The following is a 72,089-nucleotide window of genomic DNA, read 5'->3' as shown; positions in this document are numbered from 1 at the left end:
TCTTTCCTCCCTCATCCATTCTCCCCCTCCTCCCTCCTCGTCTCGTAGCAATCCCCGGCGCGGCCACGCGGCTCTCCTCTCGTTCTCTCGCTTACTATCCTCCTCCGCGTAAATCAATGCGGACAGCACGCCCTTTCCTTAACCTCGTGACGCATGACTGGAATACTCCTTGGTGCCACGTTTAGTCGCGACACTTAACGAGATAGATATTCCGCTAATAGATACTCAACGTGAGTATCGATGACAAATATTAACGCTATTAGTTTCAAAAAAGTCTTGGCAATTTTTACATTATATATAAAAAGTATACCGCTTGCAAACTATTGCTAAATTATGTATCCTATAAAGGATTAAACAACTGCCTAATGAGATGACTTTTTTAATTATTAAGATTACAAGAATCTTAATTAAATACTACCTGTATGATATTGCGAAAATACGAAACATTTCTTGATTTTGTTATTTATTTCTTTAATATTATATAATTATTATATAATTTAATAATGAAAAATATTAAAAAGAATTATTAAAGAATTTTTATATTATACATTATTAAAATAAAAAAACACATACAATGATGAAGAAACAAGATAATCATATCAAGTTGATTTAATTAGACAGTCGAGTATAGAAAAATAAGTTTATAATACACATCTTATTAAGAAACTCTTCTTCTTTAATTTACTTTGCGACTAAATGATTAATCGTTTACCCCTAATTAGACATTGGGGAGCTTCTAAAAAAAGTAGACGAAATTACGCGTGACACGAGCGGAAATTAGGTTTATGAAGGACGGAATGATATATGACCAGTTATACTTCAGTAATGTTAGTGACAACGATGCCGAGATAACTATATCCAGTGACAGCTCTATTTCAGAAAATCTTAATACCTCTATCTCGCGATAATAACGCTAATTACGACAGCAATTGGCATTGCCGTGTTATCGCTTACGATCTATATTTCATCGTGAAAAACATAGCACTCTGGCGAAACCGCGCTGCTAACGAGCTCCTAGCATTAAATGGTTTTAAATGAGAACACATACGGGGTGTTCCCTAAACATTTAATTTTGCGATGAGAAATATTTTGACAATCTTATAATTATTGTTTTCTTTATTTAAATGTAACTTTTCAGTTAAGCTGCCCGAAAATGAAAAGCATTGAGATAACTTTTAATTAATTGCATATTAAAAAATATAAATTAAAAATTAAATTGTCTTTTCACTTGCATTTAAGTCGATTGCAGTTTTTTAAAAATCTCAACTTGAGATCCTTGATTACATGTTAAAACATTTAATAGATTAAATATTGGAGAATGTTTTTCTTCAAATTTTGTCTGATGAAAAATCCACATGAAATTTGTCGCAGAAATTTTTATTAAAATTAGAGGAAAGATATCCTGATGGGAGAGATTAGCAGATGAACAATGTAAAATCGGCATGTTTATAAATATTAAACGCAATTTGCGGTTTTTTTTTAGAATCGCAGACGCGTGCGATACGCCTTTACGATTCACGTTTATTGGGAAAGCACGGCATATTACGATGCGTATATTTTTATTCGCGCGAGCATGTTCTTTCATTAACAGTTTTTCTTCTGGCTGTTGCGCTGCCGCCGAGCATATACGCATAGGAACAACACAATGACGATGGCTGTGTAATCGCGTGAACGTTAATTGTTAGCGATTACCCGCCCGCAATTAGCATTTCCTATAGACTATTGAGCATCGATTAATGTAAATTATTAAGTGCAATTTCTCTCGTGTTTAAACGTCGAATGTTTCGAACGACGTTAGCGCACCGGAGCCCGGATGTGCGAATCAGTGTGTTTCGCACTTTCACGCGGAAACTGCGCGTTGTTCACGCACGAAAATGTAAAATGTACGTTATATCCCATCACAGAGTGACGGAACAAATGCCTGCGAATTTTACGTACAATGGAAAAAAATATATTATGCGTGCTGTGCTCGAAAAAAATTATCGCATTATATATTCGATTCGATGTATTCGACTCGTGGTCTACAAAAGATGTTTGCTTAACATTGTTACTAAACCATAACGCTTATTATATATGGTTCGTATATTTAAAAAATGCGAGAATTCTCTCGATGTAAATGTGAAAAAGTCTCTGTTATACGAAATGGATCGCATAGATGAAAAAAATGAAGAATAATTCGTTAATATCACGATATATATATATATATATATATATATATATATATATATATAATGAAGATAATAATGAGACTACTTTTTCTGGATAATCTAACGTCAAGGTGGACATTTTCCAAACAGCTGTGGAGATATGTTGGGGAATAGGTCGTGTGCGAAGAGTGAATAGGGCCCGAAGGAGGTGATTATGCAGCTATATCGAGCTTCGATATATTCCTACGATTATATATATATATATACAGAATGCATATATGTATAAAATATTCTCTAGATATCATTTTTTATGTATGGTTTCTTCAACTAATTCACTATATACACCATATATTATGGAATCAAATATGTATATATATATATATATATATATATATATATATATATATATATATATTTGTGTGTGTGTGTGTGTGTATTATATCCAGACACGAAAAGAGTAAAAGGGGGCGCGAATACATACATGTATATATATTATGTCGCATTAGGCGCGGGGATCGCAGTCTGGGTATCGCTTACGCGTTATTATTGCAGCGATACGACACGCCATGGTGTCAACCGTGACCTCCCATGGGGACTCTGCGATATCATATACAATGTAGGTACCAACTGTCACACCATCGCCGAACACTGGGGATCCCATGGAAACCGGCTAGGCGTGCTTTATGGTGCGTCAAATTAAAAGATTCCCTCCTTTGCGTTCCCTAACTGCGATCTGATCCACTTGGAGGCGACATATATATGTACCCCGCGTATGGATCCACCTACGCAGAGCCTTCTAGCACGCGCGTACACGCGCCTTTCACGACTGGTGTCTCATAACGCTTAATACAGATGCGCGATGCCGAGCAACGTCCCGTGAGATGAGCGACTTTAATTCGCGACTAATGGCATGTTTAATAGCAACCGTGAAATCTAGGTTAAATCGGCCGAACAATCACCTACTAGTTCATAAATGTAACGGACAAGTTCGACTATAAAATTGGATCATCGTCGATATACACTTTCAAACTAATTTTTCAACCGTTAATCTTTGCAATATAGATTCGCATCTGAAATACTAAGATTTTAAAAAATAAATTATTCTTTGCGAAGGGAATATTTGATTTTTCTGTTAAATTATAATGGTGTATTCTAGGAAAATTGTGAGTTTTTATATCTTATTATTTTTTTTTACATCTTTTCATATATAATATAATTTAATATTTCTTTTACTATAGGTATATTTGATGTAAGACAAAAGTTGTTTCGTATAATATTCCGCGATATCAAACGAAAGCGAGTATAATATAATTTGCAGTTTAATTTGCGATTAATGACACGCCTAATAGCAGATGCGAGTGTAGCACTAAAATTCACGGTTGCCCGCGTACTTAACAACATCGTGTGCCGTTTGCACGACAACTCGTACGTGAAATGTATACGGCTTTGCCAAACGTTGCGTCGTGCCAGACGTCTTTCTGGCGGAAACGCCGCAAAGTGGCTGAGCTCGACTTGTGAAACATGTCGGGCGGGGTCTCGCTATGGCAGATAGATATGTAATAATTAAAACTATTGCGAAATTCGTTGAAGGAAGGAGTTCCGCTTAATAGACACGTATATAATACTAATTCATACTTCACATTCGTCACATCTTTGCACTAGCTAAGTAATGATGCTCTTAAGACTTTGGCGCGAATCCCGAGATGCATTAGCTGTTTCCAGACTTCTGACATGTATATGAAATGAACTGTTGAATATTCTGAGGAGATTGACATGGAAAATTAGGATGTCAAATAATGTAAGTCAATTATGCGTAGTATACATAATTATCCTGATTCTTAAAGAGGCAAAGAATTAAAAGTACATGGTACATGTATCAAATGTATTTTATAATTTATTTATGTTTTAATCGTGCTTTTTTAAACATTTCATCTGTTTAATTTAAGTAATTTTACTTTATTAAGTATAATACGCACACATAAACACACATACATTACACATTACATATATTTATATTGAGTCAACATAGATTATAGTCCCTAACAAAATAAAATGAAAGGATCAAGATTTCTTTACGCACTAAATCTATAAATGTTATAAATATATAATAAGAAAGTATTTTTTCTGTTTTAATTAGTTTCCTTTAAAAGTTGAGATATTACTTTTTCGTACATCTGTCATAGAAAAATAAATTAACTCTGTCATGAGTCATAGCTCTGTTATAGGCCATGACTTTTTTCATTTCCAGTCTTAACTTCTCGCGGTGATTAAATCTCTGTTAGAGCTCGGCCCACTTGAAATGGACCGAAAAATAAGATTTCGTTATCCTACATTTACGCGCTCCGTCAACTCGTTTGCGCAACGTCGTCGAAAAAAATCCCGTCGCGTCACGTCGTTTCGTCGGCCGTCGCGGAAAAAGTCTTCGCTGGTTTGCGGAGGTACTCTTGTTTGCGTAAAAGCGACATACTGTACCTCATAATTTTCGATACGCTCGTGATTTCGCTCGCATTCAGCCGTGTCAGCCTCGGAGGAAACGGAGGCTCGACGTTTGAATTCTTAACGACTGCGCGCGTATTAACGGCGCGGTTGGTCGCAGTTTCACGCGAAACTTACGGCCGTGTCCCATCGCGGCTCGTTAGTAAAAATAATTTTCTTCCTCCATCGCGACGTCGCGGTGGAGAGGAATAGAAGGGCAGAGAGAGGCCGTACAGATGACTCGTTGCATCCAGGGACGGACGCGAAGTTTTTGGAGTAGAAACTAATCTTAATTGCGACCAAACTTCTGAAAGAGAGTCATAAAAAGATCTCAAGAAAGTCTTATTTTTTTATTTTAATAATTTAATAAATTAAATTTGATAAAAAGATGATAAAAATTTTGACAAATAATTCTGGCGAATATAAAAGGTGCCAGAATTAAAAATCACAGGACTTGGATTTCACGCAGTATATCAAAATATACTTTATCAAAATATCAAATATTTTTACACAAGATTATTCCGCCAAAGCGCTCGAGGATCTTTATTAATTTTCGTGTAGATTTGCCCCTGCTTGGATCTTCTCGGGCGTTCACTCACACGACTCATATGATCGTTTGTTCCGACGCGGTGCGTCTTGACGAGGAACGAGCAGAAGACGCGGCGTGCAATGTAAACGAACGAGTCTATAAGTCCGCGTCGGTTCTCGGCGCGAATAAACTTGGACGTTTCTGGCACAAGATCCCCGGATCTTTCTCTATTTCACCGTCTCAAAACCCGAATGTTCCTTTACTCTCTCTCTCTTTCTCTCTCCTCCCTCCCGGCCATCGTCCTCCCCTTTTTCTCGCGCTTCTTGGACGTTCGCCTCTTCAAAGTGTCAAGTGACAAACGGTCCCGCTACCGAGTAGGCGTAGTCGTCGGGGTGGATATAATTTGTCAGGAAATCACCCAATTAGCCTCCCAGTTATGCGGCCCAACAGATTTAACCAATTAGTTTAGCTATGCGAGCCCTAATACATTTCCACGCCGGCGGCGACTACCAGCCGCAGGCGTTTCTCCCTCGATCCGCCTGTCAACCCTCTCTTTCCCTCCACTCCTCTCACATTCTCTTTCTCTTCCTTCCCTTCCTTTCGATGTTTGTTCGCTCTCTTGCTCTAATCCTTTTTCCGTTCAATCGCTGTATTTCCGTCTCTCTCTCTCTCTCTCTCTCTTTCTCTCTTTTCTTGTCGCGCTTTTCAACCGTTGTACGATATTTGTCGGTTATAGCGATCTCTGGATATAGTATAAAAGACTTTATCGTCGTCGCCGACGACGACGGCGATCATAGTGATTGTGGCCGCGCACAAATTGCGTCTTTACATTTACGCATGTTACGCATATGCCGTAAGCGCGCGCCACGCACACGTGCAACCGCGGAGAAGCGGAGGAGAGACGAAAGGGGCTGCAGTTGACGTCTATCTCTATAGAGACTGCTCGCACACGCGATATATGTAGTTGGGTAAAGAGGGCAGGCAAGGGGAGAGCGTATAGAGTCGAGAGGTGAAGCAATTTGTCTCCCTAATGAGATGTCACCCCGTCTGTACGCGTTGAGAAGCGGCCAGTAAGGAGGCGAACCATCATCCCTGAAACCGATCGAGCAGAAATTGCCTGTTCCGCTCATTCTCCCGAGCACCCTCTTTATGGGAATCTATATGGATATATTATCGTTTTGACGGATCACTTAGAAATGTCTCCTGAGAATTCAATTCGCGCTCGACATATTTATACATATTTGTGATGTTTCGCGAAATATTTTGGAATAAAATTTTTCCCTATGTGCGAAATCAAATGTGAAATAAAAGAGAGTTATTTTTTTTTTTTTTTTTTTTTTTTTTGAGTAAAGATAAAATAAATACAACAAATGTGCAACTTTAAATCAAGTCTAAGGATTAAATATATTTTTTGAAATTATAAAAAAAAGAAAGACTTTGAATTAAAGTTAATTGGCAAGAAAAGCAGTTGTAAATACGAGAAATAGTTTAATTTCAAACACGTTAAAGAGAATCTATGGTTAGAATTTAACGTAATGTGAAAGGTGAAAAACCATGCATACGAGAATTAAAAATTATGGCTAAAAATAATGAAGGCACAATAACGTGGATAATGTGCAAAACAATCCTCGTATTGACTTTCTGATCAGTATGACTGTGCGTTTCAAAACGTTGGCTAGTATAAAATATAAACTCTCTATAAAATATTCAAGTAATGAGCAATGAACGAAAGAGTACAAATTGTTCGCGAGAATGAAAATATAAATACCGTTAAAAAATTTACATCGACGAGCATTATTATCGCACAAAAGAACGGTGTCTATGTACGTCGCGTTTTTTATCATTATAGTCGTGGTCAATTTCCCGTTATTACCACGTAATTATTAGCAGAGCGCGGTAATTTTTCGCGGATGTTAAAAATTTCGTTCAATAAAATTTATTAAACATTGCGTATTGTGTGAAGCAGCATTTTCGAAAAAAACCTCGCGTAGAAACAAACTTAGGGACATGCTTTAATCGTAGGAAGAGAGATTCCGACAAGATTGATCGAGAACAGTTACATAGTATGGGTCGAGAGGATGGTCAATGGGACCGGTTCAGGTACAGAATTGCTCTGGTTGATTCTAATTGAATCGTCCTTTGGCCTCTCTCTAAGCGATCGCAGTCCCGCTAGCCTGCTGTTGCTGACGAACGAGACGTTTCACCCTCCCAGGCTCTTCTATTACGCGTACCCGATTAGAGGTCTCCGAACGCAGATGACTAGTCTTATTTTAAACGCAATCGATTTTCCTCCATAAAAAAGTCGAATTCGCGACTACATTATGTCTTTAACAATCGTGTCATTCTATACCAAATCACATAGCTTTTAAAATAGATTTTGAGCTTTTAATGCCGGTTTAGGATTGCATGTGCTTTATATTTCTTAAGAAGTTGCAAATATTATTTTTACACATGCTTTTTTTCAACATTTTATTTATAATTTATGACAAACTTTTAATTTATTATTTTTATGACAAATACTCTTTAAACATTTATATTTTACTGATTTTTTTTTCTAGAATTGTATGCTATTAAAAAAAAACAAGCATTTGCTTTTAAAACAGACGTATACAAAGTAACGGGCAAATTTATTAATATTTTTCCTCTATAAAAAATATATAATTATTTCATATACGTATTTTAAAAAATCATGAATCTTGGAAATAACTACATAATTATTGTTTTTATTTAATCTTGTAATGAATGGAAATATCCATTTGGGAAATGTAAATATAAAATTGTAAACATTTTTTCAAACTTTTGCTGCTCAAGTATTAATATGCATTTTCACGTATCGCATATTCATGCATTCCTATGCCTGAGAAAATAATTTAAATTGTAAATATTTGTTCGATTGAATTGTATATAAAATAATACTTATTTCTGCAACTTTATACAGCTTTTTATTAATCACGCGTTTAATGTTTTCTTACATTTGCCTGGTTAACCATGAATGTCAATTCGAGCAGGTGTCACGAAAAAAGCTCGTTCATAAAAGACCATCAGTCAGGTATTTACATTCTCACTCGTTCATTCGCACGTGTCGCTCATACGTTCGATATACGTAAGACGCGTTCCAATCTCCCCGAAATCTCCCCCTTTTAGAATCGAGCAAACCGGCGCGGCGCGCACGCGTGGGTATTAAATTAATGTAGTCGACTCCGTAGCCGGCGATTAAACAAAGGGTGAAAATTGAGCACCCTCCCCCGCAGTTCAGTGCCGACGGTGAACACCCAACGGGCGGCACGCATACAGTTTGAGAATCGGCTATACAACATGCATATATACATGTGCAGATAATATAAACGCACACATCTGTACATTTCGCATGCCTCAGTACGCATCCCGCGCAACACAATCGACCATGTCTGCGTAAAACGCCGATTTGCGCATACATACATACGTACGGGTTTTCTCACACTGACACCCATGGCGGTCTCATGCTCGAGTAACTGCAGTGTGTGTGTATGTGTGTGTTGTGACTGAAAAGTATATATATAAGAGTGCGGTACGAGAAAGGAGGTTCCTCTCATATGTACAATATATATAATATATACAGAGTACCTAAGCTGCACTTTCTTCGATATACAAATTTGTGAATGCTCCTTAGTGAATTTCTCCTAAACCAAAAATATTCGTCGAGCAATATATAAAATGTTATTGTTTCCCTTAATTTTAATCAAGTTTTACTTTAACGAAATCTTAGAACTAGTTACAAAAGTATTCAGAATTGAACATGTGTTGAACGTTGCTAAAAAAAAAAAGAACTCGCTTCGCTGATATCCAATCAAGTTCTTATCGAGGGAACCTCGATTTCACGTTGATGACAGGAGTCTGCGGGCGCAAGAAAGCCCGGGACACCCGGTATGCGGCGCGCCCGCGCGCCTCTATACCTATGTACACATCGGGCGGCCGCCGTGGGGTGGTCGGGTGGTAACGGGCTTCGTTCGTTGAATGCGGTTTAATATTAATGGAACTGATGATAAGCAACGCAAACAAGCGTCGAGTCTCCCGGGAGAGATCTGCCTTCTGTTAGCCGGCGTACAGCGGGGAAGGCCCGACACACGCGCGCGACGCACACCGACGAGGAGATCCGCGCCGCATACAGCCAACAGAGGCTACCGTCATTCGTGGTTACCGTTGCAGCGCGGTAACCCGGGCGGCGTAGGGCGCGCAACTCCCGAAAGGGCAGAGGGAGAGAAAAGGAGCGGTGTGCCTGGCACACATACACGCGCGCGCGTGTATACGCACACACGAGGGGGTAACATGTAACTGCGATCGTTTACGCGTATATATACCGCACGTGCCCCGGGGTACGCGTTCCCGTAACGCGTCGGTGTAATGTGTGTAAATCAGCGAGAAATGGAGGGGCGTGGGAGGGTGGAAGGATGATCGTTTGCCGCTACTTATATACGTACTTTGAACGCGCCGAGTTCCCGCTCGCGGGACCGCTGCGGATTGCGCCCAGCCGATCTACTCGCTATCGATACCCGCCGTAAAGCGAGTGTGTTTGCTCGCCAAATTAGAAAACCATCGACGAGCGACCGGCCGAAGGGAGTGTGGTACGCGCGCAGGCTGAAGCTCGAGTCTCGTGGCAAGTGGTCGCAGTCAGTCGACAGTCCCGACTACTGTTCTGCTTGAAATAACACGGGGGATACGTTGGCCGAAACGCATAAAGCCAGGCCTCTCATTAATGCAATGACTGCCTTTAAACTTGCACTGTATTTTATAAAATGCAACGCATCTTTTTCGTCCTTTATTTCTAATCTGCAAATAACATTTATTTTAAAATTCTTACAATACGTATGCATATATGTTTATATTACATACGCCAAATATTTTTAAAAACAAATTAAAAAAAATCATAATTTAAGTTCTTTTCAATCTTTCTTTGTCAGAAATGTTTTATCGATTATCAACGTAAGTTTCTTCTTGCGAGTTATTTTCCAAGAATAATTCTAATAAATAACTTTTTGATTTTGCAATGTAGAAAGGACATTTTTAGCTACAATACTTGCATAAACAACATACCGAGTTGTTAGTCTACACAAAGATATGATAACTTAATAGAGCACTATACAAGACTACTGTAATTGCCAAGTCGCGAGATTACAGCGGATAATAGCGCGCGATATTCAGCGATTCGATGCAAGTTTAAAACTCAGCACAAAAGGCCGGGTTAATCGAGAGCCGGGGCTTTGTTCCGCAGCATACGGAATAATGGGAGGGAGGGGACAATATTCAAGCGAAATCGCGGGTAATAACATCAAGGATTTCGTAGCCGACGCCGGCAATTCGACGCGCGCGAAACTATGAATTCTCGCGATTTTTGCAGAAAGCGTACTTTGCGAGCGCACTTTGAAGAGAGAAAAAAACTAAAAAAAAACAAGCGGCTGGAAAAAAAATGGTCAAAAATCGAGCAATACATAAGCTTGGCCGGGAAACACGATGGTGCGCGCGGAGGCCGCAGTGCGCGGGGCTCATATCGTATTAATAGGCAATCCGGACAGCCGAGGGGTGTCATAAACTCAACCCCCTAATACTCGCCTAAACTACCTCGGTTAAATAATGGAATCCCTATTCCCACCTCCTGCCACCGCCGCCGCCAACCCCGTTGCCTCCGCTACATTTCTCTCCACGTCGAGGCTCCTTGTTTGCCGGCTCCCAACCACGAGCACGAATCGTCTCGTCGTGCTTCTCCGCGGGGTTTCGACACCGAAGACGCCAGCGTGCTTGTCTGTACCCTAAACTAGGAAGCGGTAATCCACGTGAATTAGCTATCCATCGCTCCTACTAATTTATATACCGGGGACGTGTGTGTCAGCCATCTACGTATCTATCGCGTTCAGTTAATTATAAGCGTACGCGTCATTTAAATTGCAATCGAGTATTTTGCGATAGTTGGGCCGGGTGACGGGGCGAAATAGCTCATCCGTATTGTCGACGGATCAAATTACAGACAACACGTTGCACCTCGATGCACCGCGCCGCGCTCCAAAAAGTGGCAATTGCGTAAATTGGCTCCGCCATGAATCGTGTCGCGCTTAATTAATCAGCTGCGAGTAGGGCGAGAGGTTATCCACTTCGAGCCGTGAAGCTTAATTCGCGAAAATTTTGTAATCGTAAATTGTTTACTTGTTTTGATTTAAAAATCATTAGTATTTCTACAATAAAATTTATGTTATTGTTAGTTTTTTTAATGTTTATTTATTAACAGCTGATGTAAAGAGATTAGATTTTTACGACATTTTATAATGCGGAATGATAATGATTATTTCATCCCTTCGAGAATTTTGTAGAAATATTATTGATTTGCTGTTTTATTTTTTCTGTTCAATGTGTTCTTCAGTTGATTATTACGTTGCACGTCATAATCTTCCTTTTACAGCGCAGTGTCTGCTTGTCATTAATATTGTTCGAGAAGTAGTTATTTTGAGATTGCGCTTCCAAACAGAAGTAAAAGAGAGGGAGAGAGAGAGAGAGAGAGAGAGAGAAAGAGAGAGCCCGGAGAACACTCTTGTTCGCTCGCGATGTTCTCATTGAGATGCGGCCGGGATTCAAAGTTTGCGTAAACGTTTAAAATAGCGTAGCGAGAAGTTTGCACTTGGGCTTATATCCAAGCACGAATTACCTTTCGCTTAAGAGCTAATTAAGAGATGGTTCCATTCGGTGACTCTCGTCGGGGAGCAACTCTAGCGGAAACAAAATTCCACCGACCTAGTAACGTGTCCTGACCCCAGGGTGTCCTGACTCGAGGATGGCAAACCCTCTGTCGTGTTCTCCGCGACATATATATATATATACACACATATATATATATGTATGGACCAGGACCAATCTCAAGTAATCGTTACGACGTTCCGTAGACAGATAAGAGTATCCGACTGCTTCCGCCTCGATTCCCTTTTCCTTCTCCTTGCCATCGTGTCCCTTCGTTCCCTTATCCGCGATTCCAAAAAGCGTATAGTCTTCCTAGATTCCCTGGAGTCGACTTAGATATCCAGAGTAGATTCCTAAAGTGGCGGACGATCCTCGATGAACCGTGACCGTTCAGGATTCGACGGATCTTTGTTGTATTGGATAGCGGAGCGGTGAGCTTGATTTGTCTGACATGTACGTGGCGTTTACCTGATTTAATCACGTACACAGATAATACATCGTGAAAATACATTATTGAGGTTCTTTTAAATTTTTTCTAATACATTTGAATCCTTGCTAAGAATTATTTTTGAATGATGTATGTTTAAGAAACTTGCTATTATAAAATTTTTGTTGAGGTTTTTTTCTAAAAACTCTTATTTCCAGTTTATCATTTCATTTGGTGGTAGCTTTCTGCAATTTGCTCGCAAATTTATGAGATGTTCTAAATACTTTTAGAAAAAATTTAACAAAATCTAGAATCTATTTAGACTTGATTCTTAAAATATTTAAATGTTACATTTTAAAAGAAAAGCTGAAAAAAACATTTTTATTCTTTTAAATTTTTTCAAATACATTTGAATCTTTGCTAAGAATTATCTTTGAATGATGTATGTTTAAGAAACTTGCTATTACAAAATTATTGTTGAGGTTTTTTTCTAAAAACTCTTATTTCCAGTTTATCATTTTATTTGGTGGTAGCTTTCTGCAATTTGCTCGCAAATTTACGAGATGTTCTAAATACTTTTAGAAAAAATTTAACAAAATCTAGAATCTATTTAGACTTGATTCTTAAAATATTTAAATGTTACATTTTAAAAGAAAAGCTGAAAAAAACATTTTTATTCTTTTAAATTTTTTCAAATACATTTGAATCTTTGCTAAGAATTATCTTTGAATGATGTATGTTTAAGAAACTTGCTATTACAAAATTATTGTTGAGGTTTTTTTCTAAAAACTCTTATTTCCAGTTTATCATTTTATTTGGTGGTAGCTTTCTGCAATTTGCTCGCAAATTTACGAGATGTTCTAAATACTTTTAGAAAAAATTTAACAAAATCTAGAATCTATTTAGACTTGATTCTTAAAATATTTAAATGTTACATTTCAAAAGAAAAACTGAAAAAAAAAACATTTTTGTTCTTTTAAATTTTTTCTAATACATTTGAATCTTTGCTAAGAATTATCTTTGAATGATGTACGTTTAAGAAACTTGCTATTACAAAATTGTTATTAGAAAACGTTTTGTATAATCATAGATACATATATAAGATTTGATATTTGTATAAGACGTCATCAATGGAACCATCAGGCAACTATTTTTCGTTTGTTTTGCTTTTCGCGCGAATGGAAGGGCAAGATGTATCCCCGAATGCTTCGCGGTGCGCGAAAGAAACGAAACGGCATGGAAAAGTAGTCGGAAATCGTAAAGTGCTCGACACCTCGCTCCTCCTGGACAAATAAGACAGCGCGCAAGAAGATGAGGCGACGACGACGGGAACGACGCGCGACATATCGGAGTCGACGAGCGCTCCGAGAGTCAGTCGTCTTCCATTCAGTCCGGGAGAACAAGAGAGACGAGTATAAAGCGAATCAGAGCCTATAAGAGGAAGAGGGAGAGAGAAAGAGGAGGAGAGAGAGAGAGAGAGAAGTAGAGAGAGAGAGAGAGAGAAGGAAATTGAGACAGTGACACGACGATGTCGGCTGGGGACGTCAGGGGTCGAGGGTGGCAACTAAATAATAATTCTCACTTAACTAACTCGGTTAACTAGCTTCGCCGCGGCTAATAATAAAGGAGTCGTCGTACGTCGAGCATCGCCTGACGGTGGGTCGTGTCTCTGGTAGAGAGAAGATGAGATGGAGAGGGAGAGAGAATGGAAGAGAGGAGAGGAGAGGAGAGGATCGTTTTCACAGAGAGCGAAGGTAGGAGGAGAGATGACGGGTGCATGGAGCGCGTCGAGGTCTGAAGTCAATTTGTCGGGGAATGCGTTGGCAACACGTGTGGCACTCGCAAGACCCCGTCTCTCCCGTCTTTCTCTGGCTCTCGTATGTCTCGTGATGAGTATGCCGAAAAGCCTTACGAAATCTAAGCGCAACGTCATGGAGAACCATCGAGGAGCACACCATGAAAAAGGCAGGCAATTAAGCGTCCGGCGACACAAGAAGAAGAACGATCGGACCAGACTCGCAGTCTCGTCCGGAGAAAAGAGGACTCGTCTTTCGATCGCAGAGTGAAGTGACCCGTAGACATTCCCCGTTTCGACGTTTTGACCCTCGTCAAGAGATATATACACGTTAGTGTGAATCTAGCTGGAGCGGCGATATAAATTATCTTTCTTTCGCTTTTGCCGAAGAGAAAAGTGTTTATACGCAAAAGATTTCACATTTATTTTATATCTTATTTTATATGTTTTATTTTTTATAGTATATAAAAAAGAAAAAATATCTTTCTCAAACTTTTTCCTATTCGAATTTTATTGAAGAAAAATTGAGACAACACATGCATACATATGTGTTACTATTCTATTTTAAATATTGCAATCAAAATTAAACGTAAATTTATTAAAAAAAAAAAGTCTCTCTAATAGAAGATTATGTTTTATATATTGTTCGTGAATTTTCATTCAACATAAATTTTAATAATATGCACAGGAATAAAAAACATTTTATTCTAGAAATATTATTTTGAGGAACGAATAATTGCCAGAGTAGTCGAGAATCTTGTCGAAGAAGCGGATTAGCCTCGCAGTCTGTTTTGGGACATAAGTGCGAGAAAGATGAGTATTCTCCAATTCGTAGAAGCTTTTCGTCTTAACCACGATCTATCTGTTCCTATGTTCCTGTTTTTTTTACAAGGAACGACATTCACATGTATCACATAGCAGTAAATTAGACAATCCCTATTTGTAAGCGTAGATAAAAATAAAACAAAATAAACAAAAAAAGTGTGGCAAAAAATCCACGCATATATTTTTAAATCATTATTTTATATTTTTTTTATACTTTAATCTTTAGTCTAACTAGATCATAAATATTTTTTTATTATGTTCTCTCCACAACTATTATATTATTGTGAAAACATGTATATTTCATTCTCTCTATATTCTTTAAAATTTCAAGATACATTAATCGAATATTATGCACATTTTATCTGTTTTGATGTATTTTAAGTCTGCGACATTAGCTATCAAAGATAAACATCTTTTACGAATCGGCGAGCTATATTCGCCCATACATCTCTCATACGAAGAAATTCGGATTCACATGAATCGGAATTTTGCAGAATCTATTGATGTTTCGAGAACTACAAATATTTGTCCATATCATTAAACTATAATATACTATATATATTCTAGTCAATCTACAGATATTATAATACAGCATTATTATAGTATAAAACAGAGATAGATACATAAGATCTCGTTAGAGATTTTTTAATGAGGTTTATAGAGATTTCGAAAATAATAGTTTTTTTATCTCAATTTTACATCGTAATATTCTTTTTTATTAAGTAGGACGTAAAATATTGTAAATATAATTTTTGACTCAAAAGTACTTTAGAAGTACGTGAATCTGGAGTTGTGCTTATTATCAGTTCTTTACGAAATGCGATGACATATAAGAAGATAATTAGATGACAATATATACTGGCTGGTCTGGCGAGTTGTATGTCCGTACGTGTTGTCTTCCTCCTTTTTTCCGGCGGTCTAGATTCGAGGATCCGATCAACCTTCCGGTCGTCGGGGTCGCGTCCGCAGCCAGCCACTACGTAGGTATCCACTTATAAACACGACCCTACTTACTCTTTCCGTAGTCCTGGCCTCGTAGGACTCGCGTCAGAGCGGTAAAAGGGTAGATAGATACACGGCACGGTATTAGTAGGTATTAGGTGTTGGCCTGGGAACGACTGCACGTGCTGGCGAGGAATCCCATCCCTCCTGCGAGTTCGGATAATTCTTTAAGTGCTTCCTTGCCCCCCCGCTCGCGTCGCCGTCACCCACGACTCCGTCGCTCTTACCCGGGGGCCGATCCTCAGTCCCGACCTACCCCCGGCTACCCATCAGACCGACGTGCTCGCGGTGCCACTTCACGATCTATATACGACCCGCTCTCTTTTCCTCTCTTCTTTGTCATCCTCAGTGCTGGGATACTGCCGGGTAGCTTTTAGCAATTTTCCGTATGCACCTACTAATCTCCAGTTCTACGAGGGAGAAGCAGAGCGACCGAAGAAGAGGCAGAAGGAGAAAGAGAGAAAGAGAGAGAAAAAGAGAGGGACGCCTTAACGTAATGCCGTTAATCTCCTTAGCGATGCGAAAGTTAAGTGGCTTCAGATTGAATGCACTGTAATGAGTACGCGAGAGCAGTGTTTCGATATCAAGAAGGAATTATGCACGCCGTGTACAATACATTAAACTTGAGATGTTGTCTTGGGAAAAAATATAAGAGTCAAAAGTAGTAATTTTAGAAAATTGATTATTATATATACTATATAAATTATATACTTATTAATATTTATTGTATTTATTTATAGTACTAAATGTTATTTATTACATCTATTTATACTTGTGCTTATATATATAAAAATCATACTCTTTATATTGGTTTTGTATATTACAAGTCTTCTTATAAATCGTATTTATTAATTTTATTCTTGGCGTCTTTTCTTCATGATTAATAAATACAACGTAGTATTTTTCATATTTGATTATTAATTTATGATTAATCAATATATTTCTATTCGCAATTACTATTAAATATATATATATATATATATATATATATATGTATATATATATATATATATATATATATATGTATATTCAATCGATATAAATACATAAGTACATAGTCTCACATAATTGAATAATGTATAAGAATCTAAGCACTATAGACGGCACTTGATGCAACTCGATTTCCGCTTGAATTTTCCTGGTATTCGAGGGTGTTTTCGTTAATTTGTCGATCCCTGCACACCGCATCGCTCGCGCGTTGCATCATAAATAGAGCATTACTACCGCAAATTAGAACGTCGAGTTTCATAATTGCAATGATATTACCACACGCGAGGCTCATAACTTCCGCAACTAGTCGGAGTCACAGCGGCGCGGCTCACTATGCGCGCACGGTAAATGACATAATTATCCCTGAATGAGTACACGCGGATCGAGCGCGTGCAGTCCCGCGAACGAGTAAAATTACTATGTACTTATATGGTTTTCCGCGTCTGCTCGCGCAATGAACAAAATAATCCTGTCAAGTACCCTATTTACATGCCGGAATTGTGTTCGCGCGTGTGTACCCGATATAGCGCCAAGTTTGTCGGCAAGGACATCTTGGGAAGCCATTAAAAGGGGTGATGCCGGGATGCTGCCGCAGGAAAGTCAACGAACCGTTCAAAGATGCCTGAACATCTGGATGAAATTAAGTCGAGCGGTTCTTTTCCGCAGACACGCTGTCTCCGGTGCGTTTCGACAGTTTCGTGTTTCTTTGTCCCCGTCGCTATTTATTTAAAATCCGCGTCGGTTTCCGATTTCCACCGGAAAAGATGGCAGAAGGGTCATAAAAGGGTGTGATATGCTCTTCCATTGATATGATATTAATATAGTGCGAAATCTATAGAGACTGAAATTTATAAATTAGTATTGTTGATATTAATTATTATTTTTTTTTTTTTTTTTTTTTTTTTTTTTTTTTTTTTTTTTTTTAGGAAAGGTGCAATTAATAGAAACATTACATTGAAGTCTTTGTCATTATATTTGCTTGATTAATTACAGATTTCATCAATTACTTCAATGTGTTTAACACACATATTTTTGCAGCACATACATATATGTTAAAGAAATAAAAAAATATAGGAAAAAAAAAGAAACTAAATATATAACTTTGTTAGATTTCGTTAGATTTCAATGCAGCTGAAGCTATTAAGCGATTAATAACTTGTACAAGCATCGAGACAACGTCCTCTCATAATCACGCTGTATAATGATCTAGACTTTTTTTTATAATTCCATCAGCAGCAGATTGTTATTCACAACTTGCTTACAAAATTCACATGAATGAATTGCGTATCACAATATTCATTTCGTACAATGTCTTAATAAAATTGAGATTACAAATACGTGACTTTTTTTCCGTATAATACGTAAGCTCGGGCGAAACGACATTAAAATTCCATCGAGTTATTCGCAGTTTTGATATTCCCGGTCGTTTGTCGGTGCGCGGCATTTCCAGTGGGATTTTTTCCGCGATTCGACCGCGCGCCGTACAATTAAAACAAAAGTGAGCGCGAGCGCCGGATAAATACTCTCGGTGCCTAGAAAGTGCGACGGTAACGACGAGCATTCGAGGCGTTTCGACATATTCGTGGTTCGTAAAAAAAAAAAAAAAAAAAAAAAAAGAAAGACCGTTGACGGTGCCGTGGCCGAAGACAATCATCGGGGAAAAAAGTTCATCGTTTGGCGTCTGGGTATTATACCAATAGAGAACAATGCGCTGCTTGCCGTGTGTATGCGTGTGTGTGTGAGAGCAAAGTACAAATAATAAATAAAAAAAAAGAAGAGAGAGAGAGAGAGAGAGAGAGAAACGCGCGAGCATTCGAAAGCGTCGACCTCGTCGGCATAGAATTTATAGGTAATTATTTTTTTCGAACGTACGGCCGGTTTGTCGTCGTCGAAGATGAGATGAGAGGGAGGTGGCGCGAGAGGATCGCCGCAGCGAGAGGAAGGGTGTGTAATAGGGGCTGCGAATGAGTCTCGTCAAGCGAGAATCCACGTCGAACGGCGACTGCCATTGGGCGTGGAAACTAAAGCCAGATCGTGTCGCGGATGCGGGTGTACATTTTCTACGGGATCGTATCCACGGAGAACAGCGGAGACCCCACCGAGATAGAGCGTGAGAGAGAAAGACGAGGAAGAGTCACTAACGGTAGGATCGCGGATGGAGAACGATGAGGAGAAGGTAGAGCAGGTGAAGGGGGCGAAAGGGGTGATGGTGTAGCGGCGGCGACGATGGAAGAGACGGAAGAGGGTGAGGGAGAACGCGCGCGCGCGCACGAGAGAGAGAGAGGAGAGAGGAGAGGAGAGAAACGAGGGGTTGAGGTAGAGTATATAACGCGACAATTGCCGGATGCGACCGTTCGTACGAATTGCGCGCGGGGAACTTAGGTACCATGTACGTGAATCTCCGCGAGGGGGACGCAGGCAAGAGGGAGAGATGAGCACGAGGAGGGCTGAAACGCGAGTGAGGGTGAGGGATTGTATAGATACGTCCCTGCGGCGGTGGTTTGTAATATTATGATAACCCTCTCCCTGCCTGCCACCCAGCTTCCTCCCTTCTTCTCTCTCGCTCTCTGTCTATCTCACTTTCTCTCTCTTCCTCTCGCTTCCCTCCTACGCGTACACCAGGCTGCCAGGCGGCCACCCTCTTTCAGCGGCCATGTTGCCGGGAAATATGATTATTGTTATTATTTGCACCCTCCTTCGGTCGGTATCCTCCTGACTCCTCACCTCTTCGTAACAGCCCCGTCATCCTGTCGGAGTGGCTGCCTCCGTTTTCTCTCTCTCTCTCTCTCTCTCTCTCTCTCTCTCTCTCTCTCTCTCTCTCTCTCTCTCTCTTTCCATCCTTCCTTCCTTTTCTCTCTTCCTCTCTATTTCTCTCGCGCAGCATCCCCACAGTCGTGCCATCCTGCGTAATGCTTTGCAGTTCTCTCCTGTACCTCCCTTCTCCGTCACGCGAATCTCTCTCTTCCTCCTTCGCTCTCTCGCATCATCCTGCGACTCCATTCTCTCGCACTCCCGTTCTTCATGTGTAGATTTCTCTCCGCTGCCGTTAGCCGACGAATTGAGAGGAAACGAACGAGAACACAGGACCGAAACAACCGCCCGTCAACCGAAACCGTTTTCCTCTCTCTCTCTCTCTCTCTCTCTCTCTCTCTCTCTCTCTTTCTCTCTCCTTCCCCCTTTCTCGATCCGTTCCCGTTCCCGTTTCGTCTTTCGTCCGTGTCGTCCTTTCTATCGTTCTTTCTATCGTTCTCCATCGTTCTCTCCCTCACCCTGTGGTCGCCTGGAAAACTTTACAATGCGAAATGCCATCCCCGCGCGTCGCACTTTTCGGCTCGCTGTACGTCTCTCCTTCTCTCTATCTGTGCTTTTTTTTTTATCACTCTTTACTTCTCTCTTCATCCTTCTCGTGGTTGCGCGCAAGCTCATTTTTTCCGTTCATTTTCGCTTTCTCTTGCTCTCATTGCTCCTCCCCAGCTTTCCGCGCGTGGCTCATTCCAACTCGTCCCTGCGGAAACGTTTCATCGACCGAGACCGCCATTCTCGGCTTTTTTTCCTTCAGGCTTTTTCTCGCCTCCTCGAACTTTCCTTGCGTGTCTAATATCAGGGTTATTTTTTAACGATCGAAAATCACGCGTGAAAATCACCAAACGCATTAAAAACGCTGCTTATAATCAATATAAGATAATTTGCGTGACATTCGCTGTTGTTTTACGCATTATTTAAATGTAGAAATTCTAGAGTACGATAGGTTTGCGTATTACGTTTTAGCATAATTTCAAACTTTATCTCATTAATATTTACATAAAAAATTAATTTCTGTGTACCGTTATATAAAATATCATGTTAATAATTTAGTTCTCGCTACTTTTAATCCTCCGGAATGTATACAGTTTAACATTTTAATTTAAAATAGCACGTGAGTGTGTTGCTCATGATGCGAACAATGGTGTGACTTTTCATGATGCGAGCATGTACGAGCTAATTATCCCACGGTTGAAAAATAAATACGCAAGTTTTTCGTTGCGCCAGAAATTTAAATACATTTGAATTTTCAACGTACATTTAGTGCTAAATGTAGCCATCTAATTCTCATTGCGTTATCCTATTTCATCTGTTTACACCGTACGCGCTTTTCATATTATTATAGGCAAAATTGCAAATCCGACATATTTAATGCTAAATGTGCAAAGAGATAGGAATTATAATTTTCAAGAGAAATTAGAATCATTAACAAGAAGTGCATAATACGCATCTTCAAAGCGTAACTTCTCGATATAGTTACCACTTTGTGGTTTTCACATTATAGAGAAAATTGTTCTCACCTCTAAATAGATAGAAGCGGAAGTGAGCTTCGGATAGACGTAGTACATGTAATTCGCCGTAAACTCGCTTAATCGTGTTATTCGAGTCTCTCGTCGTAAACCGCGAGCGTGGATATGTAATGGTAACATTAAAGGTAATAAGGACTGTGTGAGATACTCGAGACTGTCGAGAGCAAAGATACGAAACAAAGGAAATGTCGGCTGCTATGCGTTTGTAGGAGAACAAAAGCACAGAAATAAATGATGGAAAATAAAAAAGAAAAAAAAAAAACTAACAGAGTGAGAAAGAGAGAGAGAAGAATTGATTTTTCAAATCATTAAAGTCTCATAATCACAGAATAATATATAATAATTTTAAATAAACAATGTGGACGATTATTTATTTATAATTTATTTGGAGAACTGTTCGATCACTTAAATTTAGACAGATAATGTATAGTTGTATAGTGACGGGAGTAATTCTCTGTAAACTCAACTAATCGTGTTATTCGAGTCGAGAAGCTGGTACGCGTAGTTATGTAATGATAGCGTTAAAGCATTAATAAGGATCGCGGTGATGCTTGAAAACGGAACGAAGAAACGAAGGTAAGACGGCCGGTACACGTTGAAGATGGTAACGGGAAAGAAATAGAGACGAAGGGTGGAAAACGAAGGACGAAAGAGAGCGTGGGGTGAAAGCGGGGGCGGTTGGTCTTTCGGTCGTGGTAGTCGCGGGAGTCGTGGTAATAAATGGGCAACACGAGCGCTTATAAGGGGTAGGTAATCTAAAGCTTTCGAGGCGGTGGCTGCCGAGAGAAAGAGCGGGCGGGAGGAGAGAGCGGCACTAAGGGGTGGAGAGGATGGAGGACGATGAAGAGGTGGGCTAGGCGGAGGGCAACAGGGAGGAATGGGGAGAGAAGGGGGGTAGATGGCGCGCGTAGGGTGAGAGGGTCTGGTTGGAGGAAAGTGTAGCGGAGGAGAAGGGGTGGATAAGGGTGGTTACGGGCGAGAGTGTGAGATAAGGTATAAGGTGGGTAAGATGGCGGACAATTTGCCGCTCGACTACTCTTGCCCGCACCCCTCCCTGGACGATTCCGACCTCCACCTTCTCCTCTGTCCCCCTTTCTCGGTCTATGTACCGGGTAATAGATGTTCTCCTCCTTCACGACCAACTCGGAGACGCTGAGAACGCGCGCGCAAAAGCGTACAGCATCCTCCTTTATCTCGAGGTCTGTTCTTCCCTTTCCCGACGCCTTTCTCTCTCGCGGTAAGACAGCGGGAGATGGGACGGAAGGGAAATCGGAGAGACAGGCTCATGAACGTGCGTGACGGTGAGAATTGCGCGTGCACGTGAGAGACACGTACATACACGAGGGTTGCGGCGGCCGCCTGGTTCACCTATACGGAAAGCTGTACGCCGCTCCGAAGTACAGTCGTCCGTGGATACGTAGGTATTTAAACGTTCTCCACACAGAGAGTCACCCCTGTCTCTCTCTCCTCCCCCCCCCGTCTTACCCCCTTCGCTGCTACCCCTCTTTCTGCCTATCCCGGTCCCGTCTCCCCGTTGCGATGTTTCCGTCGGCGCCCCCTAGTCGGCAGACCGCACCAGCGTGCTCTCTCTTAGCATTCCATCCGCCATCTTCTCACTTAATAAAATAATTACCCTGGACCAATTAAGCGGTCCCCTCCATGCCGCTCGTTCGTTCGCTCCTCTCTATGCGGGACGCTGCGCGCATTTTCCACGAGCGGCCTTCGGCGGGATATTAACGCGGCACATTATTCGGGCGCTTATTCGTTATCACTTCGCGGGATTTACACGTCGAGGTCTTAAGGAACATCGGCTAATTGGCGCGTCGCGTTTATGCACCGTGACTAAACTTTGTCCTCATTATGACGAGTGCCGCAATAAGATACGTTCTTGATCACGCGACTTTGCGTGCTTTCACGTTAGACGCCAATTTTGAAGACGCTACGATGCGACAAATTCTGATGAAATTAAATTGCGTATTTCTATATTAACTATATGTATAAAACGTGTTAAATTGAAAAATAATATATAGCAAGTTTATGTAAGAAATATAAATGCATCTTTGACAGTTTTGTTTTCTCTTTTAATTTGTTTTGTATATATTAAGGATTTTGAATATTTCTTCAAGATGCATTAATTTTTTGCGATTCAAGATAAATTAAAAAAAATAGATTTACATTGTTTAATTTGTAAATTAGCATTTATCTTTTCTCTCGGCAAAAATCCAGATAAAAATATATATTTTGTAATATTGAATATATTTAAGCATGACTGTATGAAAATTAAATATTAATTTTTTTAAAATTATATCTTAAGAGTCTATAAAAAATATTTTCTCTTATATGTTATATAAATGCATGTAGGCTTTAAAGTAAAAGCTTATGCATATAAATTTTAAAATGAAACAGTGAGCAGCAAAATTCTATTGAGTAACTTTTCCCGTACTTTCTATCGATAAAGCGAACTTGGTTAAAATTTAAGCATGATTCTGTTCAGAGATGGCAGCACTTAAAGTCGATACACAATGCCATTTGACTCAAAATGTCTACCACGATGTTGGCATGTCGCGTTTTCGGCCAACAAGTATTTAATTTCGTTAATTCGACGATCTCGGTGTTCTCTCAAGTACCAAGAAGATACAAATGGAAACTCGTCAAGAAACCAGAAATTGGCCGTGGCATAGCTTTTCGAAGAATAGTTAATTTCAAGGATAATTACACGGTTGAGCCTTTGAAGGTTACAAATTTAGGAGGCCGGGATCCTGCCACAGGTACGTGAGATAATATCATTGTTGCAGCATCTCACATTGCTTTAGATTTTAAATCGATGTAATATTTCAGTAATATTCTTATTATTTGTAAATTTATGGGGGATAAGACACGATCAATGTGTAAATGCAAGTGCATGCATTGCAAAGTTGTGTTATTTGAAGAAGTAAGCCTGACCTCTGTTGACGAGGTAGGAAATTGCTAGAAAATAATATAGATAACTTACATATCGGCTTCTGTTAATGTAGCACTTCATCTAATATAAAAATAAATTTGGTATATTACATAGACGCGTATATTAATTTTCCTCTCTATCTCTTTTATAATATAAATATATATATATATATATATATATATATATATACATATTTTAATAGAGATAGAGAGGAAAATTAATTACATTATTTTTATTATAATATAAATATAAATATATATATATATATATACACACTGCACATATTTTGTTTTATTTAAAATAATCTGTAGATAATTGAATCATATTTAGGAATAAATATTATTTCAAACTTTTCTAAGCTTATTAAATATTTTTTATTGTTTTATATTTTTATTATATTATATTTTATTATATCTACACTTACGAACAGATATTATTTCAAACTTTTCCAAGCTATATATATATAAAGTAATAAAAAATATTTAATAGTCTTGGAAAAGTTTGAAATAATATCTGTTCGTAAGTGTAGATATAATAAAATATAACATAATAAAAATACAAAACAATAAAAAATATTTAATAAACGAAATATGTGCAGTATATATATATATATTATAATACAGAGATAGAGAGGGAAATTAATGTACTATTAGTATATAAACTTCATATCCAGAGAATAGTTATTATTACTGCACATATTTCGTTTTATTTAAAATAATCTGTAGATAATTGAATCATACTTAGGAATAAATATTATTTCAAACTTTTCTAAGCTTATTAAATATTTTTTATTGTTTTGTATTTTTATTATGTTATATTTTATTATATCTACACTTACGAACAGATATTATTTCAAACTTTTTCAAGATTATTAAATATTTTTTATTACTTTATATTTTATATAATTTATACAATTTTTTATAGTTTTTCGGATAATCACAGTCATGAAAAAAAAATTTATATTAATATTAATCTTTAATATTCGAGCAGTCAGGCAATAAACATTTTGTTTGCGCTCAATATCTGCTTTGCAAAAGTAATATTGTATATTTATACAATTTTTTATAGTTTTTCGGATAATCACAGTCATGAAAAAAAAATTTATATTAATATTAATCTTTAATATTCGAGCAGTCAGGCAATAAACATTTTGTTTGCGCTTAATATCTGCTTTGCAAAAGTAATATTGTAATTTTTTGTATTAAAGTATTTATCTTTTTTATTGGAGATATCATTATAAAATAAAGAAAATGGATCGTTTTTATATCATTGAAACAGGTAGAGTAGTGGTCAAGGGAATCGGAGGTGGTATAAAACACAAGTATCACTGGATCAAATGGTACAGAGATGGACCTACAGACCTTAATGAACCACCGAAGGAAGAAAAAGTTCTAGAGATCTTGAAAGATGGTTGTAGAACGTGTTTCGTTGCGTTGGTCGGTACCGGACGTGAACTTAAATATATTTTAGCTACCGAGAACATGAAAGTGGGCGATATAATTCGTACTCATCGAGGAATACCACGTAATCCTGTAAGGCCCTCGGAGGGAGATGCCTATCCTCTCGGTGCTTTACCCGCAGGAATCCAGATTAATTGCATAGAGAAATATCCAGGACTAGGTGGGTTTCTAATTCACACTGCTGGTACTGTTGCAATGATATTAAAGCGAGAGGGGGATCGTGTGATAGTTCAGATGCCAAAAAAAAAGACTTTTAGCTTGCACGAAACGTGTATGGCTACGGTCGGTCGATTATCGAACACTGAACATAGTTCTATACCGATTGGTAGCGCTCAGAAAAATCGGGAATTGGGAAATCGACCGAGGAGTGGATTGTGGCAACGTAAAACTGGTAGGTTTGGTCGTAAAATCAAGCCGCCTCCCAAAACAAAACGATTCAATGATTCTGATGGCCCACCAAAATCTCCGGAAGTCCTTGTTTTAAATTGCCAACACAATAGTTAAGTTATTATACATTGACAAATCACAGTTGCAGATTAAGATACACAATTAAAATTTATTCAGAACACTAAATTGTTTATTTTATTGTCTTCGTTATCCTTTCTCACTTAACAGTCTGGATCTCTTTTATATATGTATTTTATAGATTTATTATACATATGTAGGCAGGCCAAAGTGGAAAGTGAGATATGTATATGTTTGTTTGGACTTACAGCTAAGAGATTCGTTTACGAATCGTAAATAGAGTGCCTGGAAAAATCTAAAAAGAATTCCCAGGACAAGTTTTGTCTAAAAAAATTTTAAAAAATCTCAGAAAATTTATTTTGGAAATCCATAGAATTTTTCGAGCAACTTTTAACTTTCTTTATAATTGTATAAGTTAAAAACGCTAAAAGGTTTGAAATAAATTTGTGAAATTTGTATATAAAAAAATTTCTTAATGTTACATAAAAATTAAAAAAAAAAGAATTTGGAAGATCAGAGAATTTCTTTTAAGATTTAAATAGACATTCTGGTACGATAGTATTCCCGTAAATTTGTATCCTACTATCGAACATTGATTACGGAAATATACAGTTGTACAACAACAATAAACTGTTTATATAACTGTTGAAAGTCATTGATAATAATAGCATATTTCGTGCTTTCGAATGTTATGTAGGAATGTTTTGTTTATACCTGAGTTTCAAGAATCGGTTTGCGTTCTTGAATCGAAAAAAAAAAACGAATGTTGTACATGGGGATCCTGCCCCATATTATTTAAAGGCCCTTATTGTAATAAACAGTTTCTAAACCGGAATCGCGCGAGCGTATTTGTTCTTGCACGTCCGATTCCAATCGATTTACCGAGATAGGAACGCGTTGTGCGAAAAGAGCGCAGCAAAGCGGCGTCGCGAAAGTGAGACACACTCCACAGATCAGAACTTGAATTGGTCCGGCAGCCCATTTCGCCTTACGTAACATTTGCCTTCGATCTAAGTAATTCATTACTATCGGCGCCAATACTGCAACAATAAAATAGTATGTTTCGCATCAAGTGATCTGTAAATTAGATAATCTATTAATAAAAATTTAGATTTATGTAAATAATTATATGCTAATTAATCGCTACTCGTATAATTTTTGCTTGCATAATATAAAAATAATATAAAAATGGGAAAAAATATTTATAGTTAACAAGTTAATTTCATTTCATTAATGATAATGTAATTAATGATAATCTAATTTATTTAGCTTATAAGCGAAAAAGGAGGAAGTTTATGAATTGCTTACACATTATATAGTCTAGATACGATTGATTGAAAAATACTCTCTAAGTAGGCCGATTAAAGCAGACGCAGCAAAAACTTACTCATGCTCGGTGAGGCCATAAGTATTCGTGATAACGTTACAGACGCGATTGCCTGTTTTGCCGCACGTTTGCTGTTACCGACTTTCGTTCCATCCTCGGTTTGTAATTCAATACCATTTTGGAGTTCAGTAACCCTCATCAGAGGGATGTTCACGCAATTAGCCGCCGCAACCGCCGCTAATGGTACCAGTCGGCCTGCCAACGGTGGTCCACGTTGAGCAAGACGGTTCAAGGTCAACGCCGTTATCACGGCGCCTCCCGTTGCGCCGATGTAACTCCGTGCTAACGTTTCTGTGGGAATCGGACTCGAGCCACTGCGGTTCGTGTAATTTACTATGGCGTTGAACGACTGGTTGATCCATTGCCAGAAAATTACAGCTGGCGTTGACCTACGAGAATTGTAAACATTTTTCAATAACAAGATAGACGCTAATAAATACTGTAAATACATCGAAACGAATAATCTTCTCATCATTCAACGATCTTCTAATTGCTAAATAATAATTCTAATTTTCCAGTCTCTTGAATGTTTTGATTGTGGACTTTGTACTGCTCTCGCGAAGTGATCGTGTTTAAAGTTGTTGAAAGGTTCTTTATTCACTCGTTTTGTTGCAAAGAAATGTAAAACTCGATGGATAATGATCAGAAATTTACTGTACTATTACTTAAGATTAGTCTTCACATTTTGTTAAAAAGTACAAGAGAGGTCAAAAGATGCTCTCGATGCTCTTATCATGATAATTTTATGTGTGTCGACAATTCTGACAAGAATACATACTTGTAAAATGTCATCATACAGCCAGTTATCATCATGTTCATAGGCACTTGAGCGCTCATACGCCCAATTAATAGCATTTTTTCACCCGTATCAGGATGGAAAGCGCTATCGTAAAGATATTTGCAGTTCCATAATTCATCCGCGATGATTCCTTGTTTTTCTAAACCCTCGCCCTGTCTGTGACGATAAAGTTACGCGTTATTGATTATTACGATTATTTTATATTTATCTAATAAATAATGAATGAGGAAAAAGAAGAAAAGAGAAAAAGAGATATTAAGTTATATAAAAATAGAAAAAAAGGAAATGAAAAAAAAAATAAATTTAAATAAAACATGAAATATAGAAATAGATGACTTGTTTTAAAACTATTTACTGTCATTCCTCCTTGAACATTACAGCAAGGTAATCGACAGTCTGATTGAAGATATAAAAAAAAATGACGTTATAATATTAATACATAGCATGTCACACACACGCGTTTTACACGCGTTACACACGTGTAACCTGTCAGTCTGCTGATTGCATATTTCAACAGAGAAAGGAGAAAAAACTAATTATAACAACGACTACCTGTATTTTGTGACGACATTACGCGCGTGTTCGAGCCGTTGCTTTGAAGCGAAGACATTGAGCGGATTTGTCACCGTAAGAAAGTGTAATGCCCTTCCTTGATATGTGCTCTGATCCCAATACGGTTTTTCGATATCTATCCCATCCGGCGAGTTATCCTGTACCACTGTCTCCTTTCCTTTCGACATCTCTTCTTTTTCCTATTTCTTTGCTACAATCTAACTGCTGCCTCTCTTTTTCACTTGGATTCACCTTGGATTCTCCCCACCTCACCCTCTCGACGACGTTAGAGAGTCGTCGTCCTTTCTTCGCACCTGCTGAGAGCCCGGCAGCCTCCAGGGAGACGGCATACGGTGCCGTTCTATTCACGAGACAAACTGTTCACCCAGCTACCAGTCGACTGACCTGCTCCACAGTCCAGCCGCTCTGATTCTCTTCTCTCTCTCTTTTCATTTCATGTTGGGTGTCGTTCTTCCCTTCACTCCCCTCGTTCGATCGGCTACTTTGCCGCGCTCTCATCGATAAGATTGTTGTGCGCGCGCATGAACCACCCACGTATTTGCGTTTGACGGATTTTCCACGAGATGGTGGCACACCATCCTTTACCTCTTTCGGGGAATTTTGATAAAAGCATATATTTTTTAAGGATATCGCAATGTATATAATTTGAAGAGAGATTGTTAGTCTAAAGTGTTAATTTCGTAAGAAAGATATGTGAGCAAGATACGCGTGATAAGCCATTTAAAAAAAATTTAATGTAATTTTATGAAAAAAAAGAAAATTAAAAAATTGTTAAATTAATTTTAAAGAGTTCTTTTTATTAATATTGCTTATATAATCTTTTATTAGCATTGTAATATTATTTTGATAGTATTTCTAAAAGAGCGATAATCTAAACTCTAAACGTATAATATTAATTAAAAATGAAAAACGCGATTACTAGCTATCATACTAGTGAGTTTCTTCTGATTAATTCTTGATTAATTTTTAATAAAGAAATAATAGCTAAAATATTGTAAGTTTTGGCAGAACATATGCATCATTTATTCATCAGTTTATCTAATTCTTTATCGTTAGTTATTGGTCAGAAAATAATATTACTAGAATATTCAGATTTTTTACCAACAATAAATATCATTTACTGATACTAGTTATCATTTATCGATTCCTTTGGCTAGTTCTTGACTAGTTTCTGGCTATTTTTTGTCCAGAAAATGCTTTTTTAACAACACCATCTATTAAAAAATTAAATTATGTACTGATTAGTAGCTTGCCATTTAAATAGGATTTTATCTTAATAGAATTTTGTACTTAGTCGTTGGACAGTTACTTCAGTAAATTTAAAATTAGTAAAAAACTGCTCAGTTTTTTCTAGACATTTTTCTACTGAAATAATTATTTTAGTATTGCATTTTCAAGGAAGGAAGCAAAATAACCTTAAGTCAATATTAAAAAACGAAAATGTCATTAAAAAATGATATACTATTATCATTATGAGTAGAGAGAGAGAGAAAAAAGTAATAATAGGTTTATTAATTGCATTTGGATTTTTTGCATTAGTTCTAGTTTATGGCTAAAAGTCTAATTATTTAATCATTTCAACTGTTTCATAAAATATTTTTAAATTTTTAAATAATCTTACATAGAGTTGATAAATAGTTAATGATAAATATGTTAATATCTTTCATCTGTGTAAATATGCTTTCTTGCGAATCTAGGTAAACTTACTTATATAATAAATGCATAGCCTTGTTGTATAATATTTATAATATAATATTATAAGTGATAATATAATATTATTTTTGTATATACATTTTATGAGTATTGTAACAAATGATGAACATTATTATCATCATGTACCTGTTGTATGTATTTAAATTTTTAAATTACAGAGCTTTGATTCTTTTAAAGGGGTTTTCTGGGACAAGAAACTCACTTTCAAGGCGATAATATCGCTAAGTGAGCTTGCTAACTAAATTCTTTCTCCTAATTGAATCGTCTATCGATAACAAGAACACTTAAGACACAGCTTAATATATTCCTTATATATGTAGCATTATGTATAATTGTTTATAATAAGTAGTACAAATAATTTTTTTTCATTTTTATAAAGTATAATATATTAGACCAGTGTATATTTTAATGATTGATTTTAATAATTACAAATAACGTTTCAATTAGCAATTAGTGGTGATGCATTGATCTTATTAATTAATTGAATTTTAATAAAATATAATATGTTAATCAATTTTGTCTCCTGTGGAATATTATTCTGTGGAATTGCGTAATTATATTAGAAAGAATTTTTGAAGTAAATTAATCTTTATTGTTTCATGTTTATACATATATTAAGGCAATTAAAATTTGAAAGTTGTGTCAAAGATATAAATATATATTAGAAGTTTATTTTAGACACAATACTAATGGAATATTTTATTTTTCCATTTTTCTCGTCTCTGCAATTCAACCACATTATATAATTAATATTTTTATCATAATGGTTAGAAAATTAAACATTACTGTATATGATATCTAACATCAGATCTAGAAATCATTATTTTATATTATAGAGAACAAGAAGGAGAAGAAGAATCTATGTCAAGTGTGACTCAAATGAATAAAGCATAAGAAGGTTAGATATACAATGATTGTAACCTTGCAAATTATATAGTATTGTTTCCAACTATTATCATGCAAATCTACCATTGATACGTTAATTACGAACCGACTTTTCTCTTATTAGCAAGGGTACTATGTCAATCGCGGAGACGACCTAAATTATACGAAATTATTACTAGATGATCGACATATTTTTTTTGGCGTTATATATTTTTTAACGAATGCCCGATCGTTCACCGAACTTTCTCTCGTCGTACTATACTTGACTTGATTTTAATGACGCAATTTAGGTTTACTGTTCTAACAGTAATCTTTAGTTATATGTTCAATTATATGTAATTGTACTTTTTTTCTGATAAGTATACCTTAATTCAGAGTATCGGATAGATTATTTGCATGCGAAAATAATAATCTATGAAATAAAGTAAACAATTTTAATTAAAATACTTGTATTTGATTAAACTACGATTTTTTGTCGACATACACATTTTTGGTTATATATATCTACAACTCAGTAGCAATGTTTAATATGTCATTAGCAGCATTTTTTTTATAATTAAAAAATAACTAATATTTGTTTTAAAAAAGTAGGTCATACGTGATTGTGAGTTTATCGTGAATTGATCATTAAAATAGATTGTTCCATATAATCTTATTAACACTAATTAACGTGGTGACTGTATTGCAATTTTTGATGGAAACGTAAAAGAAGGTCAAAAAAAGCTTTTGACAAAATTTATTTACTTTATATTTAAAATATAAATTTGTCAACTGTATATATTAACTATGAATTATTTTATAATTTTAATTTCAAGAAGTTATTATCTTCCACGTAATCTTTATTATATTAATTTTATAATATATAATATATTATAGATCAAAATGTATCATGTGATAATTACAGGTATCTCGAATTGGTATTCGAGACTTAGAAGATAGAAACGAGTCCGTTAATTTCCTCAGAATCACAACCTAATGCCTGTAGGATCTAATTATATACTTTTTCATTGTAGAGTGAAATGCAACGCAATGTATATTAATATTTTAAGTGTTCCGTATAAGAATATAATTTCGTATAAACATTATAAAAAGGCTGATTTGTTTCACAGACATTATTATTAGACAATTGTATAAATACATATATCTGGAATGTAAAATAATTTTGAAAAAACTCACTCGGAATTAGTTAAACAAAATATTATCATACATCGGTTTTTAATTTTATGTAAAATATTTTTATAACACTTTATATATATATATATATATATTGTATATACACGTATATAAAATGTCATAAAAATATTATAAAGTGAAAAATACATATTATAATATTTAATCCTTTTATTATACTTAGTACTTAATTAATTGCAGAATATTAGCTTAAGTTTGCAAAAATTAATTTTACACTGTCAAAGAAATCCAGAAAAATACTTGCTTGAGAGAAAGAAGTAATATTTATGTGTTAAAGTGATAATTTTGCTTAAGTAATTATGAAACAGCATTTAGCTAATGCATTGAGTAAATTGTTTTTAGATATCATCTTTCCAATGATGTTTATTTTTTCTGTATGCCACATTTAATACTAGAATAATAATAGCAAAGATGCACTCTACTAGCCTACTTGCTAGCAATCGAACATAAAGGTGGGACCAAAAACAAAAGGTACGAAGATAGAATGACTATGGATCGTAGAAAATTGTATAGACGTATATATTTACTGTGGTGCAAGCATATGCATCTATATATATATATATATATATATATATATATATATATATATATATATATATATGTATATAGATGTGTGTGTGTGTGTGTGTGTGTGTTGCATTACGCTTCAGCTTTAGGCAAGAGTGTTAGCTCATGCGTAACATGTTTTTCTACATGTCTACTCTATTGAGGATACAATCTTGCATTGAAATACTCAATAAAGATATTTCCGGCACATTATGTCCAGGTTACTTGAAATCAAAGTTATGATAATTTAGCGTTCAAATTTTAGAATAATTTTCAACTTCCGGTAAGTTATTAGAGAATGACAAGAGTAATTCGAAAGCATTCCATAGAATTAGACATATCTAAATATAAATTTTTATGTTTTTTTGTTGGACACACTCTAGTATGATAAATGTTATTTCTATGTATAATCTTTTTCTCTTTCTCGATTATTTATTTTTATTTTGCTTTATTTTATTGTTTTACGTATCTTCAAATTATTAACATCAATGTTATGTTTGACATCTCGTATTATCGTGTCTATTATTGCATCTAATTACATTATTCATTGAATGATTATCTTTATGATCGTTTACAGCAGTTTATGATCTTGAAACGATAACTTCAGGCAGAGAGTATGAGATATGTAATATTCTTTCTTCCCTTTCTAAACAATTTTATTTGAACATGCAATTCTATTGGCAATTAAAATAGATACAATACTATGCTTTATTTGCTGAAGAGTAGAATACAATCTTTTATCTTTTATATTCGAAGAAATGATATAGCAATTACTTTTTTTTGCGCATAGACAGTTCTTATATGCTTACTTATAGTTTGTCCATTTTGACGCGTGCATTAATGAATTGATATATGTATTTTGCACACTTTTATGGGAATGAGTTTTTAAGTAGCTGCAATTGTTTATATTTGCATTTAGAAGAACATTTTTTTATAACAGTTGCATATTTCCTGTTACAATAACCACACTATTATCGACAATAGATTCTGAAAAAGCGAGTGATCTCAATTCTTTTTATTTCGAATATCGAGTCTCTTGAATATTCGCTTGAATAAACAGATGTAGGTTGCTTAGACACAAAGAAATTAATATTTACATTTTTTTTTGTACACTATATATAATAATATACAAAATTACATATACATCTACATATACAAAAATTTAACAATGAACTTATAACCTTCACTGAATCTGGTAATTTTATTATGAATATTATATTCTTTAAAATTATCTGCTGTATAAAAGACTATGTTTCGAAGCAAAATTTTAATCTTGAGTAATCAATGGATTTTACAGATAATGATAAGTATAAAATGACACTTGATTATATCGCGAATTGAAAAAGTACTGATGCATGTAATCGGTACATGCATCTCTAGATTCATAATAAGCCTTTGATTAATAGATATAGTAGTCGACATAGTAAAGAGAATGTTTATTAGATGAGTGTAAAATATTTTCAGAAATTATATAAGACTTTTATTTTATTGCAAGTTAAGTTTTATTTTATAAATTTTAATAATTATTTTTATTAAATTTATAACACAGGAGAAAGTAGATAATAAGATATTTTTAGTATAATTTTTATGATTAAAAAAAGTGTAATTTTTATTGTGATTAAAACTTTGAAAATTAAAAAATAATATATATATAATAACATATAAAAATAATATATAACATATATAAAAATAATATATAATAACATATATATATATATAAGTCACAAAAGCAAATTTTGCTGGAAATATCCAGTGGATTAAATATTAAAAGTATAGAAACATAGATAATATCTACCTTTATATTTTAACATATATTTCTACTTTGTAATTTCATTGTATTGTTGTGGTTTTTACTATTTGCGTAGAATTGCGTTCTCGGTCTCGCGAACGAAACAAAAAGAAAAAGCCATGCATTTTCTATTCATAATGTACGCAATTGTCGCGCGACAATCTATGATTTATGATCCCACAATGTTGACAGTCAAAGGCCTTAATCGAGACTTTCTTGCGACCCGACTCTAAGTTGTTTCTCTGGTCATGGATCGAATAGCGTGATTGACGCAAATACATCTTCAATTCATGCTAACTGTTTAATCAAATGTAAATTAGTAATATTCATTGATGATATGTTTGACCCATTACAAATAAATGTTAATTACTTGAAAGAAAGATAATATATACATATATATAACGGTTTACAAGAATAACTTTTTCTCAAAAAAAGAAAAAAGAACGGAAATATGAAAATTTTTATGATATGAATATTATATAAATTATTTTGCTTTAATGTAAAATAAAATTTTTATGTAGCTTTGCAGGTTTTTTTGTATCGTTTAACGTTTCTCGGACGATTGTCATAATATCCTGTCATTCCCGTGTTATGTGATATGTGCTAATATGTAATATTTAAGTGCATAATGGGCTCTCCATGAAATAGGCTAAATGTTATAAAGTGAGCGCAACTAACAATAAGTAACTAAAATAAATCTCGCGAATCTCCAGAATATTATCGATTAGTTCCGCTTTTTAACATAGTGTAAAATAAATTGTATCTAACATTGTGCAACACACAACACGTAGGCTTCAAGACTTGATAGCGGCTACGAAGTTTCGTGTCTTTTATTCATTTTTATAACGGATCTCAAGTATTATAATTATCAAATGGGTTTGCGATATAATATTAAAATAAAAAATAAGTAATTGTCGATGTCTAACAACGCAGAACCTCTGTTTTCGCAAATAGATAAAGAAATTAAATGAATCGTTGAATGAGATATAAATCAGATGAGATGTACGTACATAAATATTATTGCTTATAAATATCGACGTTAACAACATTCTTTGAATTTTTATTTACATTTTATCTAAAATATAAATAGCATAATTGTTAATTATTAATAAGTGATATAATTATTTTTCGAAAGATTAAATTCTAATATTTTATGCTAATATAATAAAAGATAACAAGAAAATTATATAATTGGATGTTACATACATTTATTTCTCTTTTTCCTTCGCGCTTCTTTGATGTATGTATGTATATAAAATTAATATCACAAAAATCATATATTTTTTCTTCCAAAATAAACGATTTAAATTCACATTTTACACTTGTGTGCGCACAGCTTGATACATTTTCCATTAGTAGAATCTTCGAGTGTAAGCTTTGAGATTGTAAACTGTGATGATTAATGATGTTCAGCAAAGGTTTAATAAAGGAGGATAATGATCTTTCCAGTTTTTTGCGCCTCTCTCGCGAACTTAGTTTCTAATTAGAAATGTATAACAAACTAGATTATCAAGATTGGTGCAATCAGTTGCAACCGATTACTCGAGATTATCATTTCATATCCTGTCGATGTTTCGTACTGGGTCAATCGGCAAAGGGATAAACAGGTTACATGGCGAGCGACAAGCGTACGCTTCCCCCCATAGTATCCCACCCGATGCTCATCATTGCGCGTCTTCTTACCTCATAATCTTTAACGTGGAAGTCGATGAATGACGGTCACCTGCGACGCGTATCCTTTTTCTGTCGCGCTCGTAGCCGCGAGTGAAAGCTCGAACGTGCTCGTCGCTCGTCATGTTTCCGGTGCGGCATATTTGTTATTCATTTCTCGTTATCGCAATAAGCGCATCCCTATAAACGCGATAAAATATTCGTAGAAAACGATCTTTCGGTAATTATGCGTTCCTTATGCAGATGTGATAGATCTATATTTCCAGGCCAGTAGAGTAAGACGTCGTCTCTTCCGGGTTGCGTTCCGCGAAAATATTGCTCGGAATCGTTTTAACAAATTGGATTTTTTTTGCAGCTCGAAAAATAAGCCCGACGAAGCTACTAAGAGTCAAAATATCACGTATAATAGAGAACAAATAAAATTTATTATTATATTTTTGATTGGACAGGATTTTTCTGGTTCTCTACATTTTCAATAAAATAAATCTTCTTTTCTAAGTATTCTTCTATCCTATAATATTATGTAAGTTGTAAGATTTATAATGTAAACATTCAATTATCTGATCATTAGATAGATTTAAAATAAAAAGCACACGTATGCAGCCAGATTTTTTATATCATAAATAAAAATAGATATATAAAAAGTAGTTGTATATCAGCTTAGGTATGACATACCCAAACTGGCATGTACAACATGTCAACAATGCTATAAAAATTGTAAAATTATATGTATATATATTTAGATTCGATGAGTTACTGTTGGATCAATTCAACTTTTTATTATTTGATTTTATTTATTTAGTTTATTTGTGCATTTATGGTACAATGTTGCTTCAATATGATAGCTTACATAGGTCTCTTAAAGTAAGTCAAGCATGCCAAGAAGACCAGATATTAACCGTGAAGGAAGAGAGTGGTTTTTAAAAATTGCACTCGAATGGCAAATAAACGATTCGAAACCAAAGTAAGACGCACAACTGTCGTACGAAGGTTACAAACCGGTTGCAGAAAGAGGCTGCGTTGTAAATATGTATATATATATGTAGCGTATGATATTCTGATTCCACTCCTGTGGAGAGTGCAATGGCGTTAATAGGTCGATCAATCGTCTCTCGTTCTCTTATTATCTTATTTGTTCCTTGCCAAGTTCTACTGGTTATTATATAACAATTTTAGTTTAAATATATTCTAAGGTCATAAATATTTTGCCTCTTTCATATTCCTTACTTAATTTATATTCGATTTTTTGCAGTGATGATTACAGGAATTATTTTTTAAACTTGATTGCTTAATATTTAATATTAAATATCTCAAAATTAACTCTCAATATATATATAATGTCTAATTATTTTAAATTATATTCCTGCGCTTCAATTTATAAGAAATAATAAATATTTTGATGATAGAAAAAGACAGGAAAATTGTACAATTTTACAATTTCTTTTTCACTAAAAAGAAATCGGGTTTCAGACAAATTATACGGGTTAAAGTTTCTGGTACAAAAATATTTCCTCAAAAATCAAATTATGGGTCTAATTTTATAGTGTTCATTTTCCGCTTTAGGTAGAGATAATTTACGAATTATAACGTTACCTGTGATTATATCAGATAAAAAATTGAGGATCGTTACGGGTGGGTGCCTTAGATAATGTAACGCTCCCACTCGAGGAATGTTCATTTACAATTGCGTGGAAGAGAATGTCACGGAGAAAAACCTTTTCCTGGATCTGTGAAACGGATAACTGAAGGGACATTGTTATTACGGCACGTGCGTTGCCGTATGCTCCCATTCTGTAACTACGATTACAGGACACCCTGCTTGCTAATCATGTACTGTGAATGAAAATGGAATATATAACGTTTAACAATAATTACGGTGTGGTTCACCGCTGTTGCTTCAAGTAAGAACCTTCATGAGATATCTTGATTGTCTGGCAGCCGTTAGGTTGACAATTTCATCGTGCAACTGTGATGTACCGTTAAAATTATTTTTTTAATAAAAAATAAAATTATATTTATATTTTTCCCAGGATCTATTAAAACAATCGGATAAGAAAGTCAGATTGAGATTTTTAAGATAGCTTGACATTTTTTTATATAGATACAAATGTAATAAATTTATATAATTTTTATTAAACAAATATCCTTTTACATTTTTTCTGCAAACAAAAAAATGTGATTAGAAATAACGATTAGCAAAGAATATTAATAAATCTATCGAGAAGCATTCTCTTTCGCAAAATGTTATCCGGTATAATTTTTCTGGTACTTTTCCCTCATTTTTTAGGTATTTTATTTAATGTTACAAATTCTGAGCTTGTTTTACTGTCATTACGTGGAAATTCTACGACCAACTAACCATCAGCGAATTCTCTACGTGTCTCCCAACACGTTGTATCGTATAGAGTGCAGTGGCAATCTCTCTGTACAACATTATCTAAGCCATGGACCGTTACCCCCACCGACCTAAATGTACGCCGTATAAATGGTCAGGACACTTCTCACCACTGTCAGTAAGCAGTGCATCTAATCTCGTCTGTCTGCAATGTACATCACGGTGCTGTGAAAATAGTGTGCGATCTCGTGACGTTAATTTTTTTTTTTACACTTTGTTTAACGTCATTTATGATTTCTTTTTAATTAATTACAGAACTCTCTTTCTTTTTTTCCCTGTATGGGGCATCTCGATGATTCATACGATTTACGATCGATAATGACTATACGAAAATTCGGCACCGGACAGCTGATTGTTTTCGTCTGCAATGAGATATATAAACCGATTAATTGAAACGATCAAAATTAATAGTGCAAGATTAAAATTGTTTATTTACATTATGAAGTGCGAAAATTTTGAAGTTATCAAGTGGTCTTGCAGAACCGGATGTCCAAGAGTGACCCAAATATCGTGTTGGATATTAATTCTGTTGATTATTTGTTCTCGACGAACTCACTCATTGACATTTGATAATACAACGAATCTTTTTGTTCAAAAATGCCAAACGGAATGTAGTTTGCACAAAGATTTAACAACTTGCGGGAAATACAAAGTTGTAAGGTGGTTGAATACAATAGTTAGAGAGAAGGTAAGTGTTTCCTGTAAACAATACCTCTATTAAATGTAATTAGTCTACATTGTGTCTAATTACATTTGAAAAGTTTAGAAATTAGCTCATATCATACAATGCTAATTATATAACAAATGAAGAATAAGTAATAGTTCAAAATAAATATACTGTATTATTTTATATATAATATTTTTACTCGTACATACATAATATAAAATAATAAAGTTATTAATATTATTTGATTTAACTTTGATTTATATATGATTTTGATCTAACTATATTAAATACATAATATATTAATTGCGAAATGATAAAATTTGTAAAAAGTTAATTAAAACACAAGTCGTTTAATGATTAATATAAATCAGATAATAATAATTATAATTGCATATATATATATATATATATATATATATATATATAAGTATATATATATATATATGTGTGTGTGTGTGTGTGTGTGTGTGTGTATGTAAACTTATATAATTTATAAAATTATAATTAACTGAAAAAATATTACAATTTAGGAATTTAATTATGGGCCGTTTCGAATAATAAGGATACCATCGATGCACAAGCAGTCCTTTTTGCCCTATTTACCACGTTTTCGAGCATTTAAGAGCAGCATAACGGAAACCCTGAACTTTGTTAGGGATAGCGTAGAGGATTTATTGACAAAACGTGCCATTGTATATACGGTAGACAATTCAGCAGTTACCAGAGGCTTTCCGTCGAGTTTGATGTTAGTGGACGAAGATGAACTTACGCAGATGAAAGATAAAGAAGAAGTCGAAGGTAAGATTTGCGATAGCAGATTTATCGAACGATAAAATAATAATATTAATAAATAAATATTCATGTCAATAATAATATATCTGGAAATATTATAATTTTCTATGCGTTCTTATTTTTTGATTTTCTAAATTTATAATCTATATATATTTTTATTTTTATTATATATATATATATATATATATATATATATATTTATACTTGCTGAAACTTTGCACGGAGTACGCGATAAGTTCCCTCAACATACTCCCAAAAGTACAGGCAAATCGCGCCACTAGTATTGAATTTAAAAATTCAGTCCGAGAATTTTTGGGACATACCATATATATATATATATATATATATATATATATGGTATGTCCCAAAAATTCTCGGACTGAATTTTTAAATTCAATACTAGTGGCGCGATTTGCCTGTACTTTTGGGAGTATGTTGAGGGAACTTATCGCGTACTCCGTGCAAAGTTTCAGCAAGTTACGTTCAAATTCAAGCAGTGATTAAACATTTCTCATGAACGGTGTTTGTTACGGTATTGTAAAATGGATATTAATATGGAGCAACGTGTTGCAATTAAATTTTGTTTTAAAGTTTGAATGCGACGGAAACGTTCGCCAGATTATTTTCTTTTTCCGCAAGGAAACCTTTCAACTGCAACTTATCTGCGGAAAGGATTTAACACAACTGAGGACATCTAAAAATAATAACTGAGAAGCTCTGCATGCTCGGAAAATTGAGAAACATTTTTGCATATTGTTTATTCAAAATAGTCTCCATTTATTGCTACGCATTGATCGACTCGGCATTTTCAAGTTTCGCATATCACAGATAAAATCTTTTTGCAGAATCTTCAGCGTCTCGGTTATTGCTTTTTGAATGTCCTTAATCGTGTTAAATCGATTTATTTTTCACTGCAACTTTATTTTTGGAAAAAGAAAATAGTCTGATGTACGTTTCCGTCACATTTAAACCGGCTTTAAAACAAAATTTAATTGCAACACGTTGCTCCATATTAATAACCATTTTACTATGAGTAACGCATCTTTACAAACACCGTTCATGCGAAACGTGTGAATGCTCCTTGAATTTGAACGTAGCTTGTTGAAACTTTACATGAAAGGTGCGATAAGATTCCTCAACATACTCCTAAAAGTACAGGAAAATCGCGCCCCTAGTATTAAATTTAAACATTCAATCCGGGAATTTTTGGGACATACCGTGTATATATATAGTATTAAATATGTATATATAAATATATATATATATATATATATATATATATAATAAATTTTGATGGATGTAAAAACACAAATATATATATACTAAAATTATTTTTTACATTTTGTATTCTTGAGATTCTTGAAGTTATTAAAGTCTTTATGATAATATATTGATTTCTTGTCAAAAAAGAAAAAGTGTACTTATACTGTTTTATACAACGGGACATTAAAATTCGTATCTGATAACATAATCGTAGTGAATTTTGTGCTTCTATTGCATTTGTTTCGGATAACGGGTAATGTTATGAAACAAGTATTATCACTGCAGAAACTATGCAATCTGTTACACTGTCCTGTATATTTGAAAAAAAACGGATGAATGCGACGGTGAAATGACAGTGTTTATTTCCTTGTATTTCTTGTAACGGCAACGATATTTAACGATTAATAATTTGATATCAATAGTTCTATAGATTATAATAGTGGTGTTCGAAAGATGAAAAATTAATAAATTATATTATTTTACAGGTGATTGGCGAATTTTCAAGAAGAAAAAGTCTATAATCTTTCCGGTTCTTATTATATTAAATCTAATAAAATTAAAGCTATTGCTATTACCAATTATCTTAGGAGTTCACTTTATCAAAAAGATTCTTGTATTTGGATCGATACTTTTATCGTCGATATTGGCGCATTTAAAAGTTTGCAAAATACAAAGTCAAAGTCAATATCAAGGTGGTCATCATTCACAGCAACCTTTTCATTTATGGTCCACTGCAGTGGAATCAAGTGACTATCCAACGGGTAAGAATATTTTTTTTTGAAATATAATATTAAGTAAGCATTTATTATTTGTTTGTTGCAAACTTTTAAATAGATTAAACAAAAAAAATATATAGAGAGAGAGAATAACAAAAATATTTAAGTGTTGTAATTGGTTATAATCTCAAAAGCTATTAAAAATTATTGAATTTGGAATTCTTTTTCTAATAATTCGTCGCTGCATTTGATATTCTTATGTCATGTGTGCTAATGTGAAATAAATTTCTTTACCGAACAAGAGTAACTAGTACAGCATAGTAGCTTTGCATAGTTGTAAATTATGTAGGCTAAGTTAAGATCAGCATCGTTCATATAGTGCAAATAACAGCTACCTGATGCACCTTTATAAATGAATATATATATGAAACATTGATGCTGACATCAATATATTTAATGTCAGTCGACAGCGATAAAGTAGCAAATAGTGGATTTGATTTGACATCTGTAGAGTTTGTTTCGATAACTGTACATTTGACATAATTAGATGTATTATTACTTTTTTAATCTTCAGAGAGCGCATCATAAATGTTCAATATTAATATTTGCCGTGATATTGAATTTCTTTTTCACACGAAATTGCTACGTGTTAGGAAAATACTTCTACGCCTATTTACTTAGAATTACCGTAATTTTTTAATACGCATTTTAATATTCTCTTTGCAGGATATGGACAAGATGACACTAATTGGCACAGAAACGATTACCAGTTAGGTTACACGAATTATCATTTGTTCCGCAATCCTTATGGGTGAAAATGTTGCAAACTATCACCGATTACTAGCGAAAAAATTTTATAATTCTTTCTTTTGAGTAATTTGAGCGAAGTGTGCGAGTCAATTATATTAAGACGCATGGGATCGTTAATACCTTGTAGTATAAGTAGTGCAATTGTGATTAGATTGATTTTTTGTAATCTATTTAATCACGATAATTGTGTAATTTTCAGTAAAATTGTTCATGGCAGCGAATTGGTATTTGCCGAATGAATTCCAATTAACGTCGCTAATGCTTATCTCGGCTCCGTTCGTTTGCCACCTATCTTACCGAAGAATACACACTTGCGAAATGACTTTCACATAGCTTACCGTTATTTGTGAGGCACATATTGATATATTTCTAATCTCTGAAACTTTATAGACTTTGAGAAAGGGCACGGTGTTAATAATATAACACGATGTTAATGATACATCCGTCTTTTCTTTAAATCTAACATTAATAGGGACGTATGAGAGAAGAGAGAAAGAGAGAAAGAGAAAGAGAGAGAGAGAGAGAGAGAGAGAGAGAGAGAGAAAAATAGGAAGATGAATCGCCTGTCTTCGATAAATTATAAAAATTAGCAGCGGTTTGCGCAAATATGTAATTATTTACAGTGCCAATGTGCCTATTGACCCCTGACACTAGCGTTGCGTTTGACATGATTGACCCACGCACGTTTCTTCACGGAAGCAGAATTTTTCAAGATGAAGTCGACAAGCCGCCAGGTACCAGATGGATAGAAGAATGATTCTTGGTCAAGGTCACGCCCGGATATTCGGTCGAGTACGATGGCTTCTCTGACTGACCTACTGACAGATTTGGACGAGCGCCCAGTTTCTGGCTCAAACACACGCACATAAGCTGGTTTGTGCGTGCTGCTGTGCGTATACTTTGTAACCGGCGTGTGTATATATACATACACGTGTATGACCCATGGACGGTTCGATCGAAGACCGTTATTGGCTCGTAGATGGTGCACGATGAGAGAGGCCAGTCATGTCTGTCGTCGACACATTTTAGGCTTTTGATGATTTTTAGGCTTTGGCGTTATACATTACATTATTCGATATATTTTGCTCTTACCCTTTCCTTTTCTCGCTTCATCGCTCTCTTTGACCCACCGCGCGCTCAGCGATAGGATTAATCTTACGATTAATTTTCCATTACATTTTTTATCAGATCTAACACGCATCCGTAATATCATTGAGATAATTGAGATCGATAATTTTGTTTTTTAAAGAAATTATTTTTTTTCTCTCAAATTGTTAGACTTTTTCAATATTTTTGATTGTAAGGAAAGATACTGAGCCCGTTACAAACGATAAGATGACGAAAAAATGTGAGAACTTGTGAAGTCGCCGCTTCACTGACGGCCAACAGATTGATAACGCTGTTTCACACGAGCTTCATGAAACGGCAGGAAACGCGAATCGGAAGCGACACATTGCGTATGGCTACGGATAAGCGATCGATACGCAGCATGCACTCGTCCGCAGCAACTCGACCGTTACGTTCTTACGTTATATGCGAACGAAAAAGTCGCATTAACGTAACGGACCATCGTCCATGTCACGGCGCTCGACTTACGCATCCGTATGTACATTGAACGTATCGCTCGTATATTGTACAATTCATATATGCGCGATTCATTTATGCGCGTAAGACGTAGACGAATGATCCTGAACGGTATGCGTTAAATACCGGAGATGTTCCTCAGGATGCCGTAAATGGGGTTCGCGGAAAGGAAAGGCGTGTCGGCGCATGAACGATTTAATTGGGGGTTCAGTTTGACTAGCGATCTGTCTCTGTTCTTAAAGGAAATTGTTTTTGAAATTGAATAAAATTACTGTAATAAATAAATAATTCTTTGGGAAAAAATATTCAGATATAAAACCTAAACCTGAATTTTTAGCACCGTTTCATAATGTGTTTTTCAAGTTTCAATTCTCTGCTTGTCTGTGTAAAAATGTCGAATTTGTAAAAATATCACAAGATCGACAAATTTGATGCGTTTTATGGATTTGATTTAGATTTTACAAAATTTAACATTTCCCCGCTTGGATACTTTTATCCATATTAATCTCATAAGATATTGCGTTTTTGTGTGAGTGAATTTTAATAAAACAAGAGTAGATGAATGCTAGTGTTAGTGATTAGTGTTAGTGATCGATCTTGTATTTTTTAATTTTCATAAATTTATTTTTCAAAATTTTTTAGTAACTTTTTGTGGTTAAAAGCAGATTGCGTGTTTCAGATCATTTTTCATTTGTGATTGTAGATATAAGTTAAATAAAATTATAGAATAAATTAATGTGTTCCCCTTATTTTTCCTCAGAAATGTGCACTATAATATATTGTACTTGCGAATTTCACGCTCTGCTTTGTGTCACGATTGTAACATATCGATCGATCGAGGATTGTAATATATTTACATTGTATGACGCATGTTATATCTTAATATGAAAATGTAGAAAGATTTATATTACTTGTTTTTTTTCATTAAATCTTTGCGTTTAAAAATAATGGCTTTTTTATTCAATGTTTTTTTTATTAATTTGCATGCGTGATAAACTAAACATATTTTTTTTAACGAAAAAAACCTGCAAAAGAAAAGACAAAAATATAAGTATTGGGAAATGTACTAAATGTACGACTTACGTTTTCGTGAAATAAGTAAACGAATTCGTAGGTGTGTCACGCTGGTGGAACGTGAAACTTGAATCAAAAGAAGTAACACACCAGGTTGACCCTGTTTTCATAAGGAATACATTTTTGTACAATGAAATCAGAGTAAAGATTTCAATTTATATTGTCAAATTATAAATTGTTCAAACCGCTATTAGAAACAATGTATATCAATAGTGATCATACATGAAATTTTAGAGACTAAGAAAAATTTATCACATTATAAACTTTTTTGCTGTAGCTGTAAAATGTAATTTAAAATGTTTTTACAAAAGGCTGCTTTTAAACTAAGAAAATACTAATTAAATAAGACTATTTAAATAAGAAAAAACTCTTTACTGTTATGTGCATCTCAGTTTTCATTAAAAAAATATTATTTTTAAAGATTATATTCTTTCTTTCTACAAGCATTTAATGATTTATAATGCAAATTTTGTTTGACTTTTTGCAAAGTTCTTGAGAATCTGTTTCTGTTTGAAAATGTTAATAATATTCTTGTAAAAGTCCTTTTGACATTATAACGGGTTCTTTCTAACGCTAAATACTTATTTGCAAATAATATCTCGAATCATTGGTCATCTTATGTATCACGGTGTCAAGAGTATAAATGGCAATCACAGTACAGTAATTGAGTTTAGTTCTTTTATGAAAGAACGAATGATCAATCTATCGATGATAAACCAGTTTTTCGGAGATTAATTCAGGTCACGAGTATTCAATAAAAATGTTGTTGAAGATATTCACCTCTAATGCATTAGTAAGTTCTCGAGAAAACAAGAGAAATCGCTTGTAAAGATATCGTATGTAACCATGATTGAACTCGTGACTAATTTGATTAAATTTGTACGAGTGATTTTCGCTCATGTCATAACCGAATAAAAAGTAGATCACATAGAAAAATGACTCAAAACTCGTTACTCTTTTATATTCTCTTACTCTTTTGCCAACAAATACTTCTATTGTTACATTGTATATAATCATGAAATATCATGACTTTCAAAAATAATATGCCAAGTGATTACGAATTAATATCTTACACTAATATATTAACGTCATAAGCAATCACAGTAAAAATAATATAAATTTATATAAATGATTAATGTATAGTACCTTATTCATATATGCAAATAGATACGAGAGAATAGATTTTAATTAATCAACTATTTAAATCTTGCCGTTATATAAAAAATTAATATGATAGCATAATAGTGTAAGCTTTCAGGTCAGGGTGTGCTTTATTTTGGAAATATTTTTAAAAAATGTGAATAACATTTAGAAAGAAAGAGATAAAGCTAGATCTTTCAAGAAGGAAGACTAATTCCCTAGTCAGAGATCTCTTCAAAAGAAAGTGTGGACTAAACGCGAGTTTGAGAACCCTTGTAGATTATTTAAATTCTTTTTGATTGTCTCCTATCATTCCCTGTCTTTACTGTTATCTCTCTCTCTCTCTCTCTCTCTCTCTCTCTCTCTCTCTCTCTCTCTCTCTCTCTTTCTCTCTTTATTTCCTTCTTTCTTTATCGTTCAGATTAAGATTTATTATTACTTATTTAGATTTACTAGGTTTTATAACAATTATCGCAGAAAGTAATTTCTCATTGAGCTCATTAAACTGACTGATCTAAACGCCGATACACTGTTGAGTGAAATCGCTGGTAGTAGGGTTTCAGTAGTTAGACCCGCGATAAATTCGATAAATCCTTTCTGAATGGGGAAGAATTCCCCCTTGAGGCAACGATCGTATCTACGATTCTTCTTAGGAAAGAGCAAGAAGGGTAGATTCTAAATCGATGGCGGGAACCAATGGACGAATGAACGAACGTGGTCAGCAAGAAAGGTGGAAAGGAATGGATAGAGGGACGAAGAGACGGATGGCCGGGTAACCCAGATCGGGTCAGTCGAGCCGATCCTACGGAGACCGGTTGTCAGTACAGCATTGGACTTCGTATACAGCTTTCCGGCCACTTGATCATTCAAGCGCGTTCTATCGACCGGCTACTTCTCGATCGTGAAAGAAGTCACACGACTACTGAGATTGACGCTGATCCTCCTTAATCTAGTTGCGAATAGGGTGTTGATGTCAGCGATACACCGTGAAAGTGAGTATAGGAAAATTTGCGATAAGAGATAATTGGTTAATAATCTTCTATAGACCATTTAATTAATGGATGTAGTAATCTATAGTATGAACGCACTTGTAAAAAAAAAAAAACACCGAGCTTGTTGTGTAAAATTAGATTTAAAATAGATTGATAAAAGAGCCACACTTTTTTCGTTTGCTAATTATTAGCCACACATATGTGCATATGCTTAAACTTTCAAAAAATAAAAATTGCAATCAAGATATATTTTGGACCTTTATATTATTATAGCTTATATTATATCCCATGCGTATTTTAATCAAATTTAAAACGATAAGATTGGAGGTTCTTATTGATTGAGGATTTATCTCTCTTCATTTAATTCCATTAAAAAATACATAAAAATTAATTTTATCAATGTAGAATACATTAAACTATATTTTGGATGCTATATAGTGATTATAATATTAACTCATGTAATATATAAAAATAATATAATAAATGTATGAAATTAATATATAAATAATTATAAAAAATAAATTTTCAGAAATTAATTTGTGATGAACCCACAAAAGAAAATTATAATTAAAATATATGAAAATTGATTAATAAAGATAATAAATGATTTATGCAAATATAAACAAACTGTTAAAAATAAAGTTCAATAGTTATTTGTTAATCTACACGTGTACAGCAGAATCCTGCGTACAGTTCACTCATATGGATGATAGGATCAGCTGACCATATGGAAAATAAAGGACATGCAAGAGTGATCTAGCATAACCGAGTTTTGCCTTGTGTATAGAAACAACTATAGTATAAACTGGCTAACTCGTAATATGATTTTATTAATAATTTTTCTTTTGTATATATGTACATACCGTTACGTATTTATCTTCTTAATTAAAAGATACAGTTGACATGTATTAGATTAATACAATAAGATAATAATCTTTGATTTCTAGATAACTTTGAGTTATTAATTAAAGTTATTTAATTACTGAATAGAGTAGTTTTCAAAAAGAGAAAAATAATAAAGGAATACATTTTTTAAATAGAAAAAACAATATAAGATTATTTGACGTATGTTTAGAGATGCATTGATCATTTTCTAAGTTTATTTTTTGTACTTTTCTGCTTTTTCTTCGTATATTATTTAATTCTAAAATTTTTCACTTCTTTTATTTATTCCGATACTTATTTCATTTTAGGAAACGAAGCTGCTGGTCGAGATGCAGTTCTTTTTCCATAGTAATCACAGCTAGCTAATAGTCGAGCACCTGGTGTCGTTCTCATAGATCAGACAATGGCAAGAGGGAGAGCAGCCACGATAATTTCGATTGTGATTCTGGCTGTTGGATGCCTTCATTCTATCGTGGAAGTCAAGGTCCACGCGGAGACTGCGTCCTTGAACGAGACCGTGCGTCACGATGACTTCATCGTTAAGGAAAACGTGATATCCCTCTCTCACGAATTTGAGAACAAAAGCGATTTTGAGAACAAAAATGAGTTCTCATATGATCATCCTCACAAAATGTCCGGGAAACCAACTAAATTTGACCTCGAGCTTCATACGGACGACAAAGAGAATTATCAGATTGAACCATCGAGAATGGCTAATGTCACGGCTAATCCAATTGAAATGAATTCAACGACCAGCCAGTCTCTCTCAAACTCAACAGAATGCAGAGGAAAACTCATGGTCTCCTGCATTCGAAAAGACTTTTCGGATTTTCTCGATCGACTGTCACAAGTTGACACGTACAACGTAACGGAATCCGTGCAAATAATAAAAAATCCTGAAGCAGATGTCACGTGTAACGAACAGAAGAATAACGCGAAGCCGGATTCGAGTCTTCTGGATAAGGTTCATCGCTACGCCAGGACACACGTCATGAAGATACGACTGAACAAGGATCTGGGCCTTGCTAGCAAAGCCAGGACGTTCTTTGGTTGTGAGTTTCTAGATTGCTTGCTACTGGTTTTAGTCGCGTGTGTACTAGTGCCGTTACTTTTGCCGACATGAAAGGTGAATTTTTGAAATTGCATCGCCGGGAAATATCACAATCATTAATCATAATCATTATCATTAGCCATTATCCGCATGTTGTGGCGCTCGTCGCGAAGCAATTACATAATTTGTAACTGATGCAAAGTGAGAGTAATTGATTTTTATGCAAAAAGAGAATATAAACTATGTTGTAAATTTTGCTATTTCACTTCGCTTTAATTTTCCACTTTTCAATTTTATTCTGAAGATACATGCTAAATAATAATATTCTTTTTCTCAAGATTATTGTCTTCCATATAGAATTTCCGGGGATGAATTCATCAATTAATTTTTTTCTCAATTATTTGATAAGCAACGAATCTAGTACGCTCGTAGACATAATCTGGCATAAACAAAATCAGGGTGTCAGAGAGCTTTAATTTCATGAATGGAGCTTTTTTTTGGAGCTAAATTAAGGTTGGGTCAATGCTAATTGGCAGAAACGCGAACTAAACCAGCGATGAAACGGGTATAACAAGGAAAAAAACAAGGCGTATAACATTGTGCGAGCGGTGAAATTAATTATAATTAAACGTGGGGATATTTTATCCACACGTAGAGTGTTTCAGCAAAATGCGTGGCACGCGGAGTTGCAGAAGTAGAATATGAAAATGTGATGCTGATTGCGCAGCATGGCTTTCAGGGCTAACCGCAGGGCTTTAACGAGCTGGTACTTTTGCTTTCAGCCGTCTTTCAGGGAAAGAGTACCTTTTTAACAGGATTCGGACTTGGTTTTCTAGCGTTCGGTCTGAAGAAACTATTGCTACCCCTGTTCTTTGGCATGCAGATAATTAAGAGTGTGTTACTCGCCCTCTTCCTACCGAGTATTATCGGCAGTATTGGTAATATTGTTGGAAAAGGTACGTATTTTACGTATTTTTAGTTTAAATTAAATTGTAAGAGTAAAGATATTTCGAAATAATTAGTAATAATTAGTAATATAATCAGCATGACCGTCTTTTATTAATTTAAAATATGTTATAAGTATCTGCAACATCCGGTAAGTCTAACTCAAATGAAAAACATCCATATACGAGATTACTTAATATTGAAAAATATTTTATATAAATGATCAATATTTCAGAGAGATATAATAATTGTATATGTGATTTAATTTTAAATGAATTTAAACAAAATCTTAACTTAAAATTTAGAAGATGAAAAAAAAACAAGTTAATGTTAGAAAGGCAAAAGTAGCAAGATAATGCAACAATGTTATTTGTATTCAGAGAGACCGGTTTTATCTGACTCTTCTTTTTAAGGAATGTTGTTGTGTGGAATTCGCATAGTAACACACATTAATATTAATTTAGAAAATGTTTATCATTAACTAAGTATTATACAAATGTGTGTTATGTTAAAATTACAGGCGTTTCCTCTTTTGCACAATCCTCGCATACCGCGCCCGTACCACCCGAAGAAAATTTCGAGTTCAAGGATAACACTGACCTGTACAACGACGATTATTTGACACGACAACCTGTAGGAACATTACCAGCATCCGCCATGTACGACGAGAGCATGATGCAAACGCAGAAGAGCCCGGATATTGCATCTCGTTATTCATTCGTCGACGCAAAAATATCGCACGCAAATGCACTTTCGGATCGTTATTACACGCGCCACGTGGCTTCACATGGACTTTCTAAAAAACAGGACTTTAAGGTGAGCTTTTTTTTAAATACGTAATATACAGTTATTATTCTCTTTCTCTTTGTCTCTCCCCTTTGTAAATGTCATCCGAATAAGATGTCAAATGCATGTTATTACACAATTTCATGGACTCTGATAACAATAATGCGTCTCTCTTCATTATTTAATAAATATTATTAAATTATTATTAAAATATTATTTAAATATAAATATATTTATCACATAAATATTATTAAATTTTTTTGTTAAATTAATTAACAAAAGAAATTTAAATAAACAAATAAGTATCGGGATTTTCTAATTAATATTTGGTAGAATATCTAATTCTTATTTTAAATAATTTTTTCCAACTACTAGAAAATATACCTTTTGATTTGTACACATTACTATTTCATTATCACAGTCATTATCATACTCACACTTCGGAAGAACTGTTTATTGACGTTTACATAATGAACTAGGTAAGTATACCGTAACAATACATTTGTCTTTCATTTCTATTCGACCGCTTCTTCATATTATCAACGATTAGCGCGATGGTATGTCTTCCACTTTTGACACTCTCGCCTATTGAGATTCACGCGACCCACTTTCTTACTGACTTCATTTCTTCAACTTGTTCGACAAGTGCGGCGCCTAGTCGTTGCATGTAACAGATACGAAGACCATTAAATGACCACACATTGATTATCGGTGGCAGGTCTTCCACGAGATTCCGACGAGCTCCCTGCTCCTGACCAACTACGACCCGTTCTATTCACCTTTATTGTCACGTCTCGACGCCGTCTTCTCTCGTCTCGGCCACAACACAGAAGGTTGCAGGGAGTATGCGGTGTGCGCGATGTATCGGAGTCCCGCGCGGTACGCGCCATACTCGAACCTGGTGTCTGCCCAGCTGTCCAGGGAGTTGAACGAGCTGAGGAAACCCAGCAGCGACAATCCCGACGTTCTACGCTTCTTCAGATACATGAAGGCCGCCAAGGACGGCCAAGATGGCGTGAAATGTGAAGAGATCTATGCCGGTTGCGCGCATGGTCGTGAGGATCAGGTTCCGAAGCAAAATCAAGCAATGTTGGCGACATATCAAGACATCAACAAGCTTGTCCAGGCCAGAAAGATCTAAGAGAACGTATTTTGTCTATTAGCTATCAATTGCGAATGCGGTAAAGAGAGAAGATGTATCTCGGATTTATTGTAGAGCTTTAACAGAGAAACAGCAGCCTGCAAAATTTCGATCGAATTTATTAGTGTTGTTGCTAAAAAAAATTAGCATTCGCTCTTAATTCGTTCGTAGATTTTGTACGTATGTAAAATTGAAGGAAGAGATATTCTCTCTCTTAGTGATGGATTATTACATAATAGACAAGTGCTCAACTGAAGCCTCAAGACGCAAAGATACGATTTTCATTCCTGAGATAATTTATTAATTTTTGGTTTTATTAATTTTAGATATTAAGAGTAGTATTTAACATTCTTTAAAACTTTCTCGGGGTTTTAGATTTTAATTTTAAGAGTCTTAGATAAGAGAACTTGAAATCGATTTGCGCTTGGGGCTTTTGTGAGTCTTAATCCAACACTATGAAAATTTTCAATTTCTAAACTAAACAAATTCTTGATGTGTTATACACACAGTTTCCTAAATATTGTTAATAACTTGCTTGATTCCATATTTCCATATATAAGTTCCGGTATTAAGTGACACACATAAATCTTTAAAGATTGAGAACTTTTAATAATTACCTTTACGAAAATTCAGAGACGTTATTAACATAAGGTGTTATTATCATAAAAAACTAAAAATTATTAAAAATTATTCTGCAACTTTTATTTTATCTTTTGCTGTTGCTTTTTTATTATGCTAACTAAATTCTGTTTTTAAAACACGTTTAATAAAGGATACAACCATTTATTTAGTAAACAATAGTAATTATCGTAAATACGTGAAAGAAAGCGCATAAGAATAAGAAATATCCCGTATATATATGTATTTTTTAAGAAAGCTGGTCATACATAATTGTAAACAATTAATAATTAACGTAAATATTATTTTCAATGCATTTTTAAAAGTGGAAACTGTGATGATATAATGAAAGAGCTCTTCGATTTATGAAACATTCAGTTTTGGATTACGAGAAGACTACATGAATCTACTTCTCACATAGCAAAGCGACAATCTTTAAAAAAGAGCTACAATATAACTCATTAAAAAGTTATTCACCGAAATGAGAAACTAATTGGTTAAGAATTTAACGTAAATGAATTATTATCCCAAATATGTAGATATAATGTGCGTGTTAAATAATTGTATTTAATTTAATTTAATTTTTATTTGTAGAGTTATTTATATCAAATAGATGCGAGATTTAATTTTGCGATGAACGATAATAGACTTTGGATATTATTTATTTATATGACATAAGTAATAAAAATACTATATTCGAGCGAGATACATACCTGTCACACAAAGAGTACATATGTATTTAGATTAACAATGTTATTAAAAATTTTGTGATTATACCATATTTATACAATATATTTATAAATTAATGCATAAAGTACTTTCGTCAAAGAAAGATATTTGGCGTCAGTCACATAATAAAACTGTGCAATACGTTACAGTTTTCAATATAATCATGTTTATATAATATATAATTAAATCTCCTGTTTAAAATATAAAGCGGTTAAGAACAAGAGAAAGTCTTTTGTTTTATTAAAAATGCAAATTGTAATAATTTACTCTTTAAAAAAAGTGTATGGAGTTGTGGAAAGTTGATTGTTCGAAAATATTTTATCTTTTTGCCATGATGTCTATCGTGATACGCATTATGTATTATTTCGCATCAATGAAAATCTGTTATTGAGCGAGGCTCGTATAATTTGACAAATTTAATTGAAATTGAAGAAGAACGGAGGCAATTGTAACACTTCTCTCGAGGTTACAGTAATATATATATATATATATATATATATATATATATATTTAATAGCTTTTTTAATAAGTGCGCATAGCGTGTCGCTTACGTCGCTGAGCGAGTGATGATCAAATCCGCTTATGATGTGTTGCTTTTGCCATTGATGATATTTAAAACATAAAAATCACTCAAACAAAAATATCAGAAATGTTTATAAAAAATTAAGGCGTCGAATGAAATAGATATTATTGATAATATATTATTAATAATATATTATTGATAATGGATATGATTGATAAGCAATAAAATAAAATCTATTAAATCCGCTTGTAGACAAAAAATTGGTGAAGGTTTAAGAAATAAGAGAAATATTGCTGAAAATGATTTTAGCAGCTATTTATACATTCAATTAAAAAAAAATTATTTTCAAAATGTTATTCTTAACACAAAAAATTGTTATAATAAATCTGATTACTGTTGAATAATATAGTAATAATAAAGCTGATGACTAAAATAACAGTTGAAAATACATGAATGGCAGTCACGTAGCACACGTAGCTTTTATATGTTAGTCTCATAAAAGCAATATGGAATATATTAATTAATGAAATCTTTTATAATATATAAAATTGCGCAAGATCAAAAGAGCGGCGTATCAAAAGCAATAAATGTTAGATTATATGTGTAGTGAGATTTATGGTGTAAGAATTATGAGATGAGAAGAGAAAGAGCGGCGATGAAGAAAGAATGATTTCCTGATATGGCGATGACGCACCTTGTAAACTGGAGATGAAAGTACATTGACTTCCTCTCTCTTACAGTGACGTACTTTCCGTCTGTTCCTTCAAACTACCTGGTTCCGGCTCTAATTCCGGGCACTACTTTCACTTTCGATTTTTGTAGATGTTCCTGTTCGCTGTTCTGGGAACGACTTGCGGATCCTTCCCCCTCTCGGATAACAAAGCGGTTTGTCCATGTAAATATAAAGATGATGGTGGGTTAGGGCGTCACATGGCATTTGGATAACGCAGTGTCCAGCACGTATTGACGTTTACAGTTTATTAATTATTTAGAACGCCTAGTATTTTAATTTATTAAATTTACGCTCTACTTATTACGAAGAGGTAAGATAAACATACTTTAATCTATGTGTTTTGCATAAATTTTTTATCATTTTTATAATTATAAATTATATCCTTTAATTAATTTTGTTTCTTTATACCGGTTTTTAAATTTATTTCATTTATTGCATTTTATTCATGCACTTTATTTACTCATTTATTAAGTATTTATCTATAAGCACTTGATGCACTCATATTGGTTTATTTAAAAGAAATACACTGATATCATTACTGATAATTTCTCACAATTTTATAGAATAACAATCCACTTTGCAATTTTACAAATAACAAAAATGATTATAAGGTATACATTACTATTATTACTCAAGTGGAATGCGCGCGTGATCAGAATTTAGAATTGAGAAGCGGATTCTCCTTTTATTCTTTAACTCTGATTGGTGCGCTAATCTAACGGCACTTGGTGAACCACAGCACGTCGACTGCCAACAGTCGATCTCGCAGACGTTCGAGTGCTGTTCGAGGATCACCACGGGCATGTTTTCTTGATAAGGATGTCGCGTAACGAGTGTCGATTATTTGATAGTTTGGTGAGAAATTATATAATCGTATTTAAATTTTTTCTAAGAAAAGAACAAATATATGTGAATTGTATGTGATCATTTATATTTTTATATATAGTTATATTTCACGTGTTTAGTGATAATATAATTGAGTATTAAATATGTATACATTTGTAACATTTAAAAATATTTTAATATGTTTTGTTATAATATATTAAAATATGTTTTATTATATAATTAAAATAAAATATTATTATATTGGAAAAATAATAAAGAATACAAAATCATATGATAATGACAAAATTAAAAAGAGAGAGAGAGAGAGAGAGAGAGAGAGAGAGAGAGAGAGAGAGAGAGAGAGAGAGAGAGAGAGAGAGAGAGAGTAATTTATACATTATATATTATAATATAGTTTATATTATAGTTACTTTTTAGAAATAAATTAATATTTTTTTTTTAATATTAAGTCTTGATCATTAATATCGCATTCGCATTGTATCTTTCAATGTATATAGTTTTTTTGCATAACCTAACGAAAACATAAACTGATAAAGACGTGTGATTACAGGTGGAATAATTAGAAGAGCAGAATGCAACTGCAGCGGTTGTTGGTAATTCTAGGAGTTCTTTTAGTATTGTCCTTGCTGGTATGCTGTCAGTCTGCCAGTAAAGTTACATTTCAAGATGGCGTCTCTGAACAACAAGTAAAAAAAGAAGGTATAATATTTTATTTTTTAAATTGATATGTGCAGATGTAAAAAATTTTTATTTTTATTTAATAATTTTTTAACAAAATTACATGTATCTAATTATAGAAATTTTTATATGTATCTATTTGTGGAAATGTCTATTTTTATGTACATCAAATTATATAGATAATAATTAAAAATTACATAAAAATTATATATACACATGTAATTAAAAATTAATAAAAATGTTATATCCAATTTAAAAATCACATATACCTAATGTGTTGGATATAAATAAAATGTTTCCATAAATAAGCATTTTTTCTGTTTTACGTAATTCAAATAAATCACACGGTGTATATTTTTGCAATATTAATATTAAGTCATAAAAATTATAACAATTTATTTAATTTATTTAAAAAAATAAATGTCATTCAAGATTGTAATATTTAATTTAAAATAATAAGAACAACTGAATAAAGATAAATAAATAGAATAAATTTAAATAATGTATGTTTATAATTTTAGAAAATTTCGCAGAAACTTCATCGCAACAGAGAGGATTTAATCCTGTTCAACATGTAGAAGATCTATTCCAATATATTGGTCTTGGAACTGGACGAAATGTCGATCCATACTTGGGGAAAGTTAATGAACGTTGTATAACCGGCGATTTAGCTGAATGTTTCAAATCTCAAGCATTAAATTATTTTTCGAATTTTTTCGATCACGATGAATATTCTTTAAGTGATTATGTTCGAGTTAAGAAAATGTCTGATCGAGTGGTAAAGGAAGTACAGCATCAGCCATACGAATATTCTAACGAACCTAGGTATGTCATTATTTTCATAAATATAAAGAGAGATAAGTGAGAGACATAAGGAGAATATATATGTATGTAATTGTATATATTGTACATAATGTATGTAGCTATTGTATAAAGAAAGATGTGTATGCGATTAAAAAAAAGTATATAAGTAATTTTTTTAAATATTTTAATTAGATTTGAATATTATTTGAATTATATTGAAATATAGACCGCATCTTTTTCTAATTAATAAAATATATCTAACAGATCTGGTGAAACAGAATGGGATCAAATGCTTAACTTTATAAAAAGGAAAGCGGAAAGGTTTATTAAGACAATGTCCTTCGAATTGACTATACCTGATACGGAGATTGGTCGCAATGGTTCATATGAGCCAAGATTTCTAGATGAAATTGCTGATGAGATCGATACACTTGAAAATAAGAAGGATACATTATTTTGTAAGTATTTATTTCAAATTTTTTATTTTATTATTATAACACAAAAGAAAGTTTTTAAACAATTTTTAATTACAATATTTTTTTTAATTACAATATTTAGAAAAGTGGGAATATAATATATACTTATGTAATATTTGCATTTTTATAAGTAATTTTTTATATCTTTGTACAATTTAAATAATTCATAGGACATCCATTTATAAAGAAAAGTTATTACTATTTATTAGTTTATATTTCATTACCATGACAGTCTTCAATTTTTAATCACACATTTATGACACATCTAAAGTATGTTACACATAAATATTTGTGCATATCATAATTAGTTAAATTTTTCTTCATTTTTTACATAAAATTAATATAAATAATATCCTTTTTATGTAATATATTTGGAAAGTTAATTCTAAATTATCTATATATATATATATATATATATATATATATAATTTTATATTCAAGTAAAAGATTCTATCTTTGAATATTCTTTTAAATAATAAAATTATATAATATTTTATTGTTTAAAAAGTCTTAAAAGAATAATTTTTCTTAAATTTGTTTAGTATAGTTTTTTAAAATAAACTATATTAAATTAGTTTTACTAATAAGAGGACCATCTCAAACCTATTAAGAACGGATTTTGAGTGTTATATATATTGTAGAGGAGTCTTCTCTATACACGAAGGTAACCGGATATGATGTAACGGCATTTTTCGAAAACATTAAAAAAGAAGGTCAATAAAAACATTTTTCTGACCTTACAGAATTTTCAAGAAACAATTTTTTGTATTGATTATTAGGAATTTCACCTCTCGGAAACCAATGGCAAACCACCGAGAGTATCTTGTCATGAGACTTCTCTAATCTAGGTCGTTCGGAACTGGCGTTAAAAACTGTAGATCTCATATATCTGTGGAAAAATTGTATATAGAGAAGTCACCATCAAAATATTTGGAGGTTCAGGTTGGGAGTTAAAACATCAGATCGGTTCTCCTATAGTTATGAAACAGTCTACCAAAAAGTCTAAACAAAGCTTCGAAGTAGGCATCGGACAACGTCGAAAGACGTTTTAAACCGGTTTATATATTAGAAATGTCAAAAGTAATGATTAGATGAGAAAAAAACTTGATTTATTAAACTAAAATTAATTTTACTAGTCTAGGTATGCCTATTTAAAAAAAAAAATTTTTAATAAAAAAATATAAAAAATAAAAAAGATATTAAAACTTCTACAATGATCATAACTTTGACGCGGTGTAAGGGCTTGAGTCTGTAGGTAACTAATAAGTGACCACCTTGTTATGTCAGGAGTAATAAAAAATTAAATTTACTATAAGCTGTATTCACCTTCACTTTACAAAAAAACATTAATTTGATGGCAGAACAGTATAATGAGCAAAAATATTTTATTAGTTCACTTATTAGTCATGAAAAAAGGGCTTAGGTACCTAGTGGTATACCTAAACTAATAAAATTAATTTTGGTTTAACAAATCGAGTTTTTCACTTAATAGTTATTTTTGACATTCCCAATGATCATACAATAAAAAAATTGTTTTTTAAAAATCCAGTGAAAGAAAAATGGAAAAACATTTATTGACGCTTTCCCTTTAATTTTCTCGGAAATTAATACTTATTGTGACATATCCGGTTATCTTTATGCACAGGAAATGCACAGAAATCTCTCTACAACATATGTAACACTTATCAAAATCGTTCTTAACAGATCTAAATGATCTTTTTGTAAGTTTACTAATTAATTTCTAATCCATATTTATTATTTATTATGAATTTTATATTTGTTTTAGCTCGCCATCAATTCAGAAAGCTTTTAATACCGGTTTTGCTTGTTTTAAAACTTTTCAAATTAAAGATACTACTCTTTTTGCCTTTGATTTTGGGATTAGCTTCGTTTAAGAAGTTCCTCGGATTTCTGGCAATTGTTATACCCGGTTTAATAGGTTTCTTTAAACTTTACAAACCTTATCAAAATTATTATCCGCCAGTTTATACCAAAAACGGCATTGCTAATCCTCATTACGGAGTTTATCCCGATGTTGATTATCATGATCATTATGGAAATGCAGAATCTTATGGTCAGGATTTGGCATACCGTGGATATCAGCATTATAAATCGTAAATTGACTCATTTATTACATTATCAAAAAATAAATAATAATTAAATTAAAAGTCAAACTTTTATATATACTTATAAAAGTTACTTATAAGTGCGATATTAATTTTAGTCGTTTTCATGATCATTATTATATTTATATACTTTTATGTAAGCATACTTTTTATATTTTTATTATATATATTGTATATGTATATGAATGAAATATGTTGTATATAGTTAAAGTATGAATGTGCAAGTCTAGATATTTTTTGTCAATAAAAAAGTAATTATCCATTTTTAAAAAAGATATATCAAATTTATCAATTTTCCTCTCTCGAAAGTTTCAAAGTTTGTTGTATCTTTTCTCTGATGTCAATAGATTCTTTCGCTGTGAGCAATTGTCATCACATAATTTTATTTTAAAAAGAAAAATTTACTTTGAAACCTGTTACTTATGGATCCTGTATAGTGAAATGTGTTAATTAATTTTTTTAAATTTTCCTATAAAACAAATTTAAGTTTATTTCTCTTAAAAAATTGCGATGACGTGTAGGTAGAATAAAGAATGTGAAAAATTATGTTTTAGGTCATAATTATGTTTAAATATTTTTTTGGTAAACCTTTTTTGATCACGATTTGTCACTTATCTTATCTTAGCGCAATTTATCGATTTTTCAATATTTAACTTACTTTTCATTACTTCTGACCGTATTTATTTAATGACATCTAGTCTTTATATATTTAGGTATATATTATGCTCCTTTACGTCATGCGACTTTACAATTATTTGTTAGACATTTTATTTTTAATTTTCTTACTTTAGTTAATATAAAACCAAGTTATTAGTTAAAATTTCTACACTATAAAGTAATAAACTAATTTTATAATAATAATTTATATTAATAATAAAATAAACGTTTTTGTGTGATTTATTATCATATTACATGCAATATAATTAATTAATAACTTGGCTTTATATAATTAAAGCAAAATTTATTGCTATTATTTCGTGATTTTGCGAACATAGATAAATGAATTATAAAAAATTACGATAAAATGGGCGCGCGTTATATAAAAATAAGTTTATTATTAATCAAATTATTAGTGTAATTTTTATTAAATTAGGTGAACTTTATGAATAAAAAAATGTTTTCTAGCCTTTTTTATTTATACTCTAATTTACCTTTGTAACGTGTATATTGAGAGAATCTATTAAAACTCACTCGAATTTGATATGTCGATCTAAAATCTATAATAAGTTATTCCGTCTATGTTTTTTAACTCATCTATTGTACAGTGTGCAGTCTCTACAAATGTGTTACCTGAAAATCAAATAAAAGTTTATTATTTACCGAGCGATGCGCAGCAGGAAAGTTGATGACATTAAAGCTATATATGTTGATCTGTGACATACAAATATAAAATCCAAATTATAAAAATGCCCAATTTAATCGATATTTTAAATAATTATTATTGTATATACCCAGTTTTTCTATTCGATGCATACAATAATAAGCAAGTGATATATAGTGGAATAACTGTATAAATTTTAAAAAATTATTATTTTTTTTATAAAGTAAGAACTTTTATAGAATTTATATAAAATTATTTTTCTTTAGTACACTCTTTGCTTATATCATTTTAATAAACAAATTGAATTAATGTGTGTACATGATTTACATATAACAACTAATATACAAGTCGTAATATATAAATATTTACATTAAAATTGCTCCGCCGGCGCCCGATGTCTTCTAGATTTCCTTCTTCTGTCAAATCATTAGTTGACTCACACATTGTATTTACGAAAAGTTTATGCAGTTTATTATAAGTAATACTTTGCACAACACATAGGTATTTTGAAGAACATTCTCTAATTTTGGGCTTGTGAAACAATATTTGTTTTAAGCGAGAATCGCACTTTAAGTCGAGGTAATTTCAAGCAAAGATTATAAGATTATAAACGGAAGCGGAAGAAAATAAAATTGATGGATAAGATCGATGTGAATCTTATTTGTCCTGATTTTTGTCTCATTGTCAGAGCATATTCAGATCTTACAGTGATTCGAACCTGCTTAAATATGATTCGTTATATCATAGTGGTTTGTAGATATTATGATGTCGCAGAATCATGCTAAGTTGTTCTAGTCAGCTTATTAAACTAAAACATATATACCTTTAAGATGTAAAAAAAATGTGATATTCGATAGGTTTGATATAACGATATTATAAGAGATGAGACGATAAACGATGATTTCATCTTATTCTTATCAGATAATTGATTTAATTCTAGTCGATTCAAATCGAACCGCTTATCGGAACGAAATCGAAATATCACACAAAGGCGAATCATCGGCACACACCGACAATGAAACCGACGCACTAATATGCACTCGACGCAACAAATGCGTTCATCACGTACAAGTTATTTGCGATTCGAGATAATGCTCTTACAGCATTGTGCAAATGATGACTTAAAATTAACTGACTAAATTTTCTTTTTGTAATTGATTAAAGAACCAACATTTTTAATATTAAACAAATAAATATTCAAAATTATTTTCATTAGAAATTTTTAATAATTAAAAGTCAAGTCTTAATAATATTTGTTAAAAACAATTAAAGAACTAATAAAAAGAAGATAACAATAAAAAGAAGATATTTGACATAGGATACATTTCATGTAATTAATTTTTTAAATATTTAATCTCTTTATACTAAATCTGAAATAATTGCAATATAGCAATTTTCGTAAAAAAGTTAATGGTGCATAAAACTCATTGAATATATGTATACATATAATATAAATATAATAAAATTATATGTAGTAAATAAAATTATATAAATGCGGAAGAGATAAAAAGTTTTTTAAAGAAAAAATTATTATTTTTTTAACATACAATTTAAAGTCAAAAGTAAATATATTATATAAGATTTACTTTATATATTAGATTTTTAATAAATTTAAAAGATCTAAATTTTATAGTAATGTACAATTATTATTCTTACACTATAGCAACAAAGATATAAGTTTAGATGCGTGATAACGATGGTTAGGATGGTATTATAAAAAATGTACATTTACTGCGTTTTTCTGTATTAACATTTAGAAATGCCAGTATTTCTTATTGCATCAGATATATCTTGATTATCGAAATGCACATTAAATGGCGTGAAAATTCTGTTCGTGATATTCCACCAATTCTCTCTCAGATGCAATATAAGGAACTATCTTATACGTGAACCGGTCCGATACGATTCTCACTTGTGATCCAGGGAATCGGATAGAACGGACCTGCTGACCAAGTGGCCTCGATTGTCGAGAAGACCGGAAATGACCGGTCTCGCATCGATATACGGAAAGCAAATCGATAGAAATGCACATCGGTGGTATATTGAGAATTGATATTTTCTTAATTGCTGACAAATATATAAGACAATATATATACTGCGATAATTTGTTCAGATTCATTATTTTTCTAAAGAAGAAAATAATGCAGTATATCAAGATAATAGAGTAATTAAATTACATAATAATTTGATTATATTGTTGATAAGCAATTGATGAAACAGAATACTATTTTAGTATTATATTAAAAAATATTTTTATAATATCCGAAAAATTTTCGAATTTAACACGTAATATTTCAAGGCAATAAACTGTTTTATAAAATGTTTTATAAAATAAAAATAATTTTACCTTTTATTTACAATGATTGTATAATAGTAGCGAAAGGAAATACGAACTATGTGACCCTGAATAAGATTAATTTGATTATTTTGATGTTTAGAAGATGCTATTGTATCTACAAATTAGTGCGCTTATAATTATATAAATTTTCTTACACAGTTACAGATAAGCGCAAGTATATATCTATATACGCCAAATTACTAAGAGAACACCGATGCTTATCCTAATTACAAACGCAGCGAAAGCGACGCCTACGTCGCTAAAAATGAGTTGTTCGACTTTTCGGCTTTTCTATACTTTCTATTAAATTGCCGGAAGCAAATTGCAAAGAACGAGCTTAGAAACTTTCTTAATACATATTCTTTTGCCGTTCTATTTTTTATGAAACATTTAAAATGTTTTAAATTAAAATATTTTAAAAATACTACTCGCTCTGAGTTAAACATATTTTATATATATATATATATATATATATATATATATATATATATATATATATACATATAATATTATATGTACTGGGAAATTTTCCACACTTTTATACACATAAAACTTAGCTTTGTGTATTAAATAATGCGACTATACTGTTATATGCACTAAATAATAGTTGATAATGGTTTCTGTCGTTAACACTATGCTTTCTTTCAATTAAAATCGTATTATCTGTTTCCACCATCGCACAACGGTTCTAAGTTAGTATCGCTATTATGAGTGTGGGATCCAGTTGACTAAAGAATTATGTGTATACGCAAATTCATGCGAAAGAATCTTAAGACATTTGCGCAGGGTCCTATATTCCCCAAGGCTCCATATTATATATATATATTAGATTATCTATTAGAAAAATTTTTATTATATTATTTATGTATTTTTAATATATTTAAAAATTTTTTTACGAATTATGTGTTTTGAATTTAAAATAAATCATCAATTTTAAATGATTTTCTAGAGTGATCTTGATTATCTACGTTGATCAATGTAGATAAGGTGTATTTGCATATTATATCATATATAGTTATTTTATTCCGACGAACAAAGTCGAGATTCTGATTCCGAAATGCATGTCTGGAATTTGACGTAACGGTGCACCAAAACACGCTCTTTCTGGCGAGCACCTTATAATGGTGTGATTCGCGTGGAGAAAGATCGGTGTATATGGACGAGCTTTCGCAGCTAGGTCGTGACGTTAACCTCTGTACCTATCTACCTACCTACCTATCGCGAAAGTCGCTCTTACGAGAAAACAGGCTCTAGATTCAAGAACGAGAGAGGCGGATATGGTGCATTTTCTTCGATTTCGCCCACGCCTCATTATTCATCGATTAAGCCTCATTAACCAATGTATTTGAGAGATGCTTTAGATTATGACTGTAAATGTATTATAATTGTTTAAGTAGTTTTTTTTTTAAATCCATTTAGCTATAAATTTGTTCCATGAAAACGCATTAGCCACTTAAATTTCTCTCTGATCTTTCTCTTACACAATTTTGTAATTATTTTTTTTGCAGTAAATCTCATATAAATTTATAGGCCGGTGAGGAAAATTGTGTGTGAAGATTGCTTCGAAGTTTAATATTACATGTAAATATTAAATAAATTTTAAATTAAAATTTCGTAACAGAATACATGTACATATTGCCTATGCTCTCAGTATATTGAAACTTGATGATTCATTTATTACTTCAAATCTTTTAGATAAATATAAATCTTTGTAATTATTTATAATTAATTAGGCAAAATCGCTCAGTCATTATGTATAATAGATGTAAATCGATCGATCATTAATGTTGCATTATGTCTTTTTTACATCAGTTTTTGCAGACAAAATATATCTTACTAAACAGGTTTGACAAGAAAGTATTTTCATTATAATAAATTAATTATTTTTCTTGTACGTACATACGTGTGTTAAATTTAAATCTTCATTAAACGGCTTAGTGTGTTTGACTTGCTTAATCGTCAAAATAATGAAATTATTTACCACTCGATGGACTACTGCATCGGAAGAGTTAAAGTAAACCAAATCATTTATTTTTCTTAGTTTAAATTTTAAATTATTCTTCTTAATTTAGTTTCATTATATCCTCTCAGTATGTAATATATATTTTTTTTAATATATATTTTTTTATTAGGGATTAAATAGTACTCTACAACAGGAAGATTGATATTAATGGCATTTACTAGTTGCAAGTTGTCACTAAACAATGTCTAAATAGAAATTAGCATTCGATCAACCGCAAACATATGTGACGTGTAATTGTAGTAACTTACAGTTGACGATATATTCACTCATTCGAGAGGTACTTTACCTCTCTTTATTTTCTTCGAGACTTTTGTAACGCGCTTTCTACGCGCTCGCTTTGTACTTTGTTTTACAGTCATGTGATGTAAGTAAATGGATTTACAAGTGAGTGTATTAATGAATGACGAGTAAACGGATACCGGATACTATTCACGGTTCAATGAGGATCTGATAGCTCAAACAGTCTGTGTACAACATAATGTGATTAGTATTATCTATACTTATGTGCACGCACCTAAATTTCGCGAATGTACCGATAGACGTGAGAGTTTCTCCTCGAATCCTCGTCATTCTAGAACAAACGTATTATAATATATCCGGTGCATCAATTGCTGCGTGCCATATGCCGTCACCAAAGTATGTTAATTTAGCGTGACAACCACGTCTCGCGCGCTCTTGTTTGTTAACGCTTTTTTGCAATGGTTTTCGCAAAAATTAATTAAATCACGCGACCGAGGCTATTTATGAAGCGCATTTAGTCGGCAATTTCCTCGGACTATAACAACTCGTTTATTTGAGCGCTTTCCCAGCATTATCGAGGCTTTCCTTTGATATGGAGCCTCGTCTCTCTACCCTAAAAGTCCACGAGTGCGTATAGAGACTGTTGAAAATCCGGGCTTAGAGCCACGATTAATGAGTCGCACGTTCGCGTATAAAGTGCCGGGGATGGCTGGCATGCGTGCTCTACATCCGTGACACGGTTCTCGCGGCCAAGCAAGTCGGTAATGGTCCATCAGAACGACAGTGGCTCGCGTGTTTCCGTGCGTTTGTTCATGAAACGCTCGATGCCGTCTCGACTCACACAAGGACGAGAGTGCGATGAGCCGCTACTGCCAGACCGGCGCGACGTTTATCTACGACGCGTACACGATGCGTATCGCGCTCATCGCACTGGGAACTAGTTTGTGTGTGTATGCAGGTGAACGATACGCGGGTTCTCTCCTCCCCCTTGCAAAGGAGATACCTCATGATTTGCTGGTGTTGTCCGCTTTGCGCGACGAGCAAAACCAGTTTGCGCGCAAGGGACAGCGCTTTGCGCTCTATCCTCAGCTTCTTTCGCGGACGGATTCTCGGGTCAATCCTCCCTTCCGCGCGCGAGATCACAAGGCAGTCATGCACGATCTATCCCACCATCGCTGTCGGGCCTACCGCGTGTTCTTAGAGCCGTATCAAAGGCAAAAGTGGGCACCGCTACCACTCGTCCCTGACCGTCACCACCCGCCACATTCGCGCGTCATCCTCTCTTGCAGGTTAGCAGGGGAACCCTATAGACTTCCCCACGGCAAGGTGGTGGGTCGATGTGCAATAACGTCGTGCACATCTCGGTGTCTATTCTAAGGCGGTGATCTACGTATATAAAGTCGTCGGGGCGAGACGCGGGTTTAGAAGCTTTGTAGTACTCGTCGATATACTATCGTCTATCTATCGGGATTGACAAGAGAGAAGAGTGCATCAGAAGGGCTCTTACGGTATCGATCCGTTAATCGAGAAAAGGGCCACAAGTTTTTATCGCAGCGTGTACACATTACGTTCCTCTCTCCTCGCGTTCCTGTACTTTTCGTGGCTTCGGCTCCAGGTGGGTCAATTTATCATTTCCGTTATTCGTGGATCATCGAATGTTGAACTCAATTCGTGCGCGTTCATACATTGCTTGAAGACACGCGTATCGACAGTTGCATCTTGTTTTATCGTCGGTATTTCGTTTGCATCTTGCTGTGTGTCAATCATTGTACTTTTTTTGTAATTTAGTTTTATTATTAAATTATAATTATTTATTTGTAATAATTAATAATTATTGTATGAATATTATAAGAATACAATATTTTTTATTGTACACGAAATTATCTTGTTACGCATATTAAATTGCTTTTAATTGAACTGTAATTGGTATATCAAATGTTTAGGTGTATCCGTAAAATGTATTTTGTCTCTTTGTTTAATTGAATTTATATTTCGACAGAGGAGCATCATGAAGACAACCTTAGTATTGGCATTATTTTGCTTGGGAGTATGTTTGGCAAATCCTTTAGAGAAGAAGGAGAAAATAAGCGTCATGGAGCAGCACTCTATGACGATAACGGATCGAGCTAAATACGAAGAGGAACTTCTTCGTAAGCTCAATTCAAAATGTTCCCAAAACGACATCAGTAGTTGTGTGATGTTGAAGTTGGTGACTTACATGAACAAGTTGCTGAAGAAGGCTTCGATCGAGCTCACGGATGACATTGAAATCAGGAAAACGAGTCAAACGTCGGAGGATGTGATCACGTTCGAGGCTGGAAGAAGTAAAGATGATGAGACTCAATTTCTCGATCTTGTCGCAAATAAATTTTACGCCTTTATTAAATCGAGAAGCATCAAGTGGAGGATTTTACCCGAGGATGATATTGTTGTGTCTGCGTCGGAGGATGAGACTGGCTCGTTAAATTTGGGTCTATCTATCGAGCGCTCTGACAAACCTGTTCAAGACGGTAGTTATTATTATTATTTTTACGAATAATTTTTCACTGTTTTTTCTTAGATAGAATACGCACATTTAGGTAAAATCAAAATGTTCGAGAAGCTGCGTCAAATGTATTTAAAACATACATAATTAATTTTCTTTAAAAGCTTTCTTTAAAAACTTATTTAGACATTTTATATATTTTCATATTTTAAAAGTTGATTTTAAAATAAAATGTCATTTAAAATACATTTAAAATATTTGTAAAAAACCGTTTTAAATTTAATTTCCAAATTTCTTTTATTTTAATTATTCAAATGTTATTAATTATTTGTCATTTTTGTAAAAAAGAGATTATGTCAGTGTTGAGTAAAGAATATCACGTTATACACCTCGCACATTTTTTGCATATCTTGTATATTTAAATGACGTGTCAGTTTTAGTCTGGTTTCGATTTTCGCTGTATTTGCGTGAGTAAAGTTGTGTCACTGACTGCATAAACAAATAGCTTTCTCCTTTGGTTCATTCATACGCTCATTCATTTGCTTATCGCCGAACTTTATTGCTTTCTGCGTGGAAAGTACAATTATGCACGTCGCGCCACTTTTTTGCCCACTGCTTGACTAACTCGCCGAAAGTGACAATGACGTTATTTTTATTTCGCTTTTTACAGGCCGTGGAAAGAAGAATAACATGGGTCCGTTGATTGCGGCGGCTGTTTTGAAGATGGGCCTTATCGGTGGTCTTGCGTTCAAAGCTCTCGCCCTTTTGGTCGGCAAGGCTCTCCTTCTATCGAAGATCGCTCTTCTACTAGCTGGTATCATAGGTCTGAAAAAGCTCTTCTCGCAAGGGAAGCACGTGACTTATGAGGTGGTGGCACACCCTCATCATGATCATGGTCACGACAGCTATTCCAGCGGATGGGGGAGAAGTTTTCATGAACAAACGCCGACCTTCGGACAGCCAGACGCTCATGAATTGGCTTATTCGGCGCACGTAAAGTGAATAATTTTTATGGTCGAAAGGGAGCCAGGATCCAAGGATTGTCCGAGATATCGATGAGAAGTGCGACGTCCTCGGATCCGTATTCTTGAGAATTTCCCGTAGAATTACCCTATAGTATTTATTTGCACTATCCGTTTTAATCTTTTCTTTTCTCTTCATCATCTTCCTTTTCTCATCTCTCTTATCTTCTGCGATCATTATCGTTGCACCTAACTCTCTCTCTACGGTAATAACAAACGTGCTCGGTTTCTTTATTACTATCATGTCCGAATTTCCGGACGACGTACAGCACGACGCATGAATACGTCAATGACGCACAGCGACTCACATATTTACGGCAACGGCGACATTAGGACGTAACATTACAGAGGCAGATAGATAAGAGCACCTCCGATGTGTGAAGGATATTTACGCATTACAAGAATTTTACCTACTTTGGTTACTATACTTATAGATAATCGCGGATACTGCGAGACTCTCGTCAGTAGGACATCAGATTATGCACGAGTGCTGTTATATTCTTCTCGCCCGCAGTATTTAGATCTGTGATATCTCAAGAATTTAACTCTACATTCGCATTGAATATTAAATGTGATTATCCTACTTTTGGTTTGCAGTTTTGCATATTTGCCGCTATAACTATCGTCTCACGTGTTAAATGGAATTTTTGACGAATCCTATTCAGCGTCGGACGATAAATTAGCTCTGAATGTAGAACTAAATAAAAACATGAGAATATACACTCACACATACACACATACACATACATGTATATTATTTTTTGTTATTTTTTCGAATTACTTTAATTTTTCGCGTTTTTAAAATTTTTTAATTTTTTATTCACACTCGTACGATAATATTTATTGAGATTGGATTTTATATTTTTACATTAAAACTGATTTTTAAACAAATCATTTTTGACGTTTAAGTTTTATTCGATTTTAAGCAAAATACCAAAGGTTTAGAAATCGTTTAAGTTTTTCTGATGGGAATTTTGAAGGCTTCTTTTGAGGATAATTTTAGACTGTAATGAATTGTAAGAGTGTCTTAAAATTCTATGCGTAAATAATTAGTAAATAGAAACAAATTAGTGAATCAGTAAAATATAATTATACAAAAATTTTATGTAAATAATTTAAAGATAGATCAGCTTTTCCGTTATTAATTGCGAAATAGAATATGTCTTTAATAGAGAGTCTTGTAGCAATCTGCTTGACGCAATGGACGAACGAGCTTATGGTTCTTTAACAGAAAGACAGAAAAAAAACAGACGCACACAACGCTCAAGTGACGAAAAATAGCACATTAAGCGCGTGTATAACTATGCTTTATTTATATTTATATTTACATCATTTGCATCTAATTTATATTATGTATAATTAACAAGACTGCGAAATGTATTATATAATATTTTTTTATATTACTTTTTTACATAAAATAAAATATTTATTATTTTTATAGAATTGCACTTATCTGTCATACTTACAACTATAAAAATATAAGCGAATAAAATAATTTTATTTTTGACTTTGTTGTATATGACAATAATGTGTTTTTGCATACATTGTTATTTTATCTGAATATTTAAAAAAAAGGGAGATAGGATTTTTTATCTTATTCAAAGAATTATCGAAACAAGATTTTGATATTGAAACATTTACATTAATTAATAAGGTTTATTGTTTTTAATAAAATTTTCCAGGATGCCTTTCTCTTTCTCTGTTCCAACATTTATTATATATTTAATCCTACCTATAAATAATATATATTCTTTTTTTATTTGTCACAGCAAAATATGATATCATAATTGCTCAGTTTTAATGCATGTAGTATAATAAAATAGTATATGTAGTAAATATAACAACAATTATAATTTATTATTACAATCTCGTAATGCTCTACTGTTTCTAAAACTGCAAAAAAGATATAATATTTCGCATTAAATTTAAGATTGTCCTCCTTTTTAATTGCAAATAATCAATGTTTCTGGTGAAACAACTTTCGAGTAAACCGAAACGGATACGCTCAACTACACATTGACTAAACATAAGTTTCTACGAACAATGCAGCTACGAACGATACTACTATGTACGGTAAGCGTTTTAGTGACAATCGTTAGTTGTGGTCTATTTAAGATGACTTGTAGGCCGGACAAGGTTTAAAGCATCATGTAGCGAGAATAAGAGTTTTTGCGATTTCACATCCCAGTAATTCATTTCGTTAGTTTTGCAACGGTAAAATAAAATTGCAAGTTTGTAGAAAACAA

The 72,089-nt window shown here is 33.6% G+C and overlaps 6 protein-coding genes across 9 annotated transcripts; 5 read left to right on the top strand and 1 right to left on the bottom strand.

Moving 5' to 3' along the window:
• The first annotated feature begins 23,727 nt into the window (after positions 1–23,727).
• On the top strand, positions 23,728–26,194 carry Mrpl2 (mitochondrial ribosomal protein L2). The gene is made up of 2 exons (XM_072892408.1): positions 23,728–23,988; positions 25,440–26,194. Exons 1-2 carry the CDS (start codon positions 23,760–23,762, stop codon positions 26,123–26,125), a joined length of 915 nt encoding a protein of 304 aa, XP_072748509.1. The 5' UTR covers positions 23,728–23,759; the 3' UTR covers positions 26,126–26,194.
• Positions 25,551–29,530, bottom strand: Sfxn1-3 (Sideroflexin-1-3). Its single transcript, XM_072892396.1, has 4 exons — positions 28,825–29,530; positions 28,252–28,428; positions 27,474–27,862; positions 25,551–27,126 (listed from the first exon to the last, which is right to left on the bottom strand). The coding sequence occupies exons 1-4, from the start codon at positions 29,010–29,012 to the stop codon at positions 26,882–26,884; spliced, it is 999 nt and encodes a 332-aa protein (XP_072748497.1). The 5' UTR covers positions 29,013–29,530; the 3' UTR covers positions 25,551–26,881.
• An 8,438-nt stretch (positions 29,531–37,968) lies between these two features.
• On the top strand, positions 37,969–45,753 carry LOC140666437 (uncharacterized). Of its 2 annotated transcripts, none has more exons than XM_072893600.1 (5): positions 37,969–38,541; positions 38,928–39,723; positions 40,233–40,500; positions 42,243–42,518; positions 43,200–45,753. In XM_072893600.1, the coding sequence occupies exons 2-5, from the start codon at positions 39,403–39,405 to the stop codon at positions 43,286–43,288; spliced, it is 954 nt and encodes a 317-aa protein (XP_072749701.1). In that variant the 5' UTR covers positions 37,969–38,541; positions 38,928–39,402; the 3' UTR covers positions 43,289–45,753. The 2 variants fall into 2 exon arrangements, with proteins under 2 accessions (XP_072749701.1, XP_072749710.1); XM_072893609.1 differs by lacking the exon at positions 37,969–38,541 and having other exon boundaries at positions 38,854–39,197; positions 39,291–39,723.
• A 2,142-nt stretch (positions 45,754–47,895) lies between these two features.
• Positions 47,896–54,700, top strand: Osi24 (Protein). Of its 2 annotated transcripts, none has more exons than XM_072893589.1 (5): positions 47,896–48,073; positions 49,267–50,010; positions 50,846–50,965; positions 51,475–51,770; positions 52,459–54,700. In XM_072893589.1, exons 2-5 carry the CDS (start codon positions 49,362–49,364, stop codon positions 52,879–52,881), a joined length of 1,488 nt encoding a protein of 495 aa, XP_072749690.1. In that variant the 5' UTR covers positions 47,896–48,073; positions 49,267–49,361; the 3' UTR covers positions 52,882–54,700. The 2 variants fall into 2 exon arrangements, with proteins under 2 accessions (XP_072749690.1, XP_072749682.1); XM_072893581.1 differs by having other exon boundaries at positions 50,792–50,965.
• Positions 54,701–56,228: 1,528 nt separating this feature from the next.
• Positions 56,229–60,632, top strand: Osi2 (DUF1676 domain-containing protein Osi2). 2 transcript variants are annotated; one of them, XM_072893342.1, is made up of 5 exons: positions 56,229–56,339; positions 56,881–57,029; positions 57,542–57,833; positions 58,077–58,270; positions 60,075–60,632. In XM_072893342.1, exons 2-5 carry the CDS (start codon positions 56,903–56,905, stop codon positions 60,404–60,406), a joined length of 945 nt encoding a protein of 314 aa, XP_072749443.1. In that variant the 5' UTR covers positions 56,229–56,339; positions 56,881–56,902; the 3' UTR covers positions 60,407–60,632. The 2 variants fall into 2 exon arrangements, with proteins under 2 accessions (XP_072749443.1, XP_072749434.1); XM_072893333.1 differs by having other exon boundaries at positions 56,232–56,339; positions 57,530–57,833.
• A 7,144-nt stretch (positions 60,633–67,776) lies between these two features.
• On the top strand, positions 67,777–70,568 carry LOC140667570 (uncharacterized). Its single transcript, XM_072895647.1, has 3 exons — positions 67,777–67,951; positions 68,336–68,846; positions 69,492–70,568. The coding sequence occupies exons 2-3, from the start codon at positions 68,345–68,347 to the stop codon at positions 69,821–69,823; spliced, it is 834 nt and encodes a 277-aa protein (XP_072751748.1). The 5' UTR covers positions 67,777–67,951; positions 68,336–68,344; the 3' UTR covers positions 69,824–70,568.
• Positions 70,569–72,089: the final 1,521 nt, after the last annotated feature.

The sequence above is a fragment of the Anoplolepis gracilipes genome, chromosome 1, assembly GCF_047496725.1.
Source record: "Anoplolepis gracilipes chromosome 1, ASM4749672v1, whole genome shotgun sequence".
Taxonomy (NCBI): domain Eukaryota; kingdom Metazoa; phylum Arthropoda; class Insecta; order Hymenoptera; family Formicidae; genus Anoplolepis; species Anoplolepis gracilipes.
The sequence above is the reverse complement of the archived record's forward strand: the minus strand, read 5'-3'. Positions and strand labels throughout refer to the sequence as shown.

Bases quoted from the DNA above. Each gene is read 5' to 3' on its own strand.
- Osi24 (XM_072893581.1), top strand. From the start codon at position 49,362: ATGGCAAGAGGGAGAGCAGCCACGATAATTTCGATTGTGATTCTGGCT. The intron at 50,011-50,791 runs GTGAGTTTCTAG...TTTTGCTTTCAG, and splicing joins AGCCAGGACGTTCTTTGGTT to CCGTCTTTCAGGGAAAGAGT. The intron at 50,966-51,474 runs GTACGTATTTTA...TTAAAATTACAG, and splicing joins TGGTAATATTGTTGGAAAAG to GCGTTTCCTCTTTTGCACAA.
- LOC140666437 (XM_072893600.1), top strand. From the start codon at position 39,403: ATGAGATATATAAACCGATTAATTGAAACGATCAAAATTAATAGTGCA. The intron at 39,724-40,232 runs GTAAGTGTTTCC...ATTACAATTTAG, and splicing joins ATACAATAGTTAGAGAGAAG to GAATTTAATTATGGGCCGTT. The intron at 40,501-42,242 runs GTAAGATTTGCG...ATTATTTTACAG, and splicing joins AGATAAAGAAGAAGTCGAAG to GTGATTGGCGAATTTTCAAG.
- LOC140667570 (XM_072895647.1), top strand. From the start codon at position 68,345: ATGAAGACAACCTTAGTATTGGCATTATTTTGCTTGGGAGTATGTTTG. The intron at 68,847-69,491 runs GTAGTTATTATT...CGCTTTTTACAG, and splicing joins TGACAAACCTGTTCAAGACG to GCCGTGGAAAGAAGAATAAC.
- Sfxn1-3 (XM_072892396.1), bottom strand. From the start codon at position 29,012: ATGTCGAAAGGAAAGGAGACAGTGGTACAGGATAACTCGCCGGATGGG. The intron at 28,429-28,824 runs GTAGTCGTTGTT...TTATCGTCACAG, and splicing joins AATGTCGTCACAAAATACAG to ACAGGGCGAGGGTTTAGAAA. The intron at 27,863-28,251 runs GTATGTATTCTT...CAATTCTCGTAG, and splicing joins TGTATGATGACATTTTACAA to GTCAACGCCAGCTGTAATTT.
- Osi2 (XM_072893333.1), top strand. From the start codon at position 56,903: ATGCAACTGCAGCGGTTGTTGGTAATTCTAGGAGTTCTTTTAGTATTG. The intron at 57,834-58,076 runs GTATGTCATTAT...TATATCTAACAG, and splicing joins GAATATTCTAACGAACCTAG to ATCTGGTGAAACAGAATGGG. The intron at 58,271-60,074 runs GTAAGTATTTAT...TATTTGTTTTAG, and splicing joins TAAGAAGGATACATTATTTT to CTCGCCATCAATTCAGAAAG.
- Mrpl2 (XM_072892408.1), top strand. From the start codon at position 23,760: ATGTCTACCACGATGTTGGCATGTCGCGTTTTCGGCCAACAAGTATTT. The intron at 23,989-25,439 runs GTACGTGAGATA...TCATTGAAACAG, and splicing joins AGGCCGGGATCCTGCCACAG to GTAGAGTAGTGGTCAAGGGA.